Source organism: Tasmannia lanceolata, unplaced genomic scaffold (genome assembly GCF_043159265.1).
Source record: "Tasmannia lanceolata isolate RefF3 unplaced genomic scaffold, GAP_Taslan_0.1 ptg000016l, whole genome shotgun sequence".
In the NCBI taxonomy this organism is placed as follows: domain Eukaryota; kingdom Viridiplantae; phylum Streptophyta; class Magnoliopsida; order Canellales; family Winteraceae; genus Tasmannia; species Tasmannia lanceolata.
This window is the reverse complement of record NW_027518693.1, coordinates 11,968-73,765: the sequence shown is the minus strand read 5'-3', so window position 1 is coordinate 73,765 and position 61,798 is coordinate 11,968. Positions and strand designations below refer to the sequence as shown.

At 38.3% G+C, this 61,798-nt stretch overlaps 2 protein-coding genes and 1 long non-coding RNA gene across 11 annotated transcripts in view; 2 read left to right on the top strand and 1 right to left on the bottom strand.

Annotated features, from left to right (window-relative positions):
• Positions 1–1,110: 1,110 nt before the first annotated feature.
• Positions 1,111–17,588, bottom strand: LOC143849066 (CELLULOSE SYNTHASE INTERACTIVE 3). 2 transcript variants are annotated; one of them, XM_077358110.1, is made up of 8 exons: positions 17,243–17,588; positions 16,345–16,425; positions 13,257–15,514; positions 11,843–12,657; positions 5,133–7,677; positions 3,261–3,715; positions 2,441–2,557; positions 1,111–1,666 (listed from the first exon to the last, which is right to left on the bottom strand). In XM_077358110.1, exons 2-8 carry the CDS (start codon positions 16,386–16,388, stop codon positions 1,505–1,507), a joined length of 6,396 nt encoding a protein of 2,131 aa, XP_077214225.1. In that variant the 5' UTR covers positions 16,389–16,425; positions 17,243–17,588; the 3' UTR covers positions 1,111–1,504. The 2 variants fall into 2 exon arrangements, with proteins under 2 accessions (XP_077214225.1, XP_077214224.1); XM_077358109.1 differs by having other exon boundaries at positions 16,345–16,422.
• An 8,859-nt stretch (positions 17,589–26,447) lies between these two features.
• On the top strand, positions 26,448–31,758 carry LOC143848646 (uncharacterized). 7 transcript variants are annotated; one of them, XR_013235437.1, is made up of 6 exons: positions 26,448–26,542; positions 26,638–26,755; positions 26,931–27,294; positions 27,371–27,487; positions 27,996–28,115; positions 31,001–31,758. It is a non-coding gene; the product is annotated as an uncharacterized LOC143848646 (long non-coding RNA). The 7 variants fall into 7 exon arrangements; XR_013235441.1 differs by having other exon boundaries at positions 26,465–26,755; positions 26,931–26,965; positions 27,230–27,294; XR_013235438.1 differs by lacking the exon at positions 26,931–27,294.
• A 22,344-nt stretch (positions 31,759–54,102) lies between these two features.
• LOC143848365 (metal transporter Nramp7.2-like) overlaps positions 54,103–61,798 on the top strand; it is a 10,278-nt gene continuing 2,582 nt past the window's right edge. Inside the window, exons 1-9 of one of the 2 annotated variants that reach the window (XM_077357290.1) lie at positions 54,103–54,249; positions 54,501–54,579; positions 54,838–54,878; positions 56,241–56,319; positions 56,425–56,529; positions 56,796–56,905; positions 59,300–59,481; positions 59,749–59,818; positions 60,807–60,980. In XM_077357290.1, the coding sequence (XP_077213405.1) occupies positions 54,112–54,249; positions 54,501–54,579; positions 54,838–54,878; positions 56,241–56,319; positions 56,425–56,529; positions 56,796–56,905; positions 59,300–59,481; positions 59,749–59,818; positions 60,807–60,980 (978 nt within the window). In that variant the 5' untranslated portion in view covers positions 54,103–54,111. The remainder of the gene's footprint in view (positions 54,250–54,500; positions 54,580–54,837; positions 54,879–56,240; positions 56,320–56,424; positions 56,530–56,795; positions 56,906–59,299; positions 59,482–59,748; positions 59,819–60,806; positions 60,981–61,798) is intronic. The other variant, XM_077357291.1, reaches the window with a different exon arrangement.

Genomic DNA, 61,798 nt, shown 5'->3' with positions numbered 1-61,798 from the left:
AGGGTCTAGTAAATTTGCAATTTTCTTTGAAAACTGGGAAAATTTGTTATTTTAGCTCTGTTTCTTTCACCTTAGAATGGGCATAAAACAAATTTTAAGCTTTGCATTCTGCCTAAACAGTGTCTTGGGAGTAGCATAAAATAAATTATGCATTATTGTATGTTAGGATTGCACGATTGATGTGGTTTTTGGAGATCAACGCAGGGCCTATCAAGTGGACGGTTCAGATCAATCACGGATGGTAGTTACCATGCTGTAGTGGGTGGGCTATCCTTTTTACATGTATTTTAGAAGAAATTGAGAAAGAAAAAGCAAATAAGAACAACAACTGTCAAGAAAAACCTATTCTAAGAAACAGCTTGTTCTCTCTCCGCCCAGTTTGATAGCAAACAAAGCAAAACCCACCAAAGAAAGATACCTTTTATAGAGCTCTCTACGCCTATGAATAACTCTAGGTAGTAGTATATTTTGTGGGTTTGGCTAGGGACCCACAGGGAAGCCATTTTGTGGGCTGGTGTTGCATGAGAGCAGCCACATAGGATGAATTAAGGCCTATGTGGCTATTCTCATGCAACAGCCAGTCCGTAAAATGCCTTCTGCAATGGTCCCTAGCAAATCCCATATTATGTAAAGCAGCAAAGTAACTTATTTTTAAGGGATTTGCTATTGCTTTTTGGCGGAAAAAGCCATTTCAGGAGAGAACTGCCACCTCAGATGAATAATACAAAATCTGCTAAAAATTTAAGTCTGGCGCATCTCCGGTGAGCATAATTTGTGGGCCATCAAAATCCGACAACCAGAGTAACGGTCTGGATCAACCAAAAGTGGATGGGTTCACTATGTCATATTGGCAAAGTGCCACATTGTTTTTCTATGAAGTCTCACCATACCTAGGAGAGGCTGTCCTGTACAAGTTCTCAGAAGGAAGGAAGGTAATTCTTCATCACTCAACTTAGAGATGAAACGACTAAGGTAACTCTTCATCACTCAACTTAGAGATGAAACGACTAAGGTAACTCTTCATGACTCAACTTAGAGATGAAGAGAGACTTAGAGATGAGGAGACTTAGTAAAAGGTAAAGAAACACTCTATAGCACTCAACGTAGAAATGAAGAGAAGAAAAAAGAGGAAAGAAACACTACTCATCACTAAAACATCAGTTATGTGTTGGATTTTTCTCTACACTTACCAGTGGCAACTTTCCATGTGGAATTGTAAGGTGAACATCAGATTGCAAGCTACCCAAGTACAAAAGAGCAACAGCTCCATTCTACCAACTTGTCAAAGACCCATTTTAATGGCAACAACTACAGACTCTCTCACCTGTACAAACTTACACCCCCAACTTCAATCCTCCTCTTCTTACCTCTGCAACTTTAATGAACATTTACATTTCACCCTCTTACATACCTACAAAACTGAAGCTCAAAACCAAACAATTACAAAGGAATCAACCAAGGGGGAATGCACCATTTTCACAGCCCCCTTGCTAAGAGCTTCCATTCACATGCTCTCATTTGACATCCTGTTGGACCATATGATCTCGATTTCGAGAGTTCGAGACGATCCGTCTCTATTTCCATCGTGATTGAGGCTGAAGAACCCACTGTATACACCTTCTGTCACAACTTTGTCTATTTGAATCGTCACCCTCCCGAGAGTTGTCTGCATTTACCACCATACTATGTCACAAATATATCCGACATTTTCAGAATATCGCGAATTTATCATGACATTTTGATAAAACAACAAAATCCTGAAATAATCCAGAGATTTTAAAAAAGGGAAGTGATATATCTGCCCCTTTTGATTACTTGGGACACCCAGCAGCAGTGTAACAATGACTGCAGAGGGGCTGATGTACTTCACGTCAGGAGGGGGCGAGGGGCTGATTGCCACGTACTGCTGGGTATCCCAACTCCCAAGTAATCAAAAGGGGTGGATATATCACTTCCCTTTAAAAAATATAGCGATATTTTCATTTGGGAAATGATATCAGGACAGCCATATTTTGATATTTTCACAAACCATCTTGTCTTTCAGTATTTAAAGAGCTGTCAAAAGGTTATTACATTTCCCAAAAAGCTCTCACAAGCCAATAAAAGAAGAAAAGACAGCTGGGTTTGTGCAAATTTCAAATTATGGCTGTGCTGATAGAACTTCCGTTCCATTTTTATCATTTACTGTGAAGATATCAACGATAATATCACGATACTTTCTATTTTATTTTTCTTAAATTACATATTTTTAAATAATTTTATTTCATTATTTTTTTATATAAATCTGAAAACAATAAAAAAATTTAATATTTCCTGAGATTTTCCGTTGCTGAGAAATTCCCGAGAATAATATTTGTGAATTAGAGAACATATCTGATGCATAAGAACGAACCAGGCCCTTTTTCAAATCTAACAAGCAATATGTGCGAGATCTACATACCTTTCCAAATGTGTTCTTGCTCTTGCAGAGGATATGAAGCTTTTGTCCCTTGGGAGGCACATCAAATGCCCAAGTAAACCCCTCCTTCCACTCTGGGCAAGTACTGTGATTCACTACCTACAGCAAGAAGTTAGACCATTCAATGTTAAAATTCAAATACCAATACGATATCTATTTGTTAAGGCACTTTGGCCACAAATTAACCGAGAATATGTCATTAGTGTAATGAGCCTAAGGCTAAGGCACTGTTCGTTTAGGATTATGACAACCGATTGTGAGTGCCAAACCGATTATTGGACACAGAATTATGTTTAAATTTGAGTCAAATAATTGGTTTGGCACTCACAATCACCATAAATTAACCGAGAATATGTCATTAGTGCATTGAGCCATCATAAGGCCCTGTTCGTTTAGGATTATGACAACCAATTGTGAGTGCCAAACCGATTATTGGACACAGAATTACGTTTAAATTTGAATCCAATAATTGGTTTGTCACTCATAATCACCATAAATTAACCAAGAATGTCATTAGTTTGTTGAGCCTAAGGCACTGTTCATTTAGGATTATGACAACCGATTGTGATTGGCAAACCAATTATCGGACACAAAATTACATATAAATTTGAGTCCAATAATTGGTTTGGCACTCACAATCGGTTGTCATAATCTTAAGGGCCTGTTCATTTAAGATTATGAGTGCTAAACCAATTATTGGACTCAAATTTAAACGCAATTTTGTGTCCGATAATCGGTTTAGGACACACAATCGGTCGTCAAAATCTAAAGCGAACAGGACCTAAATCTTTTGTGGATTTACCTTAGTCTGCCGCGGAGGACCGTTCCCTATTGTCAACCGACAGAAGGCATTTGTACTTCCCATAGACTGCTTCAAGTTATTCCCACGCTTAATGGTGACTGTCAAACACCCTGGTAAGCAGTGCAATAAGCTGTCGGCTCTTTCGTGGAAACTGGGTGGGCAGGTTCTCATCAGCAATTGCAGAATGGGAATGGCTTCGGCAGCAATCATGGCTTGAGCTTTGGCAATATCTATAGGCATCGTTGACCATGAATGTTTTAACAAGCATAGAGTGTCCAATACAGATTCCTGAGCAGCCTCACTTCCTGCTTTGAGTGCGCCAATTAAATGCGGAATGCAGAGTGTAGCTGCTTCGGAAATATGAAGCTTGGAGAAGTTCATAAATATCACATTTATGGTTTTCAGAACTTCTTCATTGATAGTTGCTGTGGACCATAACTCTTTTTCCAAGGCAGCTGCACGGGAAGTCAATGATAGAAGCTTAGCAAATGTGTTAACGCATAGAAAGATCAGAAACAAGGTATCTAAGTTCTTTTTTTCTTAATTTTTTGAATGGCATATCGAAGTCCCTAAGTCCCTAAGCATAGACATATACACCCTATCACTTAAGTTAGGCATCATGAGCATGTGCTACCATCAAGCATAGAAAGATCAGAAACAGAGTATCTAAGTTCCTAAGCATACACACACACACACCCTAACGGTTCAGAAGTTTGGGCATCATGAGCATTTAAGTGTGCTACACTGTTATATGATATCATTTGATTTCAGGCCCAAATCTTCATAATGGTTTCGAAGATTCAAGTGTCAAAATTTCTCTCAGGTGAAGATGATGGTGGTTACTTGGTTCAGTTGTGATGTGAATGATTCTCTTGAAAGCAGGTGTCAAGGTACCAGTAGAGCAATTTATGGTGAAGATGATGGTGGTTATTGGGTTCATGAGCATTTAACCAATGGTTAACTTGCCAAGGTCTGGGCAGACCGGCAATGGAGGTTGTCTTCTATCTCTTCCTCTCCATCACTTCTTTTGACTTGTAACACATTCACATGATTTGTGATTAGGTGAAATTATTGTACAAATGTAAGATAAACTTGTCATAAACAAGGGTTAGGTAGAAATCTTTACCAACTTCCTAGAGAATTTCTATTCCATACTCAAGAAACATAGATTTTTCATATACTGTTCATGGGACTCGTTTGCTGTTCAGAAAGGAAAAAAAAAGGCCTGAACTAATTCTCACCCATCTAATTTCTGTTAATCCTGAAAAAATAAATAAATAAAAATAAAAAAAAAATAAAAAATAAAATAAAAAATAAAATAAATAAATAAATAAATAAATATATATATATATATATATATATATATATATATATATATATATATATATATATATATATATATATACATATGAGGAAAGTGTCTCTATGTCAGGGCCCATCAAATGAATGCTTTGCATCACCCAAATATGTGGGACCCATGTGTTTTTGGGTGGCGGACTAGAGAATGATCTCTAGTCGGCCTGACTAGAAACACTTTCCTCTATATATATATATATATATATATATATATATATATATATATATGTTTCTCCACTAAAGCAAAAAATATTAGTCAGCAATTTATGAAACAAAGTCTAGACATATGCATCTGTACTATTTGACTATTTTCATTAGTGGCTTGCCAGCATGATTTTAAATTTCAGCTAAAATCCGAAATTTCGGATTTCGCTTGGGACTGGAATTTTGAAATTTCGGATTCTGGCATAGATTTCGGCGCAAATTGGGTCATTTCAGCTGAAAATTTTGAAATTTTTAAAACTTCGAACGAAATGACCGAATATATTAAAAAAATAAAATAAAATTCTTGCTTACCAGTAAGAGACCTTATGAGTTCATTTGACACATATTCTTGAAGAGTGTGATTAGAAAATAGGAATTTGATCAGCAACGCAGCCTGCGACGAAACTTCAGAATTTGGAGACAATAGTAATTCCTGTACTACCAATATGCCCCCTGCCTCCGCAACAGCTCGCCTATTTGTCCTACTATGCATAACCAAGTTTTGCAATGCACAAATAGCCACCATTTTCATATCTTCTGTTGGTTGGTCTTCAAGTAAACTTACTAGGGCACGGCATGCGGACACTGCATCACTGGCTCTAGCTAGCCCTTCATGTTGAAATAGGTCACCAAGTGCAAGAGCCGCTAAAAGCCTTGCGGGTTGTGATCTCGTTTGTGGGTCCAATAAATATTGAGATAGAGGAGCTATTGCGTACTTGCAAACTTTCATCTCTCGCACTCTCACATTGTTAAATAAACCTTCTAGTAGTCTTCCAGAAGCTTCTTCACACTGATGAGATCTTAGAAGTTCTAACAATGCATCTATAGCACCGGCCCCAGCCATCAGTTCAGCACTTGTGGCATCACCCCTCTCTTGAACAATTAGGGCACTTAGGGCCACTGTAATTGTGGTCTCGAATCTCGAGTGCAACATTCTCACAAGGACCACAAGGGGGACTTTGAAATAATACTCGGAATTAAATCGCAAAACATTTGAGAGGACCAACGCGGCGGATTCCCATAGTGCATGAGGTGGTTGAGGTTCATCTTGAATAATGACTTTAGACAGCTCAAAAATGCCCCCTGCATCGGCAACAGCCTTAGGCCAGCTCATAGAAATACTCTCGAGCGCTTTTATTGCTGTTTGTTGTAAATTTAATATTCCAATTCCCGCAAGCTGGACAAGTGGCACAACCGCATTTTTTGTTGTAATATCTTGCTGGAAATGCTCTTGTTCGAGTAGATGTGATAATAATTCGGTGCCGAGTTGTTGTATAGCTTGAGAAGGTGACTCAAGAAATGATATCAAAGGCTCAATGACTTGGCTAGGAGTAAGTCTCAAGGTAGCAAGGCTTTGTGGTTTTTCCAAAATATTTACGAGTGCTTGCAACGCACTTTGCTGTCCCCGCATACTAAAATCTGGGCGCAATAAGACCAAGAAAAGAGGCTCTACCATTCGGGCAGCGGCCGAGCTTTTCGCAATGCCACTATTATTTGTTAATATTCGAAGCAACTCAGCAATCGAGGAACATAGAGAACCAGGCGCAATGGGGAGCATCGCGAGTGCATTATCAATAATCCCTGAATTGACCATATCGAGCTTGCAATGAGGACGATCTTTTCCCAACTTTAAAAGCGCGCTAATGCTAGCCTCTATAAGTAGATAGTTCGACCCAGAAACCAACCCAACAAGAAGGTCCACGACATCATATGCCGATGCCAGCTCAGCGTGTTGTTCATCATCCAACAGCCTCTCAAAAGCACGTACACCGGACTCTACCACAGAATTAGTATCTGACTCCATAAGTGATATCAGAGGCCGGATACACTCCGCGGCTATTGGCATCGATCGAACCTTTGAGTTTCCAAACAGAACATAACAGAGTAATGCGGCATTTTTCTTTAGTTCCAAGGATGAATTTGAGGACAAAATCTTGTAAAGGCTCTCAAGTGGATTACCCTCCACATCAGTCAGCGCTAATGACTTTGAAGTATTTCCCGCAGTCAATTTGATAAGGGCAACAAGGGCCGCCTGTTGCTCTCTCTCTGACCCCACATTAAGCATGTCAACTAATGGCTGAATGGCTTGTCTCGCCATTTCAGTATCTCTTATATTCTCAGCATCAAAAAGTTCTTGCAGAGCCCTCGCAGCGCTAAACCTAGCATTTCTTGATCCCAAACGTAAAACGGCTATGAGTTGGTTCAAAGAACTAAGTGATGTTTCATGGCGAAGCAAATCAGAATTGCTAAATAAGATTCTAAATAGGTCAGATATGGTGGTTTCAGTTGAATCTTGAGGACTCAAGGATAGGTACTTAGTTAAAGCATCGAGAGCCCCGGCCTCGGCCATAGCCAGTTTGTTTGCATCACTCCCGTCCGCAATCCGGCTCAAAAGGTGAACGGCAATTGGAGGGGCACCGGGTTTATCAGGCATTGGTCTTAGAAGGTCGACTAATAGAGGTATAGACTTGCGTGCGGTTGCCCCTACTCTTACGTCTTCAACCTCAAAAAGGTGCTCTAGAACAACTTGATCGGGATTTCGTACCAGAGAAAATTCTTCGGAGAGAGTTACAAAGTTTGGCGTATCGGACTCTATGCTACCAAGTAGAGTTATCAGCCCCCCAACTGCACCTGAATTTGCAATTGCAAGATGTATTCCCTTATTTTCACTAGAAACAAGACTAGCCATTGCTTGAGCGGCAAAGTATCTGTCAATAACTTCATCGGACTTGAGCAAGAAAGCAAGTGAAGGTATTGTCCGCATGGTAGCAGGGGATAGGGCGACAGCTGCATCCTGGAACAAAATAGCCAAGAGCAGGGCACTGATCCATAACCCATCTGTATTCTCAAATTCTGCCTGTAATAAAATACTATTCTTGAGATTAACAGAGAAACAACCAAAATTTTGAAGTATATACCAAACCAAAGAACAACAACAGATATTCAACATATACAGGCTATATTTCATCTTGGTGATAGAAAAACCTAGCATACAACACTTTGCACATCCATGCACAAGTTACACTGAGGGTTTGGACTCGAATATATGAACTTTATCGAATATGCATCCAAGTAATAGCAATGTTGAAAAGACATCCAAACAAGACGGGCTTGCACTCCAATCAGGATGCTCTGAAACTTTGAAGAAACAGTTTAGAGGTCACAGGTTATATTTCAACTTATATAGCAGGAAACAAATAAATTTAACACTCAAAATTGGTACTAGAACATTGGTAGTAGAAGTAGAAGATGGCATGCTAGCAGTATATAAGTGACCACTGTTTAAAAACTCCCGGCTCGATCATCGATTCCCCCGAATTGAATCCCTTCAGCTTGGTTGAGTTCTTGTCCAGGTCTAAGCTTTGCCCTACAAAGTCAATCAAAACTCCTTTGATTTGCAGAGTTACGAAAAATTGACTGTGTCAATCATTGACTTGCCCAAGTCGACTCCGTTTTACTACAACCAAGTTCTCGTCCAAGTTCTAGTTTGAAACACTGTAAGTGACAAGGGTTGGCTAGAAGTATAACCCTCAATTGGAAGTAATACATTATCAGCAGAAGTAGAGGCTACGAAACCAAATTACCATTCTAAAGTCTAAACAGCCAGATGTACAAAGCACCTATGCTCTTTGCATTGAAGTAGAACATCAGCTGGGTTCAAATTGGAAGAAACTCATGACCAAGAATCTATATTTTGCTTTCATGTTTGGGATTTAAGCCATTAGCAGCTCAAACAGTTATCACCTTTGATTAATTTCTGTGTAGGTCAGCATCAGCATCCCTCGTGCACTAAGGGGTGATAGGCTGGTAATGGCCTTAGCCAAGAGCGGAACAATAACAGAGCAAAGGAGCGGTGACTTTCAGCAGTAAAGATTTGAAAATGGTCTGGGGAACACCCATAATATATAGGCTACTGATATTGGCACTACCGCGTTTTGATAATTGCGCAAACTTATACTTTTTTTATTATTTAAACAGCTGTTAAAGGTTATCGGTTAAGTGACTATATGTAAAGAACCGAGGGAAGAGGAAGTGATTGAAATAGCCATATAAAAAAAAGGAAGTGATTGAAATTTGGAAAAAGTGTCCTTATGGGTCTTAATAGTTTAATTTTAAAGAGACCTCATTCGGGAGTGTAGATCCAACCTGGTTAGGGTTCTAACAGAGAATGAGAAGAGAGTGCTAGGTTACATTTCTCAGGACCACTGGTAATTAAAGATTATAATGAGACAACTATTTTAATGTCATAAAATGGATGAGAAGTGGTTCTACCTTTCTATGGAGACTGACAAATCTTATTAAGAGTTTTAGCTCTCCCTTCGCTTGCAATTGGCAAGAAGCAAACCCAAATGCTACTATTCTTCCATGGAAGGGATTAACTAAGGTGCATCTTTTATTAGATTGCTTCGGTATATCGTCTGCTTCGGGGTGATGTGTGTTTCATTCGTGATGTGTTTTTCATTCGTCATTCTTGAATTGTCCTTTGTTCACTCTGATTAAATCTTTACCATTTAAAGAAAAACAAAAAAAATAAAAAATAATTGGATGAATGTTATGAACAAGACACTAATAGTCTTCCTCGCAGTGTTAATGTGAATGGTTGCAAATAATCAAGTATGTGGCACAACTACCCCTGGAAAACTAGAGATAGAGCCACGTCAATACATAGATAGAGTTAAAAAATAACGTATTATGGTTCCAATCAAAATTGATTACAAAAAATCTAAAGTAACAAATTAATAATTAAGAAAAAATATGAAAACATGAAACAAATATCTCAACTATGATTAACTCAGGAAATTTCTACGAGTATCACTTGACCACCCCCCACACCCCCCCCCCCCCCCCCCCCCCCCCCACACACACACACACACACACAAAAAAGAAGAAGAAGAAGAAGAAGAAGAAGGGTTGAGAAAAATGAAACTAATACAGTGAGACTGTTCATAAGAAATTTCACGCCGTTTTCTACTCATGAAATTCCCAAGCATATGTGAGACTGTTCATAAGAAATTTCAGTCCCCTAAATATTCAGGTAACATAATATGACTCTTATAATCAGTACTAAAACCTGATGGATAGCCACATTTAAAGTGCACGTTTTTTTATTGATTAGTTTTGATCATTTGTATGTGATAAACTAAATTGGTGGTATAACAACCACCCAGAGAAATCACAAAAGACTTATGAATTTATTATAATACTCTTAGCTTTTGGTCCAAATATGATGGAAACATATATACTAGAGCACTAAATTTCATAAATCAATAAATAGCCATGCAAAGAATAGATAATATGACATAACAACCACATTATATTACTCTTTTGTTTATATATCATAGAGTTAGCCATGTAGAGAACAGAATTTCATAAGTTAAATATTTGAGGGATCTCTTTCTTAGAGCAAATTCATTTTATAGAACTTAAACTAATACAGTAATACCAACCAGAAACTAAGGTAAAGCTACTTTCACGCAGTTTTTTAACATTCTCTCTCAAAAAATCCACATAGGATGCAAATAAAATAAAAGATAAAAAAGGCAGAGTCACTGTTGGGATCAATGGTAATAGGCAATTTATGGATCCAAAATGGGGACTTGTATGTGCAAATGAGACCATTGATCTTGTAAAGCATCATGAGGTGAACCAGTGGTCTTGGTCCAATGCCAAACAGGGATTCCATGCATAAGATAATGGATTGATGGCAGAACCTTAAATGAGGCTTGATGGATCAAAGGTCTAGAAAAGGGTGTTCTCATAGTATTAGGCTGGAACTATGATTTGGCCGACACTTCAAATTTATTGCCGACACACGTGTCGTGTCGTGTCCGACATGACACCCGTGTCCACACGTGTCCACACTCCTTTAGACACCTTTAGATATGCTACTAGAACTGTTAGCAACTTATATGTATCTATGTGTATGAGTGTGACACTATTTCTAGTTTTTCAGGGGTTTCCATGTCAGATACCTCGTATCCGTGGCGAAACTTGGTCGAAACTCGGCACACGAATCCTTGTCCACAAATCATGAGTATATGTACTTTCTATTTTTAGCCGTGTCGCCATTTCTAAATTTCGGGAGTTTGACGTGTCCAACACCCCGTGTCCGTGTCGAGACGCGACACTCGTGTCCGTGTCCACAAATCATAGGGCTGGACATACTGTCGTGGTTTGGATGACGGATCAGGTAACATTCACAAGGCACAAGAGCGGCCTGAAAAGTGTTTGGAAGGAGCATAACAACCCGTGCCATTCTAGCAATTTTCATAAAAGAAACTTGATCATCCATTTAGGGTGTTCCAAACAGCATATGGATGGGACTTATTCTCACAGGTTGGATAAACGAATCTGATCATGTACACGGGACCTATGTCACAAATATCTTCGACATTTTCAAAATATAGCAATTTTTTTTTTGAATGGTTCAAAATATAACGATTTTATCATGACATTTCGATAAAGAAAAAATCCCCAAATAATCCCGAGAATTAAAAAAAAAAAAAAGTGGTGATATTCTCATTTTCCGTGTTAATATCACGACATTTCCACCAAAGTTTTACGATATTTTTTACTTTATATTTTGGGAAATGATATCAGCACAACTATGTTTTGCTATAGACGTTCATGTATCTTGTCTTCTAGTATTTAAAGAGCTGTCAAAAGGTCATTACATTTCCCAAAAAGCTCTAACAAGCCATTTAAATAATAAAACATAGTTGAGCTGAAATCATTTCCCTATATTTTTTCCTTGATTTATATTGTTTTATATTACTTTATCATTTTTCCCAATATAAACCCAAAAAAATTTAAAAAAAAAACTATCCTGAGAACAATATTTGTGACTTGGCACAAGACAGAAGAGGGGGCCTAAAAAGTCTGTTAGAAAGAAGACTAACAACCCTTCTTTCTATAGCATTTTTCACAAAAGAAACACAAACTATCAACAAGGATCAATAGCAATTAGTGGTAAACCAGCAGCTAGCAGCAAACAAGGTAAAGAAAACTGGCATATGCTCTACCTGTTGATTGACAGCGTAATTCGCAAGCTTACTAGAGAGAACCTCAACACCACCAGCTTCCATAACAGTACGTTTGTTCTTCTCATGGAATGACGATATTATTGCGAGCAACCACAAGGCAACTGTTCCCCCCAAAACAGTTGCTGGATCAGGAAACTCAAAATCTTCCCCATCATGAAGGTATGGGTTTCTTTCCTTGAAACCTCTAGGGTTCTGGCCGACGTCAATCTCTAAAGATTGGGATTTGGAATGATGCTTAATCATATCAACAAGGCAATAAATTAGCTGCTTTAGAAACCCCGATGCATCAAGTGCATCCATGGACTCTTGTTTGTGTTCCTTTGCAGCACAAATGAGAAGTGCGGCCCCACCAACTCTCACTTCTAGACTGGATGAGTTCATAATTCCATTAGCAAGGGAAGAAATACACCTTGGGTTTCTAACTAATAGATCGCCAAGAACAACAGGTTGATCACCACATAGCCTAGAAAGAATTTCAATTGACTTGTCTTGTGCCGAAGGAAGCCCATCAGCCAGGGACTGAATCAACGGCTCTAAGCTCGATGGGACTTCAGAAAGGGCAGATGATGGAGTGTAATTGAAGTTCAAACTCTGCTTTGATCTCGCCAACAAAGAGAGAACATCAAGGGTATCAGAAGAGTCATTCCCTTCTATGTTCATTGCAGCTAAGGAATCGGCAAGTGCGAGAACCGTGAAGCGACATTGAGCATTATTGGGAAGAACATCACTGACGGGAAAATGGTTCAATAAATGATGAAGCGCTCGTGATGCATTCTTCTTACCTTCCATAGTACCTGTTAAAGTACAAAAGATTAAATAACGCCATCTCCAACCGCTTAAGCTTTAGGAGTAATTGGTGGTTTGACATGGTATCAGAGCATGGGTCCTGGGTTCAAAACTCCTTGATATTAAAAAAAATCCACATGTAATGGCCAAACCAAAGATGGGCCACGTGTAGGCCAAACCCTAAAAAGAGGGGCCACACGTGAGCCATGTCACAAATATCTCCGGTATTTTCAAAATATCATGTTTTTTATCGCGACATTCTGATAAAAAGACAAAATCCTGAAATAATCCAGAGATTTAAAAAAAAAACGATATTTTCATTGTTTACCATAAAATATCGTGATAATATCACGATATTATCTTGATATTTTTACGATATTTTTATTTTATATTTTTTCTTAGATTTTATATATTTTTATCATTTTTTCCGATATATACCCGAAAAAATATAAAATTTTAATATATCCCGAGATTTTCCCTAGCCGATAAATTCCTGAGAACGATATTTGTGACATAGCACGTGAGGGGGAGTGTTAAAGTATAAAAGATTAAATAACGCCATCTCCAATGGCTAAAGCTTTTGGAGTAATTGGTGGTTTGACAGTACCTTCACCTAGTACTCTTGTCAAAGCCGATACAACATCCTCTGCAAGAGCTTCTTCGGCTATCTGTGGGTCAGATAAAAGATTGGCCAAGGCAGCCACCGCAGTTTCAGCAGCATCAATCAAAGAAGTCTTTGCCATTTTGATTAGAGGCTTGACATCGCCTTCAGAAATATAAGACATCTTGTTTGTAGGATTAGCCTTAGTTGGGCGGGAGAGCGCGCCCAAAGCCCGAGCCGACTGTGTCGCAATAACCTGAGTTTTGCTCGTCAAAAGCTTCATACATGGATGAACTATCTCATCAGTTGCAAGACTATCGCAAATATCTTGCCTAGTACTAAACAGATCAGCTAATACAGAGGCTGCGTGTTCTTGGGTTTCTTCATTTGAGGAGTTAAGAATTTGAACAAGAGACCTTAGGCCTTTATTAGCAGAAGCTCCTTTTTGTACAAGGTCATTATGAGATGCCATGGTAAGTACATGACCTAAAACATTAATAATGTGGGACTTCGAGCTCGAAGAATCTCCAAGTAGCAAAGCTAATAACTGATTAACAGTTGCGGAGTCAGAATAGCGTATAAGTTTCATAAGTGCCATCGATGAGGCTTCCTGCCCTTTGGGACCCCCACTTTTGAGAAGCCACAAAAGTGCTGAGACAGCTCCGGCACTTTCAACACAGGCGCGAATGTCTTCACTGTGGCTGCATAGATTCCATAACACATGAGCTGCATCCTCCCTCGCCTTTTGGGACCCTACTTCTAGTAACTGCACCAATGGAGGGATACCCCCCGCAGCTGTAATAGCCCACTTGCTATCGTCAACCTGGTCGGTCAAGATTGCGAGCAAAGCCACAGCATACTCTTGATGTTGCTCGCCCGATAATCCAAGCAACGATATTAGTAATTGAATACCCTCCCTCTTTCCAAGAGCCTCCCATATGTCCACAGCATCAGAGCATAGGCTAATAAATGAGAGTATCAGTTGTTCTTGCACATCGGCAGTGGCCATGGTTATTAGCCCAATAAGCAACTTTTTCGCTTCTGAGTGATGAAGCCATTTGGCGAGATAGGCGTTGCCATAGAGGCTAGCTAGAGCCTCGAGCACACGCTCCTGAACAAGTTTATTGTCGCGAGGCTTTAACAGCATAACTAAAATATCTTCGATTTGAGTCACATCAAAGATTGCGTCTGCATTGGGATCCTGCTCAAAAACCATTAGCGAGTATGAAAGTGTTCCAATTATATCAGCTACCGGAGCAAGCAACCGAGGAGATTGCGATAGTTCTCCGAGATAAAGTATTAGTGCCGACATGCCACCAGAGATATTCGCTAAAGCACGTAGGGCATGTCCTTGAAGATCCTGGCCAGTCTCCCCTTGCATACACTCTTTAGAAGGCGCCACTACTGCCCCAATGAGAATGGGTATGCCACCATTATCCACTATGGCTTTCTTAGCCGTAATTGACTTGGATGATAAAGACTCCAAAGCATCGCCGGCACTGGCACGAACAGAGATATCATTTTCCTGACCTACAAGCCGGAGCAATGCTCCTACAGCTCCGGCATTGATAACTTTTGGAATACTATCGCCAAAAGCGAGCATCAAACGAGCCAAGAGAGATGCTGCATTAGACTGAGCGGCGGCATTGTCAGAAGATAAAAGCCCAACAATAATATCCACTCCTCCGGCCTCGAGTGTGGCCTGCCAGTAGCCATCCTTGTCGCCACATAGATTCCTCAAAGCCCCGGTCACGAATCCCTCAACCACTTTGTCCTGTTTGATTTTTGGATTGAGCTGATCCCATAGAGTCGGTACCACACCCTCGGTAACAAAAATTTTCATCCCCACATGATCATCGGACAACCCGCCTGAGGAAACTTCATAGATGGCCTCGGCCGATGCCCGCCTGGCGTCAGAAGCCCCGGACTTGAGAAGAGAAAGTAATGGGGGTATGCATCCTCCAAGAAGAACCCTCAACCGTAGGTCGTCTTCTTTGCAGAGGACACTTAGAGTTGCGGCGACATTGACTTTTGCTACGGGTGTGCCATTCCTGAGAATGGAGATAAACAATGGCATTGCCTGAGAGTGAGAACCAATTAGAAGTCTAGCATCTTTTCTTGCTCTGGCGATACCAAGCAATCGTGCTGTGATCAATTCCTTTTCATGCGGCGAGGACATATTGGCATGTAGCTGCTCAACAAAATGAGCCACGGTAGCCATCGTACAATCAGGATCATCCATCTCTGGTGCTCCATTTGATTCCCTAGAAGTGATCACAAAAGTCCTTTGTCAGAATTTTGAGCCAAAACATGTAAAAGGGTCTGAAATATCAGTTATATGCTGTGTTGTCAACCTCTAAAAACTTAAAATAATAATAATGACAACAACAGCAGCATCAGCAAAATCTCATGTTTTTTGGGTTCTACTGAAGAGCATAAAAAACAGGTCTTTGTGATGATACATTGACTCTAATGGAGTTTCGAACATGATTCACAAGAAAACTAGGTAGAGTTATTTTGCAAAGAAACTATCAAAAGCAATTTGTCTAGCACAAAATTTTTCACTTAAAAGCTATCAATAGTGAAGGGAAGAGATGCAAATTTAGAGCATGAAAAACAGGTCTTTGTCATGATATATTGACTCAAAATTTCTAATCGAAGTTTTGAGCATGGTTCACAAGAAAACTAGGTAGAGGTATTTTGAAATGAAACTATCAAAAGCAATTTGTTTCGCACAAAAATTATTCATCAAAGGTTATCAATAGTGAAGGGAGGAGATGCAAATCTAAGAAACATGAGAAATCAGCTTTATGATAACAATGACGACAATAACAACAGCAGAAAAATCTCATGTTTTTTGGGTTCTACTGAGGAGCATAAAAACAGTTCTTTGCCATGATACAATGACTAAAAATTTCTAATCAAAGTTTCGAGATGATGTAAAAGAAAACTAAGTAGAACTATTTTGAAATGAAACTATCAAAAGATATTTGTTTAGCAAAAAGAATTGTTCATTGAAGGCAATCAATACTACTGAAGGGAGGAGATGCAAATTTAAGAAACATGAGAAATCAGCTAAAAAGAAATAGCTAACCTAGGCTCTCGAGGTTCAGGGGAGGGAGACTTTGACATTCGCATTACTTATATCCACTCTAGCTTTCTCCGCAGCCACCTGCTAATCAAAACAATAGCGCGATTCAGCACAACAACAAAACATCTAAAATCCAGTAACAGATCCAATGTACACAAGTTAAAGATTTTTCTGCAAACCAATGAATTAATGGCCTACTCCCTAAGAAATAGAAAATGATGGCTCGAAAATAAAAAATTTCGCGATTCAGCATAATAACAAAACATATAAAATCCAGTAACAGATCCTATGTACCCAAGTTAAAGATTTTTCTGCAAACCAAAAAATCGACGGCCTACTTCCTAAGAAATAGAAAATGGTAGCTCGAAAATAAAAAATTTCGCAATTCAGCAGAATAACAAAACATCTAAAATCCAGTAACAGGTACATGTAGCCTTTTTTTTTTTTTTTTTTGAAATGATTATAATACATATAGCCATGAAAAAAACATATAATACCTATATTTATTGTCTACTACAAAATGTGCCTTGTCAGATCCATACCATATTCTAACCCAATTCCAAGCATTGAACCAATTACACATAATAATTGTACAGATCAAGCATGACCCATCAAAGTTTTCATCAAAAGAAAGAAGTAGCATTAAAAAAAATCTCCATGAAAGTAAATAAAACACAACAAAACCCCTACAAAGACCAAAGTCAATGCCAAAAAGACCAATAACAACCAATCAACAAAAATCCAGATCTGTATTCACTCAATAGAAGAAAAACCCATTAAAGATCATCATGAAATTGAAGAATTAGGACAATCCCCACATGGGTTTTTCAAGAAAATCCATCATAATAGAGAAAACCCAAGAATTAAATGGATCAGATCAGAAGAATGAACACGTTGTTACCTCAAAATCAAAGAGGAGAATGAGATTCCCTTTGGCCTTTGCGCATTCCCCTCTACAATTCAAGGGAATGGCAAAGGAAAGAGAGAGAAAGAGAGTCCTTTCCTTTCCTTTTCTTTTCCTTTGTTTTGTTTTGTTTTCTCTGTGGTTTCTTTTTCTTTTTTTGGAGAAAAACCGAGCGTGTTCTTCGGTGAGAGTGTGGAAGGCAATCAGTGAATGGTGTTGGCAAAACCCCACATTTTCGGGATGGTAAAAGAATTACGCCCAAAACCCTATTTTTATTCTCCCTTAACCCTCTTTCCGTACGGTAAATTTCCATACACCGAAATTCCTCTCTGTCTCCGTTTCCCCTTCGTAATTTACTACATTCCTTTTTTATTCCTTTGTAAATGTGTATGCATTATGTAGATAGAGATAGATGGAGTCATGGAGAGCTCTGAAGAGTCTCTCTTTCTCTCATTAAATAACATCACATACCCCATCTACCCTTTTAATAACTAACTTTATTATTAGTACCACAGAATAGAGAGAAATGGTTGAGTGGTACATGGCCTCAATGTAATATTACATAGTGGGACCCATGCTTGATCGATCTGGACCATCCATCTGATGGAGATTGTGTTGGACCTCTGTTTTATGACTAGGATTTGATCGATCTGGACCACCCATTTGATAAAACCTGTGTTTGATCTCCGATGACTTAATATTTGATCGATCTAGACCATCCAATTGATAGAGCGAGTGTTGGATCTCTTATGGCCCAGTATTTGATCAATCTAGACCATCCATTTGATAGATCATCTGTTGGATCTCTGGTGACCAAAAAGTAGATCGATCTAGACCATCCATTTGATGGATCTGTGATGGCCCAATATTCGATCATTCTAGACCATCTATTTGATATCGTCCTATGATGACCCAAGCTTTGATCAATCTGGACCATCCACTTGATAGACCCTATGTTAGATCTCTTATCGCTCAAAAGAAGAGTGTTGTCTGCACATTAAGTACAGTTATTTAAAAATAAAGCGGGCCCACATAATTTGATGATCTAAACCACTGATCTAAATACAGTGGGGCCCTCACTATGGACCCCACTGTATTTATTTTTAATTACTTGCACATATGTGCAGAAACTATATTAAAACTCGGGCTATGAATGTGAGTGTCAGCCAACGACCAGAAAGAAGTACACATTATTGCATATATTAGGACTTGTCTGATTAGCGTGATTTTCGGATCATTGGAGATCCATCCTAGGGCATATAAGATGGACGGTCCAGATCGACCAAAGGTGAGGGCTTCTATGTAATAGTGAGAGTGACGCATTGTATTACAATAAGATCGCACCGTACTGAAGCATTCCTTTTCTTAGAGAGATAAAAGTGATCATCACATCATCTTGACCGTACATGTGTACACCCTATGTGGTGCGTACTGTGATTAGGGTGGTTCAATATTTGCTTGTAAGAGATGCTTACCATATATTTAATATAGGGTACTTCATACCAACATTTCAATATTTTGATAATGGCACTCCTTAATTGTTTTACACTTTTTTAATTAGCTTTTAAGGCTGTTACCATATCAACATCCAATAAAAAAAAGGGCAGTGAAAAATCGACCCCCAAATATCTCAAATAGACCTCCCATGTGTCTTTCTCTCTCCTCTGGGTTAGAGAGAGAAAGACACATAGGGGTCGATTTAAGATATATGGGGGTCGATCTATCACTTCCCAAACAAAATGAGTAGTGCCATTATCAAAATATGATAGTGGAGATATCAGCTGCCTATAATAAGTATGAATCAATCTAATTTCAAGGATTTTTATACAGACAAAGGGTATCTATCCCCTATTAATATCAACTCCCGTTTTATAAAAAAAAAATAGGGAAATGTTATCAGCACTACTATATTTTGCCGAGGGCACTCCTCACTTTATTAAAAGTACTGTATGGACTGCACCATAGGATGATCCAAACCGTCCATTAGATGGGCCAAAGCCCAAATAGGTTGTGCCCCAAAAATCATTTCCTTAGGTTAATCCTAACCCTCCGATATGAATGTTTGATGGTTGAACCTAAACCTCTATAGATCAGAGGGTTAGGATCAACCTATGGAAATAATTTTTGGGGCACAACCTATTTAGGTTGTGGCCCATCTAACGGACAGTTTGGATCATCCTATGGTGCGGGCCATACCGTACTTTTAATAAAGTGAGGAGTGCCCTCATCAAAATACAGTAGTGCGAATAACATTTCCCGAAAAATAATAATAAGGGATAAAACCAATTTGGAAGCTTCGTTTGGCAGGAGAGAATAGCCAACTCAGATGAATTAAATGAATAATATAAAATCTGCTAAAAAGTGAGCCTGTGTAGCTGTTCTTAATTTCCTACAAAATTGAGCTGTGAAATGGCTTTCTACGAAATTACCTAGCAAAATAGGGTGTCCCCTTATTAAAGTAAACTGTGCCACGCCCGCTATAGGGTCCCACGTTTAATTGATCCTGACTGTTCAATAGAAAGGCCTTACTTTAAATTAATTATGAATAACAAAAAGTTATTCATAATTAGATGTTCTCAACTCAATTCAACTCAACAAAGCCTCTGTCCCAAACTACTTGGGGTATTCATAATTAGATGTTAAAATTGCAAAATTAGTTTGACTTTTCGGACATAAGAGATCAAAGCAAAGACTCTCAGATGAATGGTTCGGATCAATTAAAGGTGCTGTAGTAGGTACTAAAGCATTCCTCTTAAGGTGAACCATTAATTTCTATAGTAGTCTATATTTTGCAAATATGTTAGTTCAGGATCTGACCAAGCTCATGTGGGTAGCCTCATAAATTTCTACAAGATCAATGGTCTTGATTTCACGTACTTGCCCCTTAATGACAAAAGAGGGGAGCATACTTGTCATCAAGCGCATCGAACAAATTCAAAGAAGAATAGAAGATTATTATGGGGGATCAGATGAGAAGAAGAAGATTCTGCTTGTAAAATGGAAAGAAGAGTGTAAATCTATTAAAGAAGGAGAGGGGAGTTGGTATATATAAGGAGGTTACAAGGAGTTAACAAAGCTTTACTTGGTAAAAGATTGTGGATGTATGGGAAGGTGTGTGAGCTCCTGTGGACAAAGGTCATTGATGGCAAGTATGGTGAGCTTCCTGGCAACTTCTGCCGAGAGACAGAGATCTAAAAGAGTGACATGTTGGATGGATATTCTAAGATTAAAATTTCAATTTGATGACAGTGTAAGGTATAGAGTTTACAAAGGAAATAGGGTCAAATTATGGCTGGATAGGTGGTGTCACGAGCTTCCGTTATGTGAAGCCTATCAAGCTTTTTTCTTTTTTTTGACCTAGAGGACGGTTCAATCCCAGCTTACCGACCAAAAAAAGCCTATCAGGACTTATATGAGGTGTCACAGAACAAGGTGGCTTTTCCTTTTCTTTCTTCTTTTGGTAGGTAAACTACGATTGAACCTGCAACCTCAAGGTTGAGAAACCAAGCCTAAACCATTGAGCTACAGGCCCGACCCCGACAAGGAGGCTTTGTTGAAGACTACTTTGAATGAGTAGATGGGTGTGCATCGTGGAGTAATATATTCAGGAGGATTTATTTTTTTGAAAGGAAGATTGAGAGAGTAACCCGCTTTATGGAGACTTTGGAAACATGCTTCATTAAGAGAAATGGTACGGATAAAAGCATCTGGATCTAATGTTCCATCAGGGAGTTCAGTGTCAAGCCATTATACAATTATATTGTGCCCTACCCCGGTATTTAAATATTACCAGGGTGAACATCCAAGCTCCCCCTAGAGTTCGGATGAACAGCTTTTTTGGACAAGATCATCATGATGAATCATCTTTGAAGTCGTAGATTTCTAATTGCGGATCATTGCTAGTTCTGCTCGGAGGCTGGGAAAACTATGGATCATTATTTATTCATCATAGGACTTATAGAGAGGTATGGAGCCTTATCCTACAAAGATTCGGCATTTCTTGAGTCTTTTCATAAAGCATGGAGAACCTCCTGAGATCTTGGTTCTGTGACTCATGAGAAGAAAAAAGAAGAATCATATGGAGAGTGATTCTCCTTGCCACCATTTGGATGATTTGGAAAGAAAGAAATGATAAGATATTCAAAGGCCGGGCTAAAAGATCGGGTTTCTTGTATATTAAGGTGATTGCTTTATCCATATCTTGGAACTGGCTATATGTGGGTGGCATTGACAAAAAGGGGAGTATAAGTTATTTATCATCACGCTTGCATGTTAGGATTTAAACAATCTACAAATATGGTCATTTGATTTTCTCTTGGATTCTTTTCTATACAAGATAACGACTTAGTTGAAATGATTGTTGTGTGGGACCCATTGGAAAACGGTTGATGAAATGTTATCGATGAGGATGAGAAGGCTACACGTTTCTTTTTCAAATATAAAATGAGTGGGATTTTCTTTGTGGCTATTTTTTGACTATTTGAAGCAAGAAATGCACTCCTATTTGAAGACATTTGGTATAGGGAAATGTTATCAGCACTATTGTATTTTGATGAGGGCACTCTCACTTTATTAAAAGTACAGTATGGCCCGCACCATAGGATGATCCAAACCGTCCATTAGATGGGCCACAGCGTAAATAGGTTGTACCCGAAAAATCGTTTCCATAGGTTGATCCTAACCCACTCATCTAAATGTTAGAGGGTTGATTCTAACCCTCTATAGATCGGAGGGTTAGGATCAACCTATGGAAATAATTTTTGGGCACAAGCTATTTGAAGACATTTGGTATATTATATACAGTCTATTGGTCCAAATTTTGTGGTTTTGCTAGCATTTAAAGCACCTATTTTCATGCACCCCCACGCATATATCCTCAAACACATTTATTACAATTTCAACAAAAGAGGCTTGGGTTTGGTTTTTACAAAAATACCCCCACCATATATCCTCAAACACATATATCCTCAAACACATGTAAGGAGCAACGATTGTAGTCGGGATTTTATTTCCATAATTACAATTTCAACAAAAGAGGCTTGGGTTTGGTTTTTACAAAAATACCCCCACCATGACAAAATAACAAGAATACCCTTATCTCATAAAAGATAACGAAAATATCCCTACTTAAATCTCATGAAAAATGACAAAAATACTTATATATCATAGAAAGTGTTAAATACACCTATCTCTTTGAAAAAAAAAAAAAAAAACTCATATATCATGGAAAATAAAAAGACCCTATCTCATAGAAAATGATCAAAGTACCACTCACTCATAAAAAATGACTAATACACTTATATCTCATAGAAAATAATAAAAAAGACCTATCTAATGCAAGACAATTTACATGGTAGACAGCTCTGCACTTATGTGCAACCCGAAAAAATACTGGTGGCCGTATTTTTTTGGTGATCCAACCATTCATTTTGTTGGGCCCGGATTTTATTCTCTAATTCAGATCTAATTTTATTCTCTAATAAAATCTTCTCCATAGAATGATCTTAACCCTTTGATTTGAGAAGGTTTAAAATGGACACCGCAATATAAAAAAACTACATAGATCGGGGTTAGGATTGAAAAATATTTTCTGGCCACACCCCCAACAAATGAAAAAAAAAAAGTGTGCCAACATTGTTTGGGTGGATGATCCAACCATTCATTTGTTGCGCCCTAATGTAGATAGTGTGGGCCCGTAAAATCTTCTCCATAGAATGATCTTAACCCTTTGATTTGAGGAATAAAAAAAAATGCATAGATTGGAAGGTTAGGATTATCGATCCTATGAACAAAATACACTATCTCATAAAAATGACAAAATACACTATCTCATGAAAATGACAAATAAACTTATCTCATATAAAATAATAAAATATTTCAATCTCATGGAAAATGGGTTAAGGTACTCTGGCTATTATCTTTTATGACATAGGGGTATTCTTGTTATTTTCTCGTAATAGAATTGAAATTGTGGGAAACGGTTCTCTAATAATAAATGTGTTTTGAGGATAAAAGCGTGGGTACATGAAAATAGGTGCTTTAAATGCTCCTTAACGAGTGCCCTAGCAAAACCATTAAACAAATATTGTCCACAAGAAAATCTTTTTGAACAATCAATGTTACCAGGGAAATGATAAATTCTTCCCTTTCATTTCCCGGGACACCCCCTTATCTTAGTTGAGATAACCATTTGTATTGGGATAAAAACCATGTAAGTCACTTTACGAGGCTCTTTAAGATCAACGCTTATAAATTTCTCATGCATGTTATAGCTAATTGGCTATGCATTCATAGTTGCATGTATACATGGCAAATGCCTTACGTCATGCACGTGTGCTATAAGATATCATATATAGGTGCTAGACCGTGTGCAACACTGAAGTTGTTATTGGCACCCTCAAAATTAGCCATGCCCATCGAATGTGATAAAGAGATTTTATATGGGGTGTGCGTGTGAAGTCCGATACTTTTCAAAAATTACGGAGGCCCACTTCAAAGGATGATCCAAACTGTTCATTTATTGGGCCACGATGTAAATAATCTGTACACCGTAGATCATTTCCATAGATTGATTCTAACTCTCCAATCTGTATGCTTTGGACTGCACATTATAGAAACCTCTATAGATCAGAGGGTTAGCGTCATCCTATGGAAATGATCTATGAGGTAGTGTTGTGACCCGATAAAGGAACGGTTTGGATCATCCTTTAAAGCGGGCACCACTCTACTTATAAAAAAAAGATGCCAGACTTCATGAGTTCATGGGCACACAGCATTTAAAAAAACTCACAAAAAAATGCAGAAAAAACCCACATTGGTTGGAATTAGCTATATATGGGTGGCATTACCAAGCCCCGAGCACCAAACCATTGAACAAAAAAGGGGTCACATGTTATTTGTCATCTCCCTTTCATGTCGGGACTTAAACAATCTAAAAAGATTATTTGATTTTCTCTCGGGTCATTTCTATGCCAGATTACGACTTCATGAAATGATTGCTGTGTGGGACCCATTCAAAGTGTCGGTTGAAAACGGTCGATGAAGGGGCTATCAATGAGAAGAGGAATAAGGAAAATAATAACTGAGAAAAGGAAATGTTATCCCTCTGATCTATAGAGGGTTATGATCAACGCTCTAGCATTGAGATCGGAGGGTTAGGATCAAACTATGGAAATGATTTTTTGGGCACAACCTATTTAGGCTGTGACCCATCTAATGGACGGTTTGGATCATCCTATGGTGCGGGCCATACCGTACTTTTAATAAAGTGAGGAGTTCCCTCATCAAAATACAGTAGTGCTGATAACATTTACCTTGAGAAACATGGATCTATCATGTACTGTGAATATTAATACAATTCATGATTTTGAGGGCAATTGTAAGTTCATCCCTTTACCCATTCGCTCATCAAATAATCCTAGCCCCTTGATCAAAGGTGATTAAATAGGCGTCTTATAACATGTTAGGCTCTTGTCTTAATCACTAAACACAATGTGTTATCAAGACAAATATTTCCATATAGTACAAAAAATGCTGCAGAAATAAGATCTAACAGAGTTGAATTCTCAAACACTTCCATCCACTCCCTGTTCATCCTTGAGGTCAAATTAATCCGTCAAAATTTTGTAAATGGTATTTTAAAAATTTATAAGACGTGATTATTTCATGAAAATAAATATATAAGTATAGAGTAATTTTGCAAAAAATAGATTATTATTTTTTTACAAGAATCAACTAAAACTTATATTTTGGCATAATCAATAATCAAGTATAAATAAAATAATTATGTTTAAGTATCATGCATCTATTTAGTGCTGTAAGAATCTTAAATTAAATATAATGAACTCTATTTCATAGAATGCCTTATAGCCCCCCCCCCCCCCCCCCCCCCCCCAAAGTTCACCATAATGGCTTCTCTAGTAAATACAACTCATCATTGGAGTGCTAGAGTATGTCTGATTGCGGTTAGTACAAAATGAGATGCCAATAAATACTAGTTTAAAGATACATCTACTATACATTTCCAGTTAACTTTGGTGTGCTCTCACTAAGTGAAGCTTCAATTTGCAAGACATATTCATTTTTGCATAAGAATTTCAAGTATGATAAGATCTATTTTCCTTTGATTTTGAAATTACTGGAAGATTGTTGAAAATATTTTTAAAATTTTTATTTATTTTAAAAATATTTTACTCTTGAAAATGAATTTTCTAAAGTAATTTTGTAAAAGGATTGTGGAGTTTAAAGTTTATTACCACATTGGAAGTTTGGAAAGGTAGATAAGGGTATATAAAGCCTCTCCCACTTACCTTAAAATTTTACTTTATGAGCTTATGGCTCATGGTGTAAGCGCGCTCATTGGGGTAGTGAGTTGTAGGGAGATAGAGGCGCATGTAGCACTTTAAGGCACATGTAGCAATTTGGATGCGCAATTAGGTGCCTTAAATTTTTTACGTTGAGATCTAGGTCATTCATTACGATCGGACTTGATCTTGATTGATTATACTCATTAGATGATGATCAGTGGACAGTCAAGATCTAGCATTATCTAGAGTGTAGGTTAACGATCAGGCATGTACCTTGTTGTGTGATCGGTCCCGAACCAACTGTTAGAAAATAATTGAATCGTGGTCCAACGATTGACCATTTGATGATTGGATTCACGAATGGGTGCGATTTGGAGATGATCTAGACCGTATACTCAAGATCAAGTGTGATATAATGGCCAGAATTCGGCCCCCACTGATCAATGGTGATCAGGAGTACTTCTAATTTTCATACAAAAGGTACCAATAGGTCTATAAAAGTCCACTAACCCACCTGTGAAAAATCCTTATCCTTACTATTCTAAAAGCCTAAACCCATGTATTTTCGTCAACCAACTTTCTATATAATTCCCTACCCTTGTCTTTTAAATCTTCCTCCTACATCCCAATTTGGCCAGGACAATTTTGCCATTTCCTTAGTGATTTACCTTGAATGTTGAATCTTCGTCACGTGCTTTGACGTTGGTTAATTCCGTCTGTATCCCTCTGCTTGGGTTTCCTTTGCTTTCCTGCTATGTCCTTTTTTGCCTGGGCATATTTGTCATTTCAGTAGTTTTGCTATTTCCCCGCCACATGTCTCTCGCACATCGCAGGTGTCGTCTCCTAGCTTTTAGCCTTTGTACGTGTCCCGGTTTTCCCTTCCTACTTTTTACGTGTAAAAAACCAAAACAGGGAAGAGGAAAATTTGGTCTGCGCCTTCTATCCGGGCCATTTCAGCATTTTTCATCTCTTGCTTTGCCTCTGAACATAAGTTCTCATCATTTTTCCTTAAATTTTCTTCTTTTTTCTATAAACATTTCATGAATCTCATGTTCTCTAATCTGGTTATCTATTTTTTTTTTCCAGGTTCTGAATCTTCTAATGGCGTTTCTAAAGATGAGTCTCATGTGCATGTGAGTAAAAAATGGCATAAAGGACACTGGAAGTTGCAGAGAACTTGAATACAAAAAATCATGACCATAAAGTAAGGGTTTAAAATCTAAAACTTTATTTTATTTTATGGGTATTTTTACTATTTTGAATTTCTGGGACTTGGGTTTGATCAGCTGAATTTTTAGTGCACATTTTATTTTAGTGATGTGAATTTTTAGGGCACATTTTATTTTAGTGAAGTAAGAGATGATTATTTTGTTTTATAGGATGAAAAATAGATATCCATGGTTTGTTTGTCACGGTCAGTCATTCCAGCCATCAAGAAATCCATTTCTCCAAATGCTGCTCTATGATGCCTAATATTCAATTAGACGAAGAAGGGTTTGATAATTTCCAATATGGTCCTTGGGCGTAGGGTGGGAACCAAAATATAGAGCCATGGGAAGCAATGATTATCATATCTTTCAACTTTACATACTTATAAGGCCTTCTGATGCAGGACAAACAATTGTTTTTTTGTAATGAAATTTTTTAAGTGGCTATAAAGCTTTTTGATGTAGAACAGGAGGTCTTCAATGTGCATCAAGAAGAGCTTTATAAACGACAGTCTGGATTCTATTTATTTGAATAGTAAGCTTTTCCTTAATGTCTAACAAGTAGTCTTTATACGCTGAAATGGATTCAAATGTGACATTGTTGATTGTAGGTAGCAAAGAACAGAACCCGGGCAGTTGCAAATATGTTTTCTCTCCCCGTCTTCTCACAAAAGCCTATGACGGTGCAAATTAGCTGTGGCTCTCATATGTCCAGTAGCTATCACCAGGTTTAATCTACAAACATTATTTGCACATTCTCATAGTTAACTCCAAACTATTTCCATATAGCATTTATGCTCTTAGGTTTATTTGAGTTTTATTGAAGCATTAATTTGGTTTTACTTAATTTTCAATTAAATCTTCTCCATATCTCTTTAGCTTCTCCATATTCCAATTCAGCAAGTCTTACTTTGGTTATCCAATAACCCAACAAATCAATGAAAAAACAAGGTCACCATGATCATCATGGCTGTGTAGAGGTATTTGTATCTTGCCGTTGTTTAAAAATTAAGATGCACACTGTTATTTTGGAACTTGCAATTGTTTGCATTTTTTGCCATATTTGGCAGCTTGTATTTACCTCGGGTCTATTCTTGCTCATGGACTGCAATTATTTGGACAATTGGAAATACTCTAATCTTCCATGTTTTCTTTATTCCTTCTTTTTAAGTAACTGTTCATTTTTTATTTGATCATGGAAATCTCATTACTTTCTTGATTTGATACCTTTTTTAGGTGATAAGCTTACCGGATACCTTTGGGGAGTAGGCGATTTTGCCAACAACATCAGGACCCTTTAAGCATCCACTATGAGAACCCGAGATGATGTTATTTTGGTTGAGGAAATTTTTATAGGTATTTTAACACACACACCACTCACACACACACACACACACACACACACACAATCTCTCTCTCCATACACATTCTTTTCTCTGAGTAGTATATGAGCTTGGTTGTAGGTATTTACACTAGGTTACTCAAGGAATCCATGGTAGTATTTATGTTAGCTATTCTATCAATAATGAGTCAAGGACGACTTAACACAAATCATAAAGCTGCTCATTTACCTCTAGTTCTAAATTCTTTGCTCTTAGCATTCCAACTGTACACTCGAATTCGTGATGTAGTGCTTTTAGCTGCAAATAAATAAAACAAAAACACAAATTTAATCGAACCATCTCCCCCAATAAAACCATGTACACTAAAAAAATAAAAAATTGAATTGTTTCTGGTACTTGGCGATGAATCATCACCATCATACATGCTGGTATTAGAGTTCAGATGATCTGCGCTGTCCATGTGCAGGCGGCCTACAAATGATGGGCCACAATAAAAATAAGTAAGTAATCATCAATATGACAATCCTAACCACGAAGTCAATGACCTTTTGCTTGTCGAACGTTAACGTGGAGTGTTTTTAATTTTTGACAACCCATTTAAAGGCCACAAACCAGATTGATAATGGTCAAGATTGTCTTAAGGGAGCAATTTAGCACCATGGCCCATGAGCCCATCCATGGGAGGCACCCCCATATGGAGGGATTGGATCATCTGACAGTACAAGATTGGGTATTCTGGTCATGGGTTCATCGCCATAATTCTCCAAACTCCCTCGAGAGGGTTTGTTCTAAATTGAAAACTATACAACAAGAATTTTAATGATAATGATGAAACAACAAATAATGATACGGAGAGTACTCTATTTGATGCTTTAGGGTGACAATATTGTTCTTTAAATGTTGGCTACTTATAGTGAACATAGCAACATGCAAGATGTTCCAACTCTCGAAGAAGAATGTTGTAAAGGAACAGTAATTATTCTTCGTTTCAAAGCAGCTTTGTTCGGTTTATAGGGATTCAATCCAACTGTGCATGGGCACACCAACGGATTCCATAGTGTTACACGTATATGGTCCAAATTTTGTTTATGCCTCTTATCTATTGTCCATTTGGGTTTTTTTTAGACCAGAGATATTCTTCTTGTGGTGTGTGGTGTGTTCATATTTATTTTTTCGTCTCTGTATATTGTCCGTTTGGGTCCAATTTTTTTTTTGTAGACTACAGATATTCTTCCTGTGGTGTGGATTCTATCTCTCTGATGCATTATATCTATGAAGAATTTTGATTTTCAATGATCATTAAAAAATTCTTCTTATAGAAGGGAAGAAAACATAGAGTGAGAAGTCATTGAGTTGTAGTTCTTTGGTTTGAATTTTAGTCCTATTGGAAAGTTTGGGTTTTCATGATCATTGGAAAAAATTAAGTCATTTGCTTATAGAGAAAGAAAGAAAAACTTTATAAATCTCTCAATTCGTTGAGTTGAAGCTCTTAGGTTTGGATTTTAGTCATATTGAAGGGTTGGTTGTTGGGTGATCGAATAACTGACTAAATATGGGTAGTAGAAACTTCATCTTTTTATCGATAATGAAGAAGGACAGAAGGTTAAAAACTTCATCTTTCTGTAATTTGTTTGCTAAGATCAACACAAAACATGTTAGGTTTCTTAATTGATTTACCCTGAACACATGCAAATTGGATATGTTTGCTTATTTTCATTGATCTAAAGTCCCATTATTGTTAGTCATGTTGAAAAGTTTGGGTTATGATCTGACAGTATAGAGTTTTGGTTTCCAATAATCTTTTTCCTTCATTGGGTAAATCTATCTATGGAATGTTTTGGTTTTCCATGATCATTAAAAAATCATCATCTTATAATAGAAAGGAATAAAACTTTTCCTTCATTGGGTAAATCTATCTACGGAATGTTTTGGTTTTCAATGATCATTAAAAAATCATCATCTTATAATAGAAAGGAATAAACTTAGAGAGCATTTGTTGAGTTGAAGCTCTTTTGGTTTGGATTTTAGTCCGGTTGAAAAGTTTGGGTTTATGATGTGGTAGTATGGTGTTTAAGTTTGCAATGATCAGTAGAAAAAAAAATCATTTCTCTAATAGAGAAAGAAAGAAAAACTTTATAATCTTCACTTCGTTGAGTTGAAGCTTTAGGTTTGGATTTTAGTCCTATTGAAGCTTTGGCTGTTGGGTGATTGATTAACTGACTAAACATGGGTAGTAGAAATTCCATCTTTCTATAGAAAATGTTCATTAACCCAGGTCAAAAATCACCAAGGGAAAAAAAGAAGATATACCATGAAGCTAATATTGTAACGACTAAGTTGGAGCAATCCCCTCTTTCCATTACTGATCATCAAGACCCATCGTGCTCTGATTCCCCCTTGGTAGATTGGCTCACATATTAGGGGTGGAACTCAGGACAATTTTCGGGAATTCGGGTTGAGATTTTATCTTAATATCGGGCCAGGTTCGGATTGATTCCTATTCATTTTTTAGCATAAGCTCAACCCAACCTGACCCGACCCAAGTTGAACCCCTACCACATATTGAACCATATTTATAAATTTTATTTACAAGCACAAACTTCTTATGACACAAACAAATGTTCGCTGCCATTTAAAATCCTTGCAAAATATTATCTATAATATGGCTGGATTTTTATTCTTTCATAGGCTCATTTGCAGGACATAACATCTGTAATATATGACTCCTTTAATCGAAATTGAAATGATTCAATAGGTCGTGTTTTCAATGGATTTTCTATTCAATATATATGTCCTAGGCTATGTGTTTGACATTGAGACATAGTAATAGATTTTTCTTAATTGTTCTCTTTTTAGGTTGTTGTCTGACTTATTGTCTCTGTAAAATGTTGGATTCAGGCGTTTGTTTGCTATGAAGATTTAGGTTGGAAAAGGTAGAGTTTGCAAACAGTGTTCCTCGGGACAAGAAAGTAATCCCATGGAAGCTTACCCTGCATCAAATAGGACTCGATGCGGTTCGTACTCACAAGAATTTAGTGTTTAAGGAGAAGGAAGAATATTTATCATTGGCTTGGGATATTTTTGTTGAAGATGTTGGTTACAGCCAAGGAATGAGTGATCCTTGCTCCCCGATTGTCCTTTGCAAATGCATTTTGCATCAATCACTCAAGTCATTGATCCAAAGCTTCATCAGCACTTTGAGATGCTTGGTGGAGGAGACTATCTATTTGCATGCTGTATCCAAGAAGTGAGATGGATGTTCAAGGCTTGAATAAAATTTAGGTGCAGAGAGGCTCACTTTAACCTTGAGTTGGTTTTTGGATATCCTTTTTGGGCCTTCGCATCCTGGTGACTCTGCTGGTTCACTATGCTGCAGAACTCCAAACATATTTTATTCGTACTTCACAGTGGTTTTTTATGACATGTTAATTTCTCAATGTTTTTGTTTAAAACTATGTTTAGGGTCCAATTTTGTTACCTGGAACTACTGTTCCTAATTACGGGAGTTGATGGTGAATTGTCTATGGTTGATTGAATGGACCCTGATGCTCCATAATTTCTTTCTTAAACGTTTGTGGCTAAGTGAAGATGAACATGAGATGAATGTAAGAACTTTTTATTATGCAAATATTGACAAAAAGGTATATTTAGATTTATATTTATGATCTCAATTTACATGAGATTAGCACACGAGCTTTTTATAATGCAAATATTGACAAAAACATAAATTTAGATTTATATGTTATGCTTTCAATTGGTCTCGGAATTGGATGCCAAACCTGTTTCTAATCTATTTGTAAATTTGGCGTTAGCAAATGGATATTACTCTTCTTTGAAAGAGTATGTGGAGAGGTTCGTGGCTGCTGTTTTAACAAACTTCAAATTTATTTTTCATGAATCTCTCCATGTTGCCTTCAGAGAGGAAAGACTTTCCCTACTGATGAAGCATAACTTATATGGTGTGGGTTTATTTCTTGAGACCGATTGGAGACTATCAATTTGTCGAGTTTGTAAATGCAAGTATTTCTTGGTTTTGGATTTTTCGTACGAAAGTTTTACTACCTACTTATATTATTTTGTCATTGAAATTGCTACTAGCACAATGGGGAGATTATCCTCTCTTATTCGGGACCTGTAGACACCCCATTTTGACCGGACCCTTTTCTCCCAAGATTAGATAAATTTCTGAAATCCAATAAGGTCCCGAAGTCAAATAAGTTTTTGCGGAGTTAGACCCGAATGCGAGGAAAATCTTAAGTTTTGTCGACCTGTGATGCTCGTCGACAGGTGTAAGGTTCCTAGAGGATGGTTAATATTTCAAGGAGGATGCCCGCAAAATTTCAAATAAAATGGACGAAAAAAAAAAGGCGTGCCAAATTTGTGCAGTTATTCGATACGTGTGTGCAGATATCCCCCCCTTTTTTCTATAAAAGACAATGCTCAATGAGGGGATTTTCCTTTTGGCAAGGGCGATTTTGTAATTAGGGTGTGGCTTTTGGTGTAAGCAATCTTTTATGGCCATTAGATCAGATCAGAGGGTTAGGAATCATGTAGAGAGGAGGGAATCTTTGCCTTTTTTTTTACTGGGACCACCCCTTGTAGTATAAAATAGCAGAAGTAAATGCACTAGAGTGGGCTGTCTGGGGAATAAAAGGGGCGAAAATATCATTTTTTTTTCTGTTAAGTAGCCCATGAACTAGGGTTTCAGAGAGAGGTTTTCCCATTTTTTCGGCTGCAAACAGAGAGAAAGAGAGCTGGGAGAGAAAGGTAGAGGGGAAGAGGGAGCCGCCGGCCGCTTACTCTTCCTCCACCATCATCTTCTCCATTTAACCCACCAAACCTCCGGTCATTTTCTTCTTTCCTCTGCTTGAGCCACTTCTCCCCCACCACCGGCCAACCCCATCGAACCCATCCCACCACCATCTTCTCCAATCCAACCTCGTCGGCCAGCCGCCCCTATCAAACCCCTAATCCGATTCTCATCTCTTCTCACCACAACCACCTTCATATCCACCATCATCCTCCCCCTCTGCAACCCATTTTCATCTACGCATCCTCTCCGATGGGTTCTTCACCGGAATCCTGCTACCTCCAATCGACAGCCTCAACCACCACTCCCACCAAAACCAATCTCCATTAAACCCTTCTCCATTTCCACCATTTCTAACCTAAAACCCACATCAGCACCACCTCCACCATCAGCCACCACCCCATCTGTAACCCTCAAACCCTATCCCCTGTTTTTGACCCTTTTCCACCTCCGGCAAACCCATTGATTCCGGCAAGCTTGCCGGAATCCGATCAAACCCACACCATCCGATCTCCCATCTCCATGTTCAACCTTCCATCTGTCAAGATCTACCTCAAACCCGTTTGATTCTTCTTGCAGAGAGAAGCGAAAGAGGTTTTCTCATTTTTGCTAGAAAATGCAGAGAGGGAGAGAAACGGAGAGAGAGAGAGGAAGAGAAGTAGTTGGGGAAGATGAGCTTGAATTTTTGGAGTAGGTTTTGGCTTATGTTTGGCAGGGCAAGTAGTCTGGGAAGATTGATTTGATTTATTGAAGTGGGTTTCTATTTGATTTGGCAACAAAGGGGGGTTTGGGAAGATGGGTTTGATCCATTGAACTGTGTTTCTGTTAATTATGATAAGGAGGTGATCCATTCAAAGCATAGGCAATAGGGGGCTATGAATCTTGGACTCTGGCTTTCGCCCACCAAAGTCGCATCCCAACTCCGGCTAAGGAATATCAGCTCCTTCTACATCGTCATCACGGCGACCCGGTGCCGTTATCACTAAGGTACCTGTTCTTCATGATAGTGGTGTCATAATTAGATATAAAATGAGCCCAGTGTCCTCTATTTCACATCTTCACTTATGCAGTAGTTCTTGTAATGCTTAAGGTTGGAGTTCCTCTTAAATTGGGAAGCATGGTATTTTGATCATATTGTCATTTTCATAATGCTTGATCTGCGTGGGTTGGTATTAAGCTCTTGTATGTTAAAAGCCTAAGGTGTTTAAGATCAGGAAAATAGAATGATCTGTAGTTTTCTTCTTCAGTTGAGGTAAATGGGTGAGCTGCAGATTTTTGCGATTATTCTGTTATAGTAATCTGTTTGCTTGATCAAATCTTTCTCTCCAGGCTAGGGATATCTTAATCATTATGTTTAACAGTGAAGTGAATGTCCCCCCCTTTTCTCATTATTTGACTGTCTTTCGCAATCCATTACAATTTTAAATGATCTTTCAATAATGGAGTAAGGAAGAGAAGATTGGATGGGTTCATGTCCTTATAGGAATGAAGCTGTACAAATGGGTTGGGGCTGTCTAAGCAAGATACTCAACAAGTTGATCAAAGGCAAATCTCTGCATCTTAGGTCGAGTCAGCTTCATTTCATATGGAACAAGTTGGTCGAAGGGACAAACCCCTCATTATCACTTCTTTGATTACCACTTAAACTTTACTCTAACATTCGGAGTACATATAGGATTTCAGTGTCCTGATCTTCGTTTGTCATCTCCATTAGTCTTTTCAGGATCATCCCTGTCTTTTAGAGAGTCATTGACTCATTCTCTTTTGGTAGTGCTATTAGAGAGTCCCTGACTCGTTTGCGCTCCCCGTCTAGTGTGGTTAGTTAGAAGTTTTTCCATTAGAGACTAACTCAGTCTTATTAGAGCCTTCTCTGCTTGGGATCTTAGATTGTTTTCTCTGTTCTTGGGACGCTATCTTTCGTGTGGTGGTTCGTCTCTTTGAGACGCTAGTTGCTTATTCGGGGTTTCCCCTTTTAGATTCAGGGCTTCGCCCTAGTTTGTGGTGTTACTTGCATGTTCCCTGTAAGAGTGAAATCATTTTAAGATCCAAAAGCTTTGAAATCATTTAAAAAATCCAAAAAACATCAGAAATTCGAAATCCAAAAACATTGGAAAAGCTTTAAAATCTCAAAAACATTAGAAATTTAAAACATAAAAAAAAAACATTTGAAAACATAAAAAACCTTAAAAAAATCTAAAGTGTTGAGTGTTTCTTTTAGAAGCGTAGTTTGAGAGTTCGTTTCGAACTACGTTGGCTTGATCCTCTTCCACGAGGTACGTAGTGCAGCTTGAGATTCTTATCTCAGGTCCAGCCAAACTTTGTAAATAAATCTTTTAACCTTTTTTTTTAAAAAATATAAAAATCTTCCAAAATATTATTTTTCGGAAAGATCTTCCTCTAGAGTTAGGACTTTGTTCTAGATAGAGAGTTTTAGAGTTAGAAGTTTGTCTTTTGTTGTGTGCTTGTTGTGTGTTTGTGTTAGAGTTAGGAGTTTGTCCTAGCTAGGAGCGCCTCCGTCCGGTCAGTTGGCGATTCACATCGCCGACTGATGACTAGGTCTTGGATACGTTAGCGATCCCATTGTTTTCCTTAGGACGCACAACCTAGTTACACATAGGTTGTAGGAACCACCTGCATTAGCGTATGGCTAACTAGCATTTAGTTAGGGCATATAGGGTGTCCTAAAATTCACAATTCACTGGAATTTAAATAATCGTTCAAGAAGCTTTAATAACTAGTCCGGTCTTTTAGATCGAGTCTAAGATAGAGGTCTAGGTGTCTTAGGCATCATAGTTTAGAATAGGTGCGAAGAACTACGTTGCCTTGATTCTCGTGGAGGCGGGGATACGTAGGCTTCTTTGGATGAATACCAGATCATCCGAGGACTCGGGCTAAATCGTTTAGAGTCTTAGGATTTGTTGTTTTGTTATGTTGTGTGTTTTGCTATGTTTTCTTACTTTCATGCGCAGACCTTATACCTGTAGCTGTAGCATGCATGTGTTTGTCCACCAGAACTTAGGCACCAGTTAGGTATGTCACTCATAACCTAGCAATATTTAGGTGGCACATCTTTCATTTATTTTTTTATGTGCTTATTATTTCTATTCTCAGGAAATGCATGCTTAGATAGACGACTCATGAGGATTATTCCCATTTCTCATGATTTTTGCCCAATACTCTTCGAGGTTAATAATAAATGGCATAAGAGACCAAGTGTTCGCACTCGGGCGAATTGGGGGCGTTCTTCGGACCTTCTCCATTCGTCATCAGGCACGAACCTTTTGTATCTCTGGTTATCCATTGCAAACAGAGCATTTGTTTTGGTTCCATGGCGCATCCATGGATGGCGACTCTGAGTTATTTTTAGATATATCTTGGTTTCGAGCCCTGGCTCCGGATCAGGATGTGTCTCTTTTCCTTTTTATATCGCCACTCATGCTATGTTGTGAGGGTGGCACCTGTTTCGAGAGTTCCTTGGTAGAGCTCTCCTTCACGTTGTGGAGATCATGAGGGTGTCAGGGACCCGTTCCCTCGCCGTCCTCGGATCGGGGTCCACAGGACCCGCAGGTTTTTCTGACGCAAATGAAGCAGAAGTCGCGGCTCTGCCTTTTGGGCTTAGATGGTTCGCGGCTAATAACTTCGGGCTATTACTTTTTGGGCTTAGATGGTTCACAGCTAATAACCTCGGGCCCCTAATAGCCGAGGGGGATTCGGCAAACACTATTGCTTGGGCATGTAATAGGAGCTGTGGTTTACGGGTGATTGCGCGCATCCGGAGGGAATTAGTCCCACTCTACAAAGTGGGGTGGGGACACCCTACTTCATAAAAAAAAAAAAAAAAACCTATTGCATGTTAGTCCTCTATTGTAGTGATGATCAATCATGTGTTTGTATGCTCTGTTTATTAGTGTTCTCTTGCCTTTCAAGTTGATAGATTGTTGAATGACATAGTGAAGTAAAAGTCTCATCAGAAGATAAGAAAACATTTGGAGTAGATGCAGTCGTTGCCATCTCCCTTGGAGTTCTGAAAGAAAGCCAAGTGATCCATAAAGTTTACTTCTTGAATGGAAGGAAGCAGTTGAAAAACTTGTTTCAACTTCCAATTGGAATTCATGACAAGACTGCATTGTATTTGGAGTTTCTGACAACTTTTTCTAGCCCAAATGTGGAGTTTTTGTTTTTTGGGTACTTGCAGCAACATCTTTTGAATCTATTCATCTCCTGAGTCTTCACAAGGTGATTGCCTAGCCCGGCCAATGACATTGGGAAGGTGTCTGATGAAGATTGTCTAAAATAAACATGTATTTTGCAGTTTTATGTAATAAAATACTTAAAGTCCCACGTGCAAGTGTTGCATGTGCACTTTTACTAGTACAATAAATACGAAAGCACAGAGTGGTTTGAATTGCTTCGTTCTTTTTACATTAGTATTCTTTTTTATTCCAATTTATGATTTGTGCAGAAACATGCTTTGAAGCAATCTTATTCATCGGGCATCACAATATTCTGCAACATTGTATGAAGCTTAAACATGCAATTTTTAAACTTGTAGTTCATATCGGCTACTGATATTGGTACTTCCATGTTTTGATAATGACTGAACTCACTTTGTCTTTTCTTTTCAATTGGTTATAGAGAGATATGTATTGGGTAGAGTTGGCGACCCAATGGTTACATGGTTTATTGTTAGTAGTTTTTACTGAACGGAATGCTATGTTTATTATCTAACTAACTTAAAGATATGATCCTTATGTTTGGCTCAAAGATCTTGCTGGCCAAGTGGGAGAATGTTAGGAGTTGTGTGCGAGTAGGGACCGGATGAGAGAATAAATAAACATTTATGGGAAGAAACACAACTCCTCATCACGCTGGTTCCCTCCCCAAAAGTCTCTTACATTTACACCCCTTCTTTTATGGCTTTTCACTTAATGCCTTTTCACAAAACCAACTAACAAAATGATCTAGGCCGTTGATCTTGCACATGCCACATCCACCGTTAGGATAATTTCCTAACATTCTCCCACTTGGCCAGCAAGATCTTTGAGCCAAACATAAGGATCATATCTTTAAGTTAGTTAGATAATAAACACAACATTCCGTTCAGCAAAAACTACTAACAATAAACCATGTAACCATTGGGTCACCAACTCTACCCAATAGCCTTCCCCACGATTATATCATTAGTAATACTTACTAACATGAATGTAAACGCATACATGCATAAGATGTAAATATGGTCCAAAACAGTGTACAGACATTCTACCTCTTACTCACAATCCATTTACGTAATGTGCACAAAAATGGAGCGGTAGAAAATAATATATATCAGAATCATAAAATAAAATGTGATCACAACAGTGTATCTCAATACCTAATGCAGACTCCCACTGTCATAGGCTATCAAAAGTGTCAACCAACCTTATGCGCGCTACATGCTCTCTGAAGAGCTTTGGTGACAAGCCCTCAGTCAAAGGATCTGCCAACATAAGTGCGGTGCTTATGTAATCTTCAGATACACACTGATTCTGAACTTCCTCATGACAATATGTCAATACATTGACCCCATTACTTGATTTGTCGTTCTTGGAATTGTAAAACCGCAGCGGAATTATCACAATACATTCTCAGTAACTTGTCGACTATCAACAAGATAAAACCCTGAGACAAAATTCTGTGACTTCAAGGCATAGTACAAGGGCTTGAAGTACATAATAAACTCCGTACCCAAGGTGGAAGCAACTGAGTCTCAATTTGACATTCTTCCACGATTTAGGACTTTCTGCAAAATATACTAGAGCAGAACTCTAGGTGTTCCGACAACAGTCGGAATTAGATTAACCAATCACACTAGGGTTATCTCATTTACTTTATGTGAGCATTAAACCTTTAGTCCCTTACAGACAATATATAATCTTTTGGCAAATTTCCAATGATCCATACATAAATAACATTGGTACTTTCTAAATTTGCCCACCATATAGGTTATACATAGATAGGTGCAGATTTAAACATTCAATAGACCCCAATTGCGGAACTATTAGGGAACCTCTTTATCTGCTCCTATAATGAATCGATTATGAGACCTTGGAACTGACTGAATATATCACCCTTAACTATAGGAACACTACAAATGGAGTAATTTATCCATGTTCAATACTTAGGACTTTACCAAGATAGGCTTTCTGCAATCTCAGCAATCCTCGAGTCCCAACTAGGTGAATCTAAACTCTTATTATGTAGGATGCTTCACCTGAATTCTTTTGTATGAATATCATTGAACATGGCTAAGTACTACTAGCAAGTAGTATACCATCAACACATAACACGAGAAAAATAATATTACTCCTCTGACCTTAAGATATATCCATTATCCTGTGACAATTCCTTAAAACTTAACATAGAGAGTACTTGATGAAACTTTATGTACAATTGTCGGAAAGTTTGCTCTAAACCTTAAGCAGAATCTCTAAGTCTACAGACTATGTGCCTCTTTCCTTAGCTTCAAGGATTGTTCGGTAGTCGTCACCATCAAAACATCTATAATGTGGGTTGTTAACTTATATGTGTCTTTTAATGTTCCAATGAGCATTGGTACCACCTTATCTTGGATCACCAGTACCGGTACTACAATCTGGTTCTCCTTAAAGGTGATTTTACTAAAGACACTACACTCCCACTAAGGTCACCATCATTTAGAAGTCTTGGCACATTTAATCCCGACAATATATGTATTATGGGTCAATCAACAGAACCTAAAACCCTTAAATACTTTAAGATAATCTATGAAATTGCAACTTATGGTCATAGAGCTTAATCACTATATTCGTGGGTTATAAACTTTTGCCTCATGTAAACAACCCAAAGTTGCATGTTTCCCGATTACAGCTTCCTTATGATCCATAAATCTTAAAGGGTCTTAGGCACAGCATTACTTGGATCATAAAATACATGGGTGTTTTAAGAGTTTTAACCCACAATCTTAGGCAACAGAGAGTTGCATAAATGACCCTTATTGTTTTGATCGTTTACGTCAAGTTAATTCTCGACTCTTACCTTATAGATCACAAACCAAGATAGGGCCTCCTACTTCTGATTAGAGAGACATATTTAAATATGGCTAGAAAATTTAACCAAAAGGGTAACACCTTCTGCCACCAACTGTCAGAGTCCAAAGATCCAAGATGTCATTGTGAATGACCTTTAGTAGATCAATACTCTTGGTGACACCCTAAACCGATTAATCTTTGTATATTTCTCCTTCAACGTACCCTGTATCATTGTTTAAATCGGTAAAATCAAGTGAATCTAGAATTCTTCTTTTACCCAAATATCCTCAGATATGTGGTTAAAAAACTTAAGCCACTGATTGGATAAATTCTTGTTCACTCGATTTCATTTATTTCTAACAATACTGATTATCTCATTCTAATGCAATGTGGGCCAAGTCTGACATTGAGAGAAGTGTAATCCAAGTCAATAAAGATTGCTTTGAAGAGAACCAAAATCACTAAATGGAAAATGGAAAACTAGAGAGAATCCATTATACTTCTAGACCTTGATTCATAGCCAAAGGAATCAAGTTTTCTAGAATAAGGTCTCCAGTTCATATGAAACCAAAATTTCAGAAAAGAGTGGCGAGTAATAATGGATTCAACAACCACCTTTATTCTATTTCCCGATATAATGGTATACTCTCCTCTACTAAACACCTGACTCGCACCAAGACCTCACATAGAATTCTAAATGTGAATAGTAATGCCTTAATCTATTCACAAATCTTTTTCCGGAGTACTTACGAAATAGAAATCATAATATACAAAGATATGGTATTAATTCCAGGCCATATCGAACTTAAGGGATCCATACTTTATGTGTCATTTATTATTCAAGATAATGTCACTTGATACTAAGTTCACTCTCTTTAATTGATAATGCTAAGACTAGTCTATATCTTCAGGACTCTAATGTTGCCATTTAAAATAACCAAGAGGTGTGTCGAAAGTGAGCACAACCAAGGTTCTGAATCTAAAGCCTTTCAAAGTGTGCTCAAACCTACAACTTTGGTGAATATACTTTAAGGTTATCAAAATACATCATAAGGGTATTTGCAAGTGCTTCCAATGATCCTCTAAACTATTCACTAACTACATTCAAGAACTCCTTTGCATTTTCGAGTCTTAAAAACATCTCGAATTGCATAAAAAATGGAGGTCTACCATTACTACTAGAGTGATACTAACATTGAACTCCCACTATTCATAAGCATCTTTTAGATGTGGGTTTAGTGAGCCTGTCATTCAATGATACATAGTCTAGCCTTTTGTAGTCTTGAATTATACAGATCTATTCTATCACTTGCTAAGGTTTCTGACCCACTAAAGTACTCAACATAATCGGTATCTAGAAAAGACACTAAGATACCAACAACTTCAAGGTCACAAACACAGACTTGCAGTTCCAAACATGCTCACTTCTTATAACACCTATTCAGTCCACAAATGAAGTTTAATTAACTCAATCCACGATTTTAATCAATCCAACTGCAAAGAATGACTAAAATGTATAAAATCATGATTATACATAAGTGTGCTTCTAATTAGATACCATATGTGCCATCGTGGGCCGTCCGTTGGGCCGTGCCATGATGCAGAATTGGTTTATACTTTAGAAAACACAATACCATGATTATGAAGAGACACCGGTGTACCACCGTGGGTCGTCCGTTGGGCCGTGCCACGGCACACAATTGGTTCTCACATACAATACTCAGTTAATCTATCTTAAGGGAAAATTAGTTAGATTGCCCAGAATCACAAAAAAAAAACACAAAAATGTGACCCCGACGAAACATCAGACGTGTCATTGTGGGTCGTTCGTTGGGCCGTGCGACAACACACAAACGATTTTCAATTCAGGAAATCACAATACTGTGATTCTGGCGAGACACCAGGCGTGTCACCATGGGCCGTTCGTTGGGCTGTGCCACAACACACAATTGACTCTCCCATGAGACCAACTAGGGCAAGATAACCCTATACTTGAGGCGCACATCACCGTCGGACAGAAGCATAACCCCAAACCAGGTTACCCAGGCCTAGCCCTCTCACACCGCCTATTTGTGCAAAACAACAGTCATCCGTTGGGCTAAGTGTTGCTCTTGGATAAATAGTCGCAACTGAAAGTGGTTCATAGTCCATAAATGTGTCATTGTATGCGACACGGTTCTCAAAATTAACCCCTTAAGCGATTTCGTTTCCCAGTCGGAATCGCAGTTCTTTGTTCATTCATTTAGTGACCAATCATAACAAGATATAGTTCAATTTCAACTAAAAATAATGAACATCGTAATAAACTTGTGTATACAAAACCAACTTTCAAGTTCCATGATCAAACATAATTCAATGTTTTAGGTTTTAAAAATACACACTATCAGTTTATTATAACCATAAGCTTGGGTTTTAAGCATATCTGGCATGAACTAATGTGCATTCAAGTTAAAAGTTTAGTCCCATATATGATTTCAACTAATCATTTTAACCCTTAAGTTATATGCAAAACATAAAGCATATAAACAACATATATGGGTTCTTAAGTTAAGAATTAGAAACCAAAGGTGTTCATTGACTGAGTTTTAATCATTAAACAACATCAAAACTTTACATAACTGGGTCTCTATGACATTTAGTTAATTCTTTAAGAGTTTGAAATCAAAATTAAACTCAAGGCCCACTTTAAAAAACCCAAAAATTATAAAATTACACTGGAATTTTAAAATTCAGACTCTGAATACCAAAACAGACCTTGGAAACGGGTTCAGAATGGTCTAAAACCATAGGAATGGTCTAACCGAAGTTCAAAACCCCAAAATATTTGACTTAAAATGAAACTTACAAAACCAAAAGTCTTGATTTTACACTGTAACTATATCATACAGTGCTTAAATACCAAAAATGACCTCAAAAATAGGTCCAGAATGGTCTGTAACCTTAGGAACCAATCTAAACCGAGCCCAAAACTCTAAAACTTTTGACTCAAAACCAAATTTATAAAGTCAAAAGTGTTAAAAATACACTATGTGTATTATACAGTGCTCAAATGGCAAAATAGATAGAAAAAATGGTTTCAAAGGGTTGCAAAATGTTCGGAACCAGTTTTACTAGGGTTAAAACCCTAAAATATTTGACTCGAAAACCAACTTGAAAAATCAAAGGTTTTTGAATTTATACTATACCTATATGATACAGATACCAAATGCCAAAACTGACCTAAAAACTGGATTCAGAAGGGTGCAAAACCTCCAGAACCGCTATAATCTGACCAAAAATTTCACAAAAATGGGCCAAACCGAGTTAAACACAGATTTGGGCCGTTTGGGCCTATGAGCCGGTTCAGGTCAGGTTGGGCCAAGCGGTCTGGTGGGCTTAGAGGGTCTACTGGGCCCTTTTTAATTGAAAAGTCCGTCGCGGATCCTTGATGGGCCCGCGCGGCCCGGTTCGGCCCGCCAAGCCCGACACTATTCATCGTCTTCTTCATTAAAATAGTGAAAATTCTAGCAAAATCCGAAAAAACACTCAAAGTTCGATTTATTATTGCGGCTTCGTTTGAAGTCCGATTGAGGCTCAGAATACGCCGTTGGACTCGTCTCTCGACGAACTTCGTAACCAAGCCGAAAAATCTCCTATCGGACAAGCCGGTAGCCGGTGGCACACTGTTTTCCGGCGAGGTCCAAAACTTCCCCAAAAGTTAAAATTTTCATCTTTAAATCGCCGCCAAACGCAATCCAGACATTGGATCGACGAACCGTTTGTTGCGTTGGATTCATGGGAACACAAGCAACATTTCAGTACCATTTAATCATCAATCCGACTCCAGAATTGATGGCGGCACTCAAAATACAAGTTTTCACAAACCCTATTTCAATCACTTTTAATGCGATTTTCTCGCCATTTTCTCTCCGGAACCGTGGCTCTGATACCACATGTAAGTGTTCATGTCCAAACTATGCACAACGTGATTGATTTCAACTTCGTACACAAACAAGTCACTAGAAATCTGCTTCAAGTACATTATGTCTCTTTACAGGGTCAACAGATAGATATACTCGCAATAGGGTCTTTAACACAACGTTTTCACTTCTATCCAGCAAGCTTACTCTACCACATACACCATATTGCGCTTGAAGGGGAGTGATAGGGGCAACACCTAACCTCCCAAATGTCTCTCTTCCCTGATGCAGATAACACCTAACCTAGTGTTTCTTCGATCCTTGCCATATGCTCCTCTAATCGCTCATCTATTAACTTATCTTCTTTAACTATCATCAATTTGTAACTTTTATCATTTACCTTTTTTCTTTAGGGGTGCAACACGGGCTTCATCTCATGAAGTCACTTATCCTAGTACTACTCCCGGCCAAGCACGCTTAATTTCTATCATTTATCTTGTATTTCTTATAACTCTTATAAATTTAAGTTGGACAAAGGATATCAACATTGTGCGATACACAAGTTCCAGCAGTTCTTGTTTATTTTCAAGTTGTATCCCTTGTCATTGCTAGTGATGAGTAGTCGTGTTAGCTGGATGTGTTTTAATACTATGATATCAGCACTCTTTAGGTTTTGATAATGACATTCTTCACTTTGTTAAACACTTTGTAAATGTTTATTAATAGCTTTTTGTGAACTATAACAGTGACTAATTATAAACTTTAAAATGAAGGGAGTTGGCCTTCATAAAATATGGGTCTTCATCTATCATTTCCCCTTTTGTATTATGGACTGCCTTATCTACACATGCTGAGAGTAACAAGGAATATGATACACCATTGTTTATGTTAAAAGGTGGTTGTGAGTGCAACATATCGTTTGTTTGTTGCTAATGAGAGAAGACTACGAAAATTAAAAACTGGATTTGGCACCTTTAAAGTGGAACTAGGTTGTTTTGGTGCATTTGTATACGCAGATAAAAGCATTGACTGAGAATATCATTTCCTTTCTTTATTAAAAGCTACCTTATCTACACATGCGGAAAGTAAACGAATATTATACGCCATTACTTACGTCAGAAAGATAATTGAAGTTACAGTGCTAATTATCGTTATTTGAAGGCTCTAATGAGAGAGGCCTACAAGAACTAAAAACCAGATTGGCATATTTAAATAGAAAGTAAGTGGTTTTGTTGCATTTGGTCACGCAGATAGAAACAGAATTGGCCAACTATCGATCTATAAAAAGAAAAAAGGGTGGCCCAGTGCATGAGGCTCCCGCCATTTGTGGGGTCTGGGGAGGGCTAGATTTATTTCAGCCATGAAAGATGTGGCTACATGTTGACATTTTTTATGATCTAAAGGAGACGGCTGAAGTAGGCGAACACTTGGCCCAGCGGGTGACCATGCTAGGCACTAGCTTGAAATAGTAGTTCGGAATTTTATCTTCCAAAATCATCATGGATAAATATTTTCCAAATCCAAATCAAGTTTCATGTATGTGTGTGTGAAAGAGGGGGAAAATGGACCGGTAAGTGGGCAAATTTATACCCGCCCATTTCCCCCTCTTTCACCTCCATAGTTTGAAGGGTTGGGATGATCCTATGTAGCTGATTTTTTGGGCACCCTCTATCTAAGTCAGGGCCTATCAAATGACCGGTTCGGATCACCCCAAAAATGTGGGCCCACCATGGTTTTAGCAGTCACCTCATATAAGCTTATATGAGGGGCCGCTCACAATCACTTTCCCCTATATATATATATGAGCTATCTGAGCAACTGCTTCAAAAACTCATGTGGCCCACATTTTTGGGGTGATCCAAAGCATTCATTTGAAAGGCCCATCCATGGATAGGGTGTGTACCAAAAATCAGCCTTATAGGATCATCCTAACCCAATCGAAGGTGAAGGGGAAAATGGACAGACACTGTTTCTGATCATTTTTTCCCTCAACAAATGGCAGGGTTAGGATGATCCTAAAGGCTCATTTTTGGTACACACCCTATCCATGTAAGGGCCTTCGAAATGAATGCTTTGGATCACCCAAAAAATGTGGGGCCACATGAGTTTTTGAAGCAGCTGCTCAGATAAGCTATTTGGATAAGCTATTTGACCAGCTGTGCAGGAACACTTTTTCTCTCTCTCTCTCTCTCTCTATATATATATATATATATATATATATATATATATATATATATATGAGCAATGATAGATACAAGGGAGCCCTTGCATAAAGAGCCGCAAAAGGGCTCTTCATTAGATCCATGTCATTTTCAGTTACATTTTAAAATCGGTTGAAAATGTAAAATCAGCTACATTTGATGACATGGATTCAATCAATAGCCCTTTTTGGCTCTTTATGCAAGGGCTCGCTTGTGTCTATCATTCCTCATATATATATGCTTTTTAAATCCTCCCTTACATAGATAGGTTGTGCCCAAAAAATCAGCTCCATAGGATCATCCTAACCCTTCAATTTTTGGAGGTTAAAAATTGACAGATTTGTGGAGGCTTATACCCATCCACTTTAACCTCCACAAATCGAAGGGTTAGGACAATCCTGTGGAGCAGATTTTTTGTGCACACTCTATCTATCTTTGCACTATCCCAATGAATGATTTGGATCCAATGTAGGCCCATATCTATTTTTGAGCTCTTGCTCAGATAACTTATCTGAGGTATCGTGCAGAAAACATTTCCTCATATATATATATATATATGAGGAATAAGAGTGTGCGGTCGAGGGCCAAAAACTCATGTGGGCCCACATTGTTAGGATGGCCCAAAGCATTCATTTGCAAGACCCCATCATTCGAGCGCACACTCTTATTCCTCTATATATATATATATATATAGAGAGAGAGAGAACATTTCCTACACACTTGTGTAGGTAAGTTACCTACACACTACCTTAAAATACAGTGGGGGCCCACATTGTTTGGGTGATCCAAACCATTCATTTGAATGGTCCTCACATAGATAGGTTGTCCACAAAAAATCAGATCCATAGGATCATCCTAACCATTCAAACTATGGAGGCAAAAAATGGACTAATTTGTGAAGGTTTATACACGTCCATTTTACCTCCACAAATCGTAGGGTTGGGATGATCCTATGGATCTGATTTTTTGTGGACACACTATCTATGTGAGGACCATTCAAATGAATTGTTTGGATCTCCCAAACAATGTGGGTCCCCCACTGTATTTTAAGGTAGTGTGTAGGTAACTTACCTACACAAGTGTGTAGGAAATGTTCTCTCATATATATATATATATATATATATATATATATATATATATATATATATATATATATATGAAAAGGTTTCTAAGCTCAAGCTCAAATAGCTTATCTGAGCTAGAGCTCAGAAATAGCGTGGGTGCTTATGTTGTTTTGGTTATGTTAGATATTGATTCTATAGGACCTAACATAGATAGGGTGTCCCTAAGAAATCATCTCCATAGGATCATTCCACGCATTGATTTGTGGAGGTTTAAAATGGACGGCTAGAAATTTGGTCCATTTTGTGCCTCTATAGATCGAATGGTTAGGATGATTGTATGGAGATGGTTTCTTAGGAACACCCTATCTACGCCAGGATCTATAGAATGAATGGGTTGGATGAGTGAAACAACATGGGAGATGGAGTATTTATAGTGGCTAGCTCAGATAAGCTATTTGTGCTTGAGCTCAGAAACCACGCCCCCATATATATATATATATATATATATATATATATATACACACACACACACACACACACTAATAAAAAATCCCTGCGATGCACGGGCTGATAAAGAACTGTACGGACCACATCATAGGTTGATCCAAACCTTCCATGTGATGGAACACAACATCAATAGGTTGTGCCCCTAAAATTATTTCCATAGGCTGATCCTAGCCCTCCAATCTATAGAGATTTTCATAATTTAAAAAGCATAAAGGAGGGGGGTAGGATTGAAATTATGTGACTTTCAAGGGTGCCTTTGTTAAAAAGCATAAAGGATGGGGTATGATTGAAAATATGTGGGTTGAATGGGTTCCTTTGTTAAAAAAATGTAAAAAAAAGTGATGTGCAATTCTCAAAGAATTTTGGGAGAAATTCAAATAATTCTCTCCTTTTCTCTTATGCTATATATATTATAGCAGAAGAGAAAGAGAAATTAGAGATTTTTTTGAATATTTCCAAAATTCTGTGAGATTTACACGTTAGCCTTCTTTGCTTTTCTCACGAAATACACCCAGTAAACTATTTAATTTCGGTCCTACCCCTGTGTATGCAGATACAACTTCAAAAAATCATTACTTTGACGCATGTACTCTCAGATGAATTAAATGCATGAGAGGAAAAAAACAAAAAAGTGGCAAACAACCCATTCTCTCTCCCTTGAATTTTACCATTCACCCCTTTGCTGCTGTGCGTATTAAGTACATACATGAAAGGGTAAAATCGGGACTCTGGAATCCTTTATGCTACGTGTCCTCGGTAGTAAGAGATATTTATCTATCTATTTAATAAGATACGGAAATTCAGAATTATTTTTTACTTTGTTGAAAAAACCATTAGCTTGACAGGTGGAAGATTAAAATGTTTAGGGATTTGCTAGCATCCATCATAGAAGACATGTCGCAGATGTTCTGTTGCAGATTTTCTCTTCATTCACGAGGTCGCTGCTGCCAGTTGCAACAAACCATCCGCGAAATGCCTTTAGCATTGGACGCTAGCACATCCCAAATGTTATGTTGATCAAAAGTCAACATTTGCGGCTGTTAGCGCACACCATAGGGTGATCCAAATCGTCCATTTGATGGCTAAAACCATTATCCAGCCCCACTATTGGATGATCCAAACCATCTATTTGATGGCCAGCATATCTCCCACGTTATGGATGCTCTGTGGGGCCCACTTCATATAAATGTATGCCATTTCCCGTTGATAAATTCACCCCCTTCTACAAGTTCTACTACAAGATTCCCCCCTATATTTCAAAATGGACTATATAGCCCACACCATAGGATGATCCAAACCGTCCATTTGATGGCGACAATGTAAAAACACTATCCAAACCCCACTTTTGGATGATCCAAACCGTCCATTTGATAGCCACAATGTAAATAGGTAAAAAATTTCTTTCGAAGATTTAGAGGGATATTTCCAATCCCACTCATTGTGTTAGTTTTGTATTACCATTGTAATCATGTCCCTTGCTCCCTTTTAACTTCTCTGAATCAAAACTAACTTCTGATTGAAATAATTATAATCAATGCATTATTTTATGGTTTTTTAATAAAAAATCTAGAGGGTGATCTTAACCGTCCGATTTAAGAGGAATTATGGAAACCTCTATAGATTGGACGGCTAGGATCAGCCTATGGAAATGATTTTTGGGGCACAACCTATTTATGTTGTGTTCTATCACATGGACGGTTGGGATCAACCTATGACGTGGTCCGTACAGTTCTTTGTCGGCCCGTGCATCGCACGGGATTTTTTACTAGTAATATATATATATATATATATATATATATGAGGAAACGGTTCCTACACACATGTGTAGATAAGTTATTTACACACTAGCTTAAAATACAGTGGGGGCCACATTATTTGGGTGATCCAAACCATTCATTTTTAAGGCCCTCACATAGATAGGGTGTCCACAAAAAATCAGATCCATAGGATCATCCTAACCATTCGAACTGTGGAGGCAAAAATTGGACTAATTTGTGAAGGTTTAAAGACATCCATTTTACCTCCACAAATCGTAGGGTTGGGATGATCCTATGGATCTGATTTTTTGTAGACACCCTATCTATGTGAGGGCCTTTAAAATGGATGGCTTGGATCACCCAAACAATGTGGCCCCCCACTGTATTTTAAGCTAGTGTGTAGAGAACTCTCTACACATATGTGTAGGAACCATTCTCTCTCTCTCTCTCTCTCTATATATATATATATATATATATATATATATATATATATATATATATATATACACACACACACACACACCCACACAATAGTGGGACACCCCGTGCGATGCACGGGGAGTGGGAAAACATTATATTTATCTTCTCATGATAGACAATAGAGAAACTGCATATTACGGAAGCCTTATAGATTGGAGGGTTGCGATCATCCCATCGAAATGATTTTGGGGGCACAACCTATTTACGTCGCGGCCCATCAAATGGACAGCTTGGATCATCCTATGGCGTTGACCGCAAACTTAATTTGAATAATCTAGGTGGGGCCTAGAATTTGGCCTTAATGTTAATGCACGACCCACACCATAGGATGATCGAAACCATTCATTTGATGGGCCACAATGTAAATAGGTTGTGCCCCAAAAATCATTTCCATTGGATGATCACAACTCTCTAATCTATAGAGGTTTCCGTAATATGCAGTTTTTCTTTAGATTGGAGGGCTATGATTATCAAATGGAGGGTTTGGATCATGGGGTGGTGCGTACAATTCATTTTTAAAAATACAGGTGGGGCCTGCCTCGTTCAAAGATTTGAAGAAATTAATTTTTGAGCCCACCAACTGTGGGGGATAGACCAGTTCAAAGATTTGAAGAAATTAATTTTTGGGCCCATCAAAAAGATTTTGAAAAATATGGGAGGGTTTGACCCGACCCGTAAGGGTCCGGGTGACACGGGCCAGGTCAAAATGAGCAGGGAAAATTTACAGGTTGCGAATCTTGGACCCGTACCCGGCCCAAGAACTATACGGACCACATCACAGGTTGATCCAAACCGTCCATGTGATGGAACACAACATCAACATGTTGTGCCCCAAAAATCATTTCCATACGCTGATCCTAGCCGTCCAATCGATAGAGGTTTCCATAATATGCTGTTCCACTTACATCGGATGGTTAAGATCACCCTATAGATTTTTTAGTAAAAAAGCATAAAGGAGGGGGGTAAGATTGAAATTATGTGGCTTTCATGGGTGCCTTTGTTAAAAAGCATAAAAGAGGGGGTAGGATTGAAATTATGTGGTTTTAATGGGTGCCTTTGTTAGAAAGCATAAAGGAGGGGGTAGGATTGTAAATATGTGGGTTGAATGGGTGCCTTTGTTAAAAAAAGTGATGTGTAATTCTCACAGATTTTTGGGAGAATTTCAAATAATTCCCTTAGTTTCCATTCCTCTCTCTCTCTCTCTCTCTCTCTCTATATATATATATATATATATATATGAGAGAACGGTTCCTACACATATGTGTAGAGAGTTCTCTACACACTAGCTTAAAATACAGTGGAGGCCCACATTGTTTGGGTGATCCAAGCCATCCATTTTAAAGGCCCTCACATAGATAGGGTGTCTACAAAAAATCAGATCCATAGGATCATCCCAACCCTACGATTTGTGGAGGTAAAATGGATGTCTTTAAACCTTCACAAATTAGTCCATTTTTTGCCTCCACAGTTCGAATGGTTAGGATGATCCTATGGATCTGATTTTTTGTGGACACCCTATCTATGTGAGGGCCTTAAAAATGAATGGTTTGGATCACCCAAATAATGTGGCCCCCACTGTATTTTAAGCTAGTGTGTAGATAACTTATCTACATATATGTGTAGGAACCGTTTTCTCTCTATATATATATAGGGGAAACATTTTCTGAGCGATACCTCGGATAAGTTATCTGAGCAAGAGCTCAAAAAATCATGTGGGCCCACATTGTTTGGATGATCCAAAGCATTCATTTGATAGGCCCTTACATAGATAGGATGTGCCCAAAAAGCAGCTCCATAGGATCATCCTAACTAGGGGTGGCAACGGGGCGGGTCGGGGCCGGATGTTGGGGTCCCCTTACCCTTCCCCTTTGCGGGGAATTTTCCCCCTCCCCTTCCCCTTCCCCTCTGCGGGGATGGTGGGGAATCCCCCTCCCCTCCCCGCGGGGAATATCTAATCCCCTTCCCCTTCCCCTTCCCCTTCCCCTCATCGCATCCTTCGGGGACAAAATCCCCGCCCCGCCCCCTCTTTGGAACCCAACCAAACCAGCAAACAGAGCTTCTTTCTTCTACGTCCATTACAGACAATATTGTGATGAATGCTATGATTCTATTCATGTGATCAACAAACAGATGGACAAAATCAGAAATGCATGGATGAGACAACAAACATAAATAACAACAGGACCTCATCTTTCAGCAATTTTCTGCATAAATTATGGAATGATAAATAGGAAATGAGCACCAGGATTACCTTCATTAACAGGCAGCCAATGTGCAAAAAGTAACTATTTCAGTAGTCACAATGAACTTTAAAAGTCCATAAGTGGGCGCTCACACACGCAAAATAATGTTCATTAGTTCATTCTGTATAGCATGTTAACCCCCAGATGAGCATGAGAAATGAGAATGGAGAAGAGAACAAAATCAACAAATGACTTATTTCTTTAACTGCAATTCAGTCTAGTGCTGACATGAAACAAATTTCTAGTAGCTAAATTTTTCTTGTTGAAAATTAAAACCTGCAATCCAACCCTAAAATTCTGTTGGCACTACGATTTTTTGAGAATTGCATACACTCGGCGTCTCAGGCTCTCAGCTTGTCTTTATTATTTCAACATCTGTGAAAAGGTTATTATAGTTCCCAAAATGCTCTCAGAAGCTAATTAAAAGGAAAAGACAAGCTAAGTTTATGTTTGGGGGAATCTTGTAGCCGATCCACAGAGTTTCTAGTAGTTTTCCTTAAAAAAAACACTTAAAAATTTACAAAAAAATGGCATTGATTAGCGGGGCGGGGCCGGGCGGGGCCGGGCGGGGACAACTCCATCCCCTTCCCCTTCCCTTCCCCGCACCGGGGAATTTTTATATTCCCCTTCCCCTTTCAAATCGGGGAATCCCCTCCCCAAACGGGGCGGGGCGGGGCGGATCCCCTCTTTTTCGGGTGAAATTGCCAGCCCTAATCCTAACCCTTCAGTTTTTGGAGGTTAAAAATGAACAGATTTGTAGAGGTTTATACCCATCCACTTTATAAATATAATCCCTTGTTATAAATATAATCCATGATTAAGCTTAATCAGGAGGGTTGCCATAATGTTCTTCAATTCTCTTCCTCACCCTGAAACAAGCATGTCTTTCTAGCAGCTCAAGTATCAACACCCCACAACTTCAATTTTTAACTCAATTATATAATCTAATTGAGTGGACTGAGTGGGTCGGTACTTAATTCAACTTTGATAATATGAAGATAGAGTTTTTATATGGTGGTACAGTAGGGCCCACTTATTCTCATACATAATAACGCTTCTGCCATTTTCATGCTTTTCATACCAACGTAATGTCGTGCATCTTTTAAGTAAGTAAAAGAAGGGTGTCATTATAAAAGACAAGAGGTGCTCATTTTAGCTCCATTACCATATTCCTTTTATAAATAGTAGTGAATGACTAAAATTTAAGAGCATGTCAGAGAGAGAGAGAGGGGGAGTTCTTATAAAAGACAAGAGGTGCTCATTTTAGCTCCATTACCATATTCCTTATATAAATAGTTAGACCTGGCAAACGGGCGGGCAGGGTCAAAATGACCCGGAAAATTTTACGGGTCACTAAGCTTGGACCCGGTAAGGGCCGGGTCGACCCGCGGGCCACCCGGATTTTTGACATATTTTTTTAAGATTTTTTTTATCTGTATAGGGATTTGCTAGCCACCTTCGCCAACCATCTGTTTGAGAGATTTATCTTATTGTGGCGCGGTGCAAACTGCAAAGATCGGCAGAAGTACGATTTGTGAAAAGGTGGCTAGCAATAAATAATAATCATGGGGTACTAAGTTTTAAATGAGAAATTACGGGAAAATGGATCCAAAGTAGAAAAATTACGGGAAAAAAATGGAAAGAATGTTCTAAAATATGATAATTACGGAAAAAAATACATAGAAAAAAGGAAAAAAATGACAATGACCAAAAAAAATACATAGAAAAAGTAAAAGTTATGACAATTACAGAAAAAAGGGCCAAAAAGGTGCAAAATAAAACCTTTGCACTTCTCTACGGGCACCCGTGGGTCCACCCGGCCCGGCCTAGTTTTGACGGGCCGGGTGGACCCGCGGGTCAATTTCAAATGGGTCACTGATTGGGTCATCGGACCCGTAATTTAAGGGCGGGCCGGGTGGACCTGCAGGTCCGGGTCATTTTTTGCCAGGTCTATAAATAATAGTGAATGACTAAAATTTAAGAGCATGAGAGAGAGAGAGAGATGGCAAATGAGGAACAGGAACCAATTGGAAAAGGCCCCCCTTCATTTAGAGGGAGCAATCGTATGGCTTCAGTCTGTATCGAGGAAGAAAACCCACCAACCATTAGCAAAGATAACATGCAGCAAGAGGAGCCCAAGGTTTATTTGTTTATCCCATCTTTTCTCTTCTATTTTTACTCTCTCTTATATAACTATTCAAGAGCTACAAGGAATAACTGGTTCTTTGTGTTATGTTTGGAGGAAATTTTATTGTAATAAAATGTATGCCGATTTTCAATCCACATATGTCGGATCAAATCAAATATAATCTTAACACTTTGCATAATGATTCAATCCAGTGTTTACAAAGATCCTTGTTATTTTTTTTTTTTTTTTTTTCCATTTTTCAGAGACCCGAGCGGACAAACTTCCTGCTCTTCATAGGCCCTGGTTTTCTTATGTCCTTGGCTTACTTGGATCCCAGCAACCGTAACTCTCTCTCTCTCTCTCTCTCTCTCTCTCTCTCTCTCTATTTGTCTAGTGTTTTTTGTTTTTTTTTCGTCTGAGGGTAATAATATCTCCACTTACTTGTTTTGATAATAGAACTCCTCAGTCCTCACCTTACTAGAAATATTAAAATTAGCAAAACTTGCAAAGCAGGGACTAATTGACAAAAATCCCCTTTTTTATGGTTATTCCTTGTATAATGTTTTTGATGTTGAAGCTTTTGATTGGATAATTATACAGTTGAAGCTGACCTACAAGCTGGAGCTAGCCATAGATACCAGGTGAGAGTATCCCCCCTCTCTCTACCCCTTTCTTGGTTTAGGGTTGTTAGAATAAGTGAGATCATCATGTTGTGGTTGTTAGCGTTTGTGAGATTAACGATGACACTTAAAATCATGACAAATGGGTGGAGTAAGAAAAGCGACTCTCTCTCTCAAACACAGAAAAGTTCTCAGCTAAACTCAATATTATTAAATTTCATTTGAACCCATATAAAATTTTTAATATAATTTGTTTAACTATTGATATTGGCACTACCATATTTTGATAATTGCAATAACTAATCTTGTCTTATTATTTATCTGTCAGATTATTACCATTCCCAAAAAAAGCCCTCAGGAGCCGATTAAAACAAAAAAGACAAGATGAGTTTGTGCAATTATTAAAACATTGTAGTACGAATACCAATAGCTTATTATTATTAGTAGCAGTGTAAGTATTAGAGATTTGCTAGGGTCCATCGTAGAAGGCATTTCGCATCTGGTCTGTTGCATGTCAGACCAGCCTTCTCATGAATAAAGACAACAACTTTTGTCTCCATGCACGAGGTGGCTGTGTATGAATGCGACAGACCAGCCTTGAAATGCCTTTTGGGATGGAGGCTAGGAATTCCCGTAGTATTATTATGGGATTTGCTAGGCAATTTCACGAAAAGCTTTCACCGCTCACCTTTGCATGACAGAACAACCACCTCAGTTGAACTAAATGAATAAGACAAAATCTGCTAAAGAGTGAGCCTATGTGCCTGTTCTACATGCAAAAGTGAGCCGCGAAATAACTTTCCGCAAAATTGCCTAGCAAATCCCTATTATTATTATTATTATTATTAGAGTGCTGCTATGGAGACCGAGAGTGTAACCTAGCAAATCCCCACATGCCACATGGCATGAGAGGGGTAGTTTTGCCATTTTTATGGAGGAAAAAGCCAAAAATCAAGAGAGAGATTTCTAAGGTGTTAAAGGCTATTTGTTAAGCTACACTCTCGGTCCCAATTTGGCTACCGTATCATTATCATTATCACTATTATTAAATCCCTAGCTAGGGACTTTCACAGAATAGCACTTTGCGGTTGGCTGTTGCATGATAGAGCAGTCATCTCAGATGAATTAAATTTAATAAGGCTGAATCTAATGAAAAGTGAGCCTGTGTGGTTGTTCTCACATGCAATAGCTCATCTGCGAAATGCCTTTTGAGTTGGACGCTAGCAAATCCCTTATTATTAGGGGTTTGCTAGGTCCATGCAAAAGGCATTTCAGGGCTAGTCTGGTTGCACGTCAGACCAGCCACCTTTCCATTCACCAGGTGGTCTGACGTGCAAACAATTGTTCTTGGTTCTTAAATAGTTTTCATTTCATAAATGACAGCTGCTGTGGGTGATTCTCATCGGATTGATCTTCGCCCTTGTAATTCAATCACTCTCAGCGAATCTAGGTGTAGCCACGGGTATGAAATCTTAATAAATCATTTCTCGACCAAGAAGAAAATGGGAATGAAAATTATTTTTGAACAACATGCACTATATATACATTTTAATTTTGCTCTTTTCAGGGAAGCATTTGTCTGAGATCTGCAGACTTGAATACCCACCATACCTGAATTACTGCCTGTGGTTGATGGCAGAGGCTGCTGTAACAGCTGCTGATATCCCTGAGGGTCTCTCTCTCTCTCTCTCTCTCTCTCTCTCTCTCTCTCTCAACATCCTCTCTCCCTCTATACAGCTAGTCTTGTGCTTAGGAACAGATCATGCAACAAAGCATTTAGTGGTCTTTATAATAGATTGATCATGACCCAAAAATCTTCTCGAAAAATACCCTTCTTAATTTCTCTCTATAGTTATACATCTACCCTCACTAGATATTTCTCTAACTCATCTTCTTCTTGTTATTGTTTTGGGCACTGAAATCTTTTTTGTTTTACAGTGATTGGAACCGCCTTTTCTCTCAACATACTTTTCCACATTCCTGTTTGGACGGGAGTTCTCCTTACAGGAACGAGTGCACTGCTACTTCTGGGCTTGCAGAGATTTGGGGTACTTTCTTTCTTTTTCCATTTGCTGAAGATAGGACGAGAGCAAACAAAATTAAAAAGGAAAACTGATGATCGGTTAGGTTCAGTTTCGGTTTGGTTTGGTCTCGACAATGATAAATGCGCCGATTTTCATCTCCGTTTGGTTTGGTTCGGTTCGGTTTCAGTTCGGTTTGGACATATTTATGTTCGGTTCGGTTCAGTCCGGTTTGGGGGTCAAACCGAACCGTTGCCATCCCTAATTTTAATGTGTCTATATGTAGTTTTCTATTGCCTTGTTTGTTTTAGATTTTGAGAACCGATTGTTAATCCAAAACTGATTATTGGACACAAATTTAAGTTTAGGCATGTTTCTTTTGGATTTTCAGAACTGGTTGTGGGTCCAAAACTGATTATTGGACTCAAATTATAAACTTAAATTTCAGTCCGATATTCATCTTTGGACTCACAATCGGTTCTCAGAATCCGAAACAAACGGGGCCTTAATTTTGACTCTAATAATGGATTTTTGACTAATAATGGGTTCTCAAATTCCAAAACAAACAGGGCCATTAGGCCACATTTGGATACCTCATGTTTTTGGACTTGAGTTTTGGATATAAATACATCAATCATCCTCATGCTCATGTTGTACGAGAGAGAGAGAGAGAGAGAGAGAGAGAGAGAGAGAGAGAGAGAGAGAGAGAGAGAGAGAGAGAGAGAGAGAGAGATGTCTGGCTGCTGTAGCAGTAAGGTTGAGGAGCAGCGAGGGTGAAGGTAATTGCCACAAATATTGATTTCCAAATAATGTCTTGCAAAACAAATTTGTAAATCGGATTTTTTTCCTCTGTTGTAGCTGATTTGGAAATCTAAGGATCTGATCCAGTTCCAAATCTCAACTGCAAATGTGAGAAATCCAATTCTAAATCTTGTGGGTATCCAAATGTGGCCTTAGCCGTCAAAATCTTAAACCCGATTTGAGAAAAAGTGGGTTGAGTCGAGTTGACTTGAATGAGCGACTACTAAAGCGATAGAAACTTGGGTACATTTTGTATTTATGTAAGGAGATTTTATCTATATAAATATATTTATTTTGTTTGAGGGTATAAAAACTGCATGCTGAATTGGGTTTTCCCCTTTGCCCACCGGATGAGTTGTTAGTGAGTAAACTCTTCACCGGAAATCGAGTCAATGTTAAAAGTATAAAATATAAATAACGCCTTTCTCCAATAGCTTAAGCTTTTGGAGTAACTGGTAGTTTAACATTGTATCAAAGCCAAAGGTCTCGAGTTCAAACCTCCGGGATAGCAAAAATCCACATGCGATGGTTGGCCCAAAGTGGGACCACATGTGCCATGTGTTTGCCAAGTAGGCCACACGTGCGGGGGATTGTTAAAAGTATTAAAGATAAATAACGCCTTTCTCCAATAGCTTAAGCTTTTGGAGTAACTGGTAGTTTAACAGTAAGTGGGACGAGTTTTATGGTGAATCGACTAGTTTTACTTCTATGGTAGTGGTTGATTCTTATAGCTCAATTTCTCAATTGGCATTTTCGCAACCAGACATTGGAATAAGTATTTAGCATTGGTAAGAATAAATTCAGAAAGGTAAAAGACATCCCCACTCCCCTTTTAATTGAGTTTAGCATTCCTCAATTTATAATTGTTGATAGCTTTTTGGAAAGAGTAAAGTGTTTCTGAGCTCAAGCTCAAGTGCGTTAGAAACTCATGTGGGCCCACATTTTTTGGGGTGATCCAAAGCATTCATTTGAAAGACTCTTACTTGGATAGGGTGTGATCCAAAAATCAGGTCTATAGGATCATCCTAATCTATCCAAAAGTTGAGGGGAAAATGGAAATATACTGTTTCTCCACAGATCTACTTATTTTTTCCCTCCACAAATGAAAGGGTTAGGATGATCCTATGGACCTGATTTTTTGTAGGCACCCTATCCATGTAAGGGCCTTTCAAATGAATGCTTTGGGTCACCCCAAAAAAGTGGGCCGGCATGAGTTTTTGAGCTCGAGCTCAAATAAGGTTATTTGAGCTCTAGCTCATAAACACTTTCCTCTTTTGGAATTGCAAGATCTTTATATACATCTAATTAGAGAACTCTTGATAAAGAGAATGGTGACATTATTAAAACAAGGGAGTGCCATTATCATTTCCCATTTGAAAAATAACAATGTAGCAAAAGCCAAAAAAAAGGAATTTGAAAATCAAGCAATTAGGAATTGTTTTGTAAAGATGATGCAGCAAAGGAGGATTTGTGAGTTTAGTTATTTTTTGCAGCAGTGATTGTAGTGTCAGCATTTTTCATATAAACAACACCTATTCATCAAACTAAAATTGAAAATTGCAGAGAGAAAAGGATGATGTAATTTAAGAAGAAAGATGGGGTTCTCTTTTGTTCTTGCAGGCTCGAAAACTAGAACTTCTGATAGCAATTTTCGTGTTTGTCATGGCGGGGTGTTACTATGGAGAATTGGGTTATGTAAAGCCTCCAGTCTTAGACATGTTGAAGGGAATTTTCATTCCAAACCTAAAGGGGAAGAGCACAACTGGTGATACCGTCGCACTCATCGGTTCCATTGTCACACCGTAAGAACTGTCTATCCATTTATAATTTTCGCAATTCAATATGGGCATGTTTGGCAACCAAAAAAGAATATTTCATTAAATATTAATGGGACTAGTTGTTACTTGTTAGTAGGGTCCACCAATGTGTGCCCCCCTCCAAGCTCATCTTTCACAATTGGGTCCACCAATATTCCATGGAATAATATTCATGGTTGCCGAACACGACCTATTTTTTTCATTATTTGTGCTGAAATTCTTTCATTAACTTTTCTTAATCTATGTTTTCAGGCATAATCTTTTTCTGCATTCTGCTCTTGTTCTATCAAGGAAGATACCTCAATCTGCTCACGAGATCAATGTACGTGATTAAACTGAATAAGAAAACAAAACTGTAAACCCAAATTATTTATTGAGAAGTGAAAGTGTTGTTTGATATTGTTGGAGAAATAATTTGTATCTGTTGGAAAGAAAAAAAAAACAGTAACCAGTTTGCTTCAAGGCGCGAAATCGCTTTCCTTAAGACAGATTTCGCCCCCACTAGAAGTGTGCAAAGGGGATCCGCGAACTGCCTCCAAGATACAATGAAGCCAGTAGGAATGTCCTACTAATTTGACGACGCTATGCACAAGCGGAGTCAAATCCAAAATGCCCTTAGAATCTTACAAGCCTGAGAGAATCAGTCTAATTTATGTTACTGCAGTATAACAGTAATTAGATAAACAATAAGAAAATAGTTTAGTAAAACGAATTTGGGTGGGAGCAAGAAAGAGAGTATAATGCACTGGAAGTCTTAAGAATTTTTCCAGAAATGGGTAAATTCGATTCTCCCTTGAAATGGCTGGGTTCTGCAACTTTTATAGAGCCTCTGGTGACTTTTCAGTGTGAAAAGCACCCCTGTATAGAGTCTTTCCAGATCGGTTTGAATTCTGGCCGTTAGATCGCGCCCATACGCGATTCAACGAACCAGATCAATCCTAGAGAGTTGGGATAAAGCGCCCTATAGCCCATTGCCCATTGCCCATTGCCCACGCCGCGCGTGCGTGTGCGCGGACGGTGCGTTGCACCGTCCCGCGGTTCGACCCATGGCTAAGACCCCATGTGCACATAAACAAATAAGAAGAAATAGTGAAGCTTTATAAGCTCAACTCTTTCTTTCTTACGAGTCGGTACGGGACTATCTTTTCCCTCTACTTTACACTCTTCTCTTTCTCTTGCAAAAAGTAACTATTTCCAAAGAAAAGTTTTTCTTTTTCCAAAACACACTTAAAGAAAATATTTTCCAAAAACTGTTTTGACAAAAAACACTTGATTTTGAAAAATCTTTAACAGATATATTCCTATTTCAGAATGCATGCAGGTACTTCCTTATTGAGAGCGGCTTTGCTTTGTTCTTGGCATTTCTAATCAATGTGGCCGTCATATCTGTAGCTGGCACTGTCTGTTTCGCCCCAAACATCTCTAATGATATTTCTAACCAATGCAGCAATCTCACCGTTGATTCTGCATCTTTCTTGATTAAGGTCAGCCATCTCTAATTATAGTTTTTTAACCATCAGTCAAAACCCATTACAATTCCCCAAAAGCCTGTCAACGGTCAATTTTGATTGTACGGATGGCAGCCCTCTAGCTAAAATTTGAAAGTAGAATAAACAAGCTTTGGCGAGCGACAAACACAAAGCACGATCTCTGCGCACGAATAAGAGAAGAAAGATCTTCTAATCTTGAGAAAACCTTAGGCTCGATGAAGGATCGCAGGCACTCTTTTCCTCTCATATTAGGGACCCTTTTTTTAGATGGAACTTTAGCTATACGTATGTGTTTTGTTCTCATCAAACGCAGCACATATATATATAGTTTTCAGATCACAAGAGTTTGTGTCATTCCACACTTAAAATACTTACTTATTTTAGAGTTTCAAAACACTTGAGATTTATCTCTTAAGACTCCCTTAGTGAATAGAATACAAGGTGGAATAGAAGAGCCAACGTTTTAACTTAAAGTGGGTCCCCACTAGTGTGGGCCACACTAAAAATGCCAAGCGTTTTGAGAAACATAATATTCCTCTTACAGCTCTTTAAATACTACACGACAAACATGGGAGCGCAAGTTTATCAAAATATTGGAGCGCTGAAATCATTTCCCACAAACAGACATCCTAAAGCTCGAGAAATTATATGATGCCCGACGGTCAAGTCCCGTGAAGGTGGTACTTCAAAAGTACCAACCGTGATATTTGACCCAAGAGCAGCCTCTTAAAAAGTGGGTAGCTGTTGGATCAAATATAAGGGGGCACCGTTTTGACTTTGACGGTACTTGACGGCCGGGCACCATATAAAAA

What these genes read in the sequence shown, in the direction of transcription:
- LOC143849066 (XM_077358110.1), bottom strand. Translation starts at nt 16,388, where the DNA reads ATGCGAATGTCAAAGTCTCCCTCCCCTGAACCTCGAGAGCCTAG. An exon ending in CCTGAACCTCGAGAGCCTAG is followed by an intron (nt 15,515 to 16,344) that starts GTTAGCTATTTC and finishes GATCACTTCTAG; the next exon opens with GGAATCAAATGGAGCACCAG. An exon ending in ATTACGCTGTCAATCAACAG is followed by an intron (nt 7,678 to 11,842) that starts GTAGAGCATATG and finishes ATTTTATTACAG; the next exon opens with GCAGAATTTGAGAATACAGA.